Source organism: Nicotiana tomentosiformis, chromosome 5 (genome assembly GCF_000390325.3).
Source record: "Nicotiana tomentosiformis chromosome 5, ASM39032v3, whole genome shotgun sequence".
In the NCBI taxonomy this organism is placed as follows: domain Eukaryota; kingdom Viridiplantae; phylum Streptophyta; class Magnoliopsida; order Solanales; family Solanaceae; genus Nicotiana; species Nicotiana tomentosiformis.
This window is the reverse complement of record NC_090816.1, coordinates 38,923,103-38,995,191: the sequence shown is the minus strand read 5'-3', so window position 1 is coordinate 38,995,191 and position 72,089 is coordinate 38,923,103. Positions and strand designations below refer to the sequence as shown.

The following is a 72,089-nucleotide window of genomic DNA, read 5'->3' as shown; positions in this document are numbered from 1 at the left end:
CGTATCCGGGAGCGTCAGTATGATGACCCCCATCTACTTGTCCTTAAGGACACGGTCCTGCATGGTGATGTTAGGGAGGTCACTATTGGGGGTGATAGTGCATTAAGGATGTAGGGCAGGCTATGTGTGCCCAATATAGATGGTTTGCGTCAGTTGATTCTCCAGCAGGCTCACAGTTCGTGGTATTTTATTCATCTGGGTGCCGCAAAGATGTATCAGGACTTGATACAACATTAATGGTGGAGGAGAATGAAGAAGGACATAGTGGAGTATGTATCTCGGTGCCTAAATTGCCAGCAGGTGAAGTATGAGCATCAGCGACCAGGTGGGTTGCTTTAGAAGTTAGAGATTCTATAGTGGAAATGGGAGCGGATCACTATGGATTTCATTGTTGGGCTTCCACGAACTCAGCGGGTGTTTGATACAGTTTGGGTGATTGTGGACCGGCTGACCAAGTTAGCTCATTTCATTCCTGTGATGACTACCTATTCTTTCGAGCAGTTGGCTCGAGTGTATATCCGCGAGATCGTCAGGCTTCATGGCGTACCTGTATCTATCATTTCTGACCGGGGTACGCAGTTTACATCACGGTTCTGGAGGGTCGTATAGCATGAGTTAGGTACTCGAGTGGAGTTAAGCACAACATTTCACCCTCAGACGGAGGGACAGTCCGAGCGCACTATTCAGATATTAGAGAATATGCTCCGTGCGTGTGTGATGGAGTTTGGGGGTTTGTGGGATTAGTTCTTGCCTCTAGCAGAATTTGCTTACAACAACAGTTACAAGTCGAACATCCAGATGGCACCGTATGAGGCTCTATATGGTAGGCACTGTATGTCTCTAGTGGGTTGGTTCGAGCCGGACGAGGCTAGATTATTGGGTACAGACTTGGTTCAGGATGCTCTGGAGAAGGTTAGGGTGATTCAGGATAGACTATGCACAGCCCAGTCCAGACAAAAGGGTTATGCGGATCAGAAGGTTCGCGATGTTGCATTCATGGTTAGGGAGCGGTCTTGCTCCGGGTGTCACCTATGAAGGGTGTTATGAGGTTCGGGAAGAAAGGCAAGCTAAGCCCGAGGTTTATCGGCCCATTTGAGGTATTGCGACGTGTTGGGGAGGTTTCTTATGAGCTTGCCTTACCTCCCAGTCTAGTAGGAGTTCATCCAGTATTCCATGTTTCTATGCTCCGAAAGTATCACGGCGATCCGTCTCACGTAATGGATTTCAGCCTAGTCCAGTTGGACAAGGATTTATCTTATGTTGAGGAGTCAGTGGAGTTCTTAGATAGGTAGGTTCGAAAGCTGAGGTCGAAGAATATTGCTTCTGTGAAGGTTCAGTGGAGGGGTCAGCCAGTCGAGAAGGTGACTTGGGAGACCAAGCATGATATGCGCAGCCATTATTCTCATCGTTTCACCACTTCAGATGTGTCTCTATGCTCATTCGAGGACGAACGATTGTTTTAAGAGGGGGAGGATGTAACAACCCGACCGATCGTTTTGAGTATATTAGCTCTGATCCCCTATTTTTTGTTTTCCCCGTATCTGTTTCTGCTTATGTGACTTGCCGCGAGGTCTTATTTTTGGTTTCGCAGTTTTGGGACACAGTCCCTAAAACGGAAGCTTAAGTCTCAAGATTTTGACCGTAGTCGGAAGTGTGTGAAGACGACTCCGGAATAGAATTCCGTCGGTTCCGTTAGCTCTGTTGGGTGATTTAGAACTTAGAAGCGTTTGCGTACTATGAATTTGAGGTCTGTAGCTAATTTAGGCTTGAAATGGCGAAAGTCGAATTTTTGGAAAGTTTGACCGGAGGGTTGACTTTTTGATATGGTGGTCGGATTCTGATTCTGGAAGTTGGAGTTGGTCCGTAATGCTGAATACGACTTGTGTGCAAACTTTAAGGTCAATCAGACCTGGTTTGGTATGTTTTGACGTCCTTTGTGGAATTTGAAAGTTTAGAAATTATTTAGGCTTGAATACGGGTGTAATTGGTGTTTTGATGTTGTTTTGAGTGATTTAAAGGTTCGACTAAGTTCTCATGGGGTTATATGACTTGTTGGTATGTTTGGTTGAGGTCCCAGGGGCCTCGGAGGTGTTTCGGATGCCCATCGGAAGGAAATTTGGACTTAGGCATTGCTGGTTTCTTCTGGCGTTCTGGTGTTTTTCACCTGCGGCTCCGCAGAAGCGAAGAGGAGGACACAGATGCGGGCAAGGCTGGGTTGGACTGGAAGCGTAGGTGCGACGTTAGGAGTGCATCTACGAAACTGCAGATGCGGAAGGGGAGGCGCAGATGCGAAAAAAGGTCTGAGTGGGAAGGATCGCAGAAGCGGGCAGGGCCCGCAGGTGCGAATATATGACCGCAGATGTGGAATATGGGAGATTAAGTGGGATCCACACCAGCAATAGAATTTCCACAGGTGCAGCGTCGCAGATGCGACAGAAGGATCGCAGGTGCGGTTTTGCTGAGCAGAACCTATAAATAGAATACTTCGAGATTTTTTAACATTTTCACATTTTGGAAGTCGGAATTTGGAGAATTTTGAAGTGTTTTCTTAGGTAAGTTCCTTGTGCCTATTAATCTTCAATAATGGTGTTTACCCATTGATTTTACACCTAGTTGGTGAGTTTTTGAGGTGAGATTTGGGAGATTAGGGCTTGGAAAATTGATAGTGAATTTTTGAGTTTTGGAGGGGCAAATGATGTCGTATTTTGATAAATTTGGTACGGTTGGACTCGTGAGTGAATAGGATTTTTGGTTTTGTGACTTTTGTTGGGTTTCGATATGTGGGCCTGGGGGCTGGGTTGAGCCTATTTCGCATTTTGACTTATAATTTTGTGTTTTGCTTGTGGAATTGATTCCTTTAGCCTACATTAATTATATCCTACTTCTTGTGGCTAGATTCGGGGCATTTGGAGATTGATTCGAAGGGCAAAGGCATTGCGGAGTAGGATTTTGCGCAGTTTGAGGTAAGTAACAGTTTTAAATCTAGTTCTGAGGGTATGAAACCCCGAATTTTGGTATGATGTGACTATTTTTGAGGTGACGCACATGCTAGGTGACGGGCGTGCACCGTGGGGGATTGTGACTTGGTCCGTCCCGTGAGACTTTAAAGTCGAATAGACTTTTGCTAATTATCTGTTCTCTCTGTGTTATAGAGATTTGACTGCAAATCATGTTAGAAATCATGCTTAGGCTATGTCATAGTATGGTTGGGACCCGTAGAGGTCGCGTACCTGTGAATTATTTGCTAATTGCTGTCTTGTACTCTGTCATAGTTTTACTTGTACATCATATCTCAGTCTCTTCTTGATTCCTGTTGATACACTATGTTATTTTGTTTGGGCTGGTCTTTATGATTTCTGAGGGCCGTGAGATTAGAGAGGTACATGACTGAGCGAGGCTGAGGGCCTGGTTGTGAGGTATAGATACCGTAGCACATGAGTTGTCCGTGCGAATCATGATGTTTATACTTAGCACGTGAGTTGTCCATGCGGATTCTGATATGATACGGTAGCACGTGAGCTGTCTGTGCCTATTTTGATATGATACGATAGCACGTGAGTTGTCCGTGCGGATTATAGTGCTTGGGCTGTAGGAGCCCCTCCGGAGTGTGCATACCCCCAGTGAGCGCAGGTACCTATAGAGTGTGAGTATTGAGGGCTAAGAGCCGAGTGATTGAGCTGTTGTGACGAGTTGAGTGTGTGTTGCCGTGAGAGGCTGTACTTTGTTTTTCATTTGTTGATATGCTTAGTTGCTATCTATCATTATTGTAGAATTTCTGAAAGATTCTATATCCGGATTACCTGCACTGTAACTGTATAAACTGATTTGACTTGAACTGCCAGATTGGAAAGCATGTCTACTCTTTGCTGGAATTACTGAAAATGAACTGTATTTTTATAGCTCATCACTACCTTCTCAGTTTATTATTTATTTCTGTCACTTGCTGAGGTGGTTGTACTCATGCTATACCCTGCACTTCGTGTGCAGATCCAGGTGTGTTTGATCATGGAGGTCGTTGAGTTCGTGCGCGATCGAGTACCGGAGACTACGAGGTAGCTGCCGGTGTCCACAGACCTTGTCTCTCCTTCTATGTTTTTCATTCTTTCGGTATTGATACTTAGACATTGTTTGTATTAGACTAGATATCTAGATGCTCATGACTCAGTGATACCCCGATGTCGGGATAATTTTCTTTCCGCACTTATGCTTTGGGTTTTACCCCATTTTTATGAAAGACTCTGGTTATTTTAAATATATTAGTTCATTTCTATTAAATGTTGAAATTATTTTGGAGATGTTGGCTTGCCTAGTATCACGATAGGCACCATCACGACGGGTTAGGTTCTAGGTCGTGACACTAATTCACTGCACTTTATTTGTTTTGAGCTTTAATTGGTAGTGTTGTACACTTATTGTGTGTTTTATGCCTTGTACGAGTGATTGCGAGCTATGTAGATGTGTGGAATGAATTCAAGCTATTTGGAGCTTTGAAATGTGAGTAAAATCCCAAGGGATTAAGCCGGGATCGCGTTCGGGGGTCGAAAACCACATCTGGATATCAAAAAGCAAGGAAAATTCCGTACTCTGAGAAAACATCACTAGTGCGGCGCGTGGGGCGGTGCGTGGTGCATTGCGGCTGCCCATTTTCCTGCTCCTCGACAGATTTCAACTCTTTGGATTTCCCCAATAATGCCCCGCATGGCGCGTCGCCCCATGCGACGTGCCTGTGAAAACTTTTACAGAGTAGTTGTCTTATTTTGCGTATGAAAAGGTGATTTCGTTTGGGCCGGAACCTACTTGGTATAAATACATGGGAAAACATTATTTTTTGGACTTTGGAAACATATTTGACCTAAGGAGGAGTTGGAGAAGCAAACGATCAAGGAGTTCATCATTCAATCATCACTCAAGACACGAGTTTGAATCGTTTTATGTTTTCCTTTACTTTAAACATATTTGTTATGAATTGGTCCATATCTATGGAGTAGTTCTCTTTAGGGTTTGATGAATTTGGTGTATTGATATTTGTTTGTGGATTATAACTCTAGTTTTATGTATTGAAGCATTGTTAGATGATTTAACTATTGCATCTATATTCACTTGTTCATTTAATCGATAGAGGCATAACTTGTGATATCCTTGCATTATATTGTTGGTTGAGTTCATTGATTCTTATTAGTAATCAAAAAGAGGCTAGTTGAATCATTTATTAAACCTAGTTAGGAGGATAATCGAGAGAGGTTCTCCTAAAGACCAATCTACTACACATTCTTGCATATCTTCATGTGCTTAAATTGGTTCATCTCGTGAGGTTGAGACTTAATCAAGAGAGGAATTTTTACTAAACCTTTGAACTAATAATTCAGTGAATTCGATAGAGTCACTTAAACATTAGAAGTGAATTATCTAGAGTTAGATCCCAATAATTATCTTGCACCTATCCAATCAACCCCTATTTCTTCCCACTGATAACTTCCTTGCTTATCTTGTTGCGATAGTCATTAGTCAATAGCTTTAGATTCTTAGTTAATTTTAGTTATTAATCATATAAATCTCGATTGTTGATCTCTTGGATGGAAATCTAGCCACAAACTACGATAATACTGTTTAACTCCAATCAATGTGGATACGATATTATATTATACTTTATTCGACTAGCGAGCATATTTAAGTGTGTGTTTCGAGCTCGTCTGTGTTTAGTAATTCTGTAGAAGCTCATGTAGTCAGTGACACCAGTTCTGAGTGGTTTTAGATGGATGTTTGATTTTAGTCTTGTTATGTATATTTATGAGTTTTACCCCTTTATTATGATATCATGTTGCTTTATGCTTCGTTTTGTTCCTTTATTTTCGTTAATTGTTGGCTTGCCTAGCAAATAGTATTAGGTTGGGATTTTAGATTGTAACAAGTTGGTGTCAAAGCACTAGGTTTTATAGGTCTGAGTCATGAGAAAGCTTGATAGAGTCTTGAGGATTGGTACGGAGACTTTTGTACTTCTCTTCCAGAGGCTATAAGGATTTTAGGAAACTTCACTTTCTTTCTTTCTCTATGGTGCGACTTTTTTTTGTCCTAAAGTTTGAATCCTTCTTCTCTTATTTTCTCATAGATGGTGAGGACACGTGCTTCAGCTGCAACTGATCAGGAGGTAGAGCCCCAGGTCGTAGCTGCTACGAGGGGTAGAGGTAGGGGCAGAGCTAGAGCCCAGCCCAGGGTACGTGCAGCAACACCTGCAGCCACTTAGGCTAGTGCTAGAGAAGCGTCGAAATTCGTGTTTAGGTTGAGCCAGTAGGACCAATACATATATAAAGGGGTTTATTGCTACTCCAGTTCTTTAGGATGCCTTAGTCCATATGGTGTGCCTTATGGAGATCATGGATTAGGAAGGTGTGCTTTCTATACCACCCAACGCTTCTCAAGCCGGGGGAAGAGTTCAGACTCCAACCACTCGTACTTCAGAGCAGATGGCTCAAGGATATAGACCACAGGGTTTTACCAGTTCGGGTGGTTCAGTCTATTATTGCCATGCAGCCTAAGGATGGGCCTGCGATGTCAGATGATGGGCTGAGGTGGATGGATAAGTTACAGAAGTTGTTTCCTCCTCACTTCAGTGGTGCATCTTTAAAGGATGCACATGACTTCTTAGACTGTTATCATGAGATTTTGCATAATTTGAGACCGTTATCAAGATATATGGTTCAGCCTAGGTAGGCCAGCTGGATCATCACCTCTTACATGGGCTTAGTTTTCACAGTTGTTCTTGGGGAAGTTCATCTCACTTACTAGATAGATGAACTACCCAACTAGTTTGAGCGTGTTCATCATGGTGGTATGACAGTCTCCCAATATGAGATGAGGTTTGTTGATTTGTCTCGCCATGCAGCTATCCCGACCCCTACTGAGAGGGAGAAGGTGCGGAGGTTTATTGAGGAGCTTGCTTCTGGTATCAGACTTCTGATGGTTAGAGAGGCCGATATTGAGACTTTTTTCATTTAAGTAGTGGATATTGCTCGAAGGATTTAGTGCATTCATGGAGAGGTGAGAGAGGCAACTTTTAATAAGAGGCCTCATTGTATTGGTAGTTTAGTGGTGCCTCGTTTCGAGGCAAGGGTCATTTAGGTCATGCTGTTCGACCAGTACAGTCAGCACTCTAGGTTTCACATGGTGCAATAAATGGCCATAGTGCTTATGGACCTCATTCCGAGCAGCTAGCAATTAGTGTTCCTCAACCTCCCATTAGTGCACCCCGGATACAAAGTTACCATGGTGGTTATTCAGGTCGTTAGGGAAAACTTCAGGTTCAGCAGCCACATCAGCCGAAGAGTTACTACATGTGTGGTGATATGAGGCACGTCGTATGGTTTTGTCGAGGTCGTAGAGTAGTATGTCACAGTAGGGTAATCGTGCTATTATTTTGGCACCGATTGCTATACTACTCGCTCAGCTAGCTAAAGGCAGGGGTCATCCAGCTACATGTGTAGGACAACCAGATAAAGGTGGAGGTCATACAGGTAAAGGCCATCCTAGAGATGGAGGACAGACTGGTGGGGTTCAGCCCTATTGTTATGCATTCCCAGGTAGGCCTAAGGTTGAGTCGTCTAATATAGTGATTATTAGTTTTATTTTAGTCTGTCATAGAGATACTTCGGTGTTGTTTGATCTGGATTCCACATATTCTTATGTGTCTTCATATTTTTCATATATGCATCGTGATTCTCTTGATATTTCTATTTTTATGTCTACATACCAGTTAGGGATTCTATTGTAGTATATCGAGTGTATCGGTCTTGTATGGTCACTATTAATAGTTTTGATACCGTATTCGATCTCTTATTGTTGCATATGGTGGATTTCGAGATTATTCTTTGTATGGATTAGAGTGGAGAGGGAACCTTGACCATTCTATGAGTAGGGTAGTATGGTATCATTCTTAAAGGCTCAATGACCTGCCATCCTAGAAGCCTGTCAGTCTACCTTGACCCGCCCTCATCGGTCCTCCCTCCGTCATGGGCATCACACCTTTTGGCGGGTAGACTTCTAAAGAAGTGGTGCGCATGTCACCTTAGGCATATCTCACATCAGAATGGGAGAGGAAAGTGAAGAGCTTTATAAAGCATGACACAAGTTCACATCGTATGCGTACTTTTGGGGCTCGAGGTGGAGTAGCCCAAAAAGGACAATACGTGCCATAGACTTGGTTCGTGACAAGACGTCTTCCAGTGAGCACCACATTCACCACCCTTGTGACTCAGCGCCTCCGTGAGGATTTCTCAAAGATGTGATATTTGCCTAAACTCAGTTGACTACCGAGGTTTACCCCACCATCATACTGAGGATTTTTCAGAGAGGGTTAGAGCCCCGTTGTTCCCGGACACTATCGCACCACGAAGCATAGTAGGGGGCTATGGTGATTGATTGTTGTTGATTATATGGAACCAGGCATTGTAGCTATTTCTTGGCGGGAAACAAGTATTATAGTGTTTGCACCATGGGCTTGCGTCGTGACATTGAGTTTCCAAGAAAATTCTCCTAAGTTGCCTCCCTTGTCCCAGTGGTGCCAGGATTAGAATCTGCAAAAATATATAGAAATGTAATATAAGTACAACAACATAATACTCGATAAGTGTCATTGACAATTTCCACAATAACATAGTGGTAAGGTTTTTTCTATCAAAAAGATACTCAATTTACATTACCTGCACAATTAGTAAATATGCACAACAGCAAAACAAGGCATAGAAGCAATATATAGCTTATGCATAGTTCAAGCAAAAGGTAAATGCATGCTTTCATCAGCTATCAAGACAAATGCATCTAAACACCATATATAAGGATATGTACAATGGTGCATTGATATGAAATGCATCAACAAGAGCATAATATCACTAATGCATGGTACAGACTCGAACTTTAACTCAAACCAAAACTCTCCAAATATACAATAATATGTATGTATGCCACCAAGAGAGAAATAAGGGAAGGCAACTCAAGAAGGATGAACCCATTTCCACACACAATAGCAAGTATGGACAACTCACATGCACAATATAATCCTGTACCAACAACTCAAAGTGACATAATCACAATTGTGTATCATATGCAAATGTAAATGCATATATACAATACATGACTATATGTAATCCAACATCAAATGAACAGAATTCTAACATTTGAGGATGTCTATAAAATTATACTACAATGGAGAAGATGCTCATGTAGTTATGCAACAAGAAGAAATCATATAAAGCATACAAAGTATGTGAAACCTAACTACCCCAGTAAAGAAAACATATGATATCTGCATATATGTTTTTCACCTAGCATATATAATACCCCAAACACGTATTGTTTAGCAAGCAAGTTCGTTTAGATAATATGCCCATAAATTGAGGTTAAAATCTCAACTTACCTTAATCTGGAGCTAGCTCTAATCTTCACATATCACCTTTTCTCTCTCCAAATGCTCCAAATGAGCTTTGATCTAGCCAAAAGTATGCACAGTGAGATTACACAAAGTTAAAAGAATCAATTCTATACCTTAAATCTAGCCCTATGTCAAAAGTCAACAAAAGTCAACCCGGGCCCATATGGTCAACCCCAAAATAATAGTCAGATCTTTGCGACCCATATCCTAAATAATCCATTATTTAAACCAATTAACAAAAGTAATGCAATATTTTAATAAATTTAGAAATAGAATAAATGTATTTATGAGTAACGTTTTAGATAATATTTTATTCCAAAATTGTAACGACAAAAGTTGACTAACAACATAGTAAACAAAATTATAAAACATTATTGTGAGTAACGTTTTACAATTTCATTACTGGGAGTAACGGCTTCCTAAACTATTTTTTTGGGTTCCACTTGTTGTCACGACCTAAAATCCCAGCCCGTCGTGATGGCACCTAACACGTTACTAGGCAAGCCAACAATCACATAACAAACTACACATTTGCATTAAAACAGGATTCAATAAGCTCTACAGTGGAAAATCTCATGGATAACTGATAAAACAACTATAACTCAACTACAACAATCCCAAAATCCTGGTGTCACCGAGTACATGAGCTACTAATATCAACATAGTCTAAAACTCTAGTACAACTGTCTGATAAAATAGAATAGTACTGAATAAAAATGAAAGGAAGGAGAGTCAAGGTCTGCGGGCGTCATGGCAACTACCTCGAAGTCTCCGAGCAGGTACTAGCAGCAGATCTAACAATCACCGCGTCCAGATGTACCTAGATCTACACACGAAGTACAGAGTGTATTATGAGTACAACCGATCTAATGTACTCAATAAGTAACAGGACTAACTTTGGGCTAAAAGCAGTGATGAGCTCATAAAGATACAGTCCCAATCAAACTAATTACAATGCGTATATAAAAAGATAATGACAGGTAATGACTCAGAGAAACATCCATATTCAACTCATACACAGTACATAGGGCGTTCTTTCAAGTTCAACAATTTAAGCTCAATACTGATAAAATATGACAAGTATAGCTAGCATAAGGAATGTTACATATCTATGCCTACATGTCAAATGCAATGTATCACAATGATAATCCTAGGTACTCATACTCTCAGAGCACTCAATCTGTCTATCTCTAACTCCCACTTATCACACATAATAACTCAGCACTGTACATGTGCCTAGAATCTATGCCCCTCACCAAAGCACGAGTATATAAATCACTGTGCCTGCTCTCACTGCTGGTATGTCAGACTCCGGAGGAGCGGATCCTGCCCAAGTACTAATATAAAGCCTATAAGGCCTGCTGCAACATGCAGTCCGATCCACATTAGCAAATAATCGAATAAGGCTTGTTGCGTTGTGCAGCTCGTCCATAATAATAATAATAATAATAGATATAAAGCTAATATGGCCTGCTGCAGCATGAAGCTCGATCCACAATATCACTCACAATTCGGCTCTCAGGCCCCAACTCAGTCATCAATCTTTCTAGTCTCACGGTCTCACAAATCTCATACCACTCAGCCCATACAATGATAACATGATGTAACAGTAATGATAACAGAGACTGAGATATGATATGCAAGTGAATAAATATGACTGAGTACATAATTGCAGTTTAAGCAAATAACTCAACAGTATAAATAACCTCAGTGGGTCCCAACATAATAAGCACATAGTCTAAGTATGATTTATAACATTAATCACATCTCAATTACTCTAAGATGTAGGAATTACACGGATAAAACAAGACTAGATAACTACACAATACCACATAATCAATTGAGTCATAATTACTGCTATGCACACCCACACGCCCGTCACCTAGCATGTGTGTCACCTCAACACCAACCATATAACACGTATTCTCTAGATTCATACCCTCAGTACCAAGTTTAGAAGTGTTTCTTACCTCAAAGTGCGCAACTCAATGCTCCAACAAACCCTTGCCTCGTGAATCGGTAATCGAACGATGCGAATCTAGTCATATAAAACATAATATAACCAATACAAGCTATAGGAATCGATTCCATATGATAAAGCTAAGTGTTTCAACCAAATTCAAAAAGTCAACCCAAAAAGCCAACCTGGGACCCACATCTCGGAACCCAATAAAATTTATAAAATCCGAACACCCTTTCAATAACGAGTCCAACCATATCAAAATCTTCCAATTCCGGCCACAAATTGACCCTCAAATCCCCAAATCTTATTCTCGAATCTCTAGTCTAAAATCCCCCAAACTCAATCTGAAATCAATCTGAATCTCATCCGAGGCCCCCGGGACCTCATCCAAACATACCAACACATCCTAAAACATCATAAGAATTTTCAAAGCCTAGAATCACACCAAACAACATCAAAAACACGAATCTTACCCCAATTCAAGCCTATTAAAACTAATGGATTTTCAACATCCAAAACCAATGCGGAAACCTATTAAACCAATTCCGATCGACCTCAAATTTTACATACAAGTCATAAATAACACAACGGACAAACTAAAACTTATAGAACCAAAATTCAAGTCCGGAATCAACAAAGTTAACTCTTGGTCAAACTTCTCAAGTTTCCAAACCTTCAACTTTTTAAGTTTCGCCATTTGAAGCCAAAATGACCTACAGCCCTCCAAATTAATATCAAGACATACTCCTAAGTCCAAAATAACCATACGAAGCAATCAGAACCATCAAAACTCTATTCCAGAGTCATTTACTCATAATTCAACATCCAGTCAACTCTTTCAGCTTAAGATTCCAACCTTGGTACTGAATGTCCCAATTCATTCTGAAACATCCCCGGAACCAAATCAATCACCTCGACAAGTCACACAACTACAAATGAACATAGATTAAGCAATAAATGGGGGAACGGGGCTACAATACTCAAAACGACTGGTCGAGTCGTTACGCTTGCGGAAAAAGCAAAAGGCTAGTCTAACCTCTCTCTCTCTCTCTCTCTCTCTCTCTCTCTCTCTCTCTCTCTCTCTCTTCTTTGTAGTTCTAGGGCTCAACTCCCTTTGCTTCTTTCCTTCGTTTCTTTCACCATTTCCATTAGTTGGTGTTCTCTAACCTATTATCACTAACTCTATTCTTCATTTACTAACATTTTTTTTAATGTTTAGTGCTGCAAATGATCATTTTCAAGTAACAAACTTGTGAAATTTCCATGGTACCCATACAACGGCGCCTTCTATTCTTTTTCTTAGAAATTAGACAAGTTGTTTTATACGATGGGATCGAAAAAAACAAGGTATCATGCAGAAGCTAGCAAAGTAAACCTTGGCGACGATAAATCAAACAACAAAAACAATAAACTAAAAGAAACATAATACATAAATATGGTTAGGTCAATTGGCCTACATATGATAAAACTAATATAAAAGAATAATTTCCCCTAAATAAAATTCTCTTAATAACTACATTGTGGATGTTATTGTGTTATCTTTTCGGTGAAGGAGGAATCCTCAATTTTTAGAGGTCCACAATCTTTTCCTACAAGAAAGGGATCAGTTAAATATGAAAGAGATCTATATTTTTCTTTAAGGAAACATAAAACTCAATTATGGGAAACTCTCTCTTTACTTCAAGAAAAGGTAAAAATATAATATGGTAAAACAATCAGGGAAAACCCTAACAATTCTCCCCTTTGGCCTTAATTTTCCTAATAAAGCTTGACTCGTCTTCTTCACAAAATCTTCACCACTACTGCTTGTCATGATTAAAAGTAGGCATTAGTTGAAAATTAGAGCTATGTGTGTTAAAAGTGAGCATTGGTTAAAATATTGGAGCCTTGCATTAAAAGTGAGCAGGGTTAAAAGTGGAGCTCATTCGCTAAAAGTTAGCAATGGTCAAAAGTGGAGCCCATGTGTTAAAAGTAAGCATGAGTTAAAAATTAGATCACATATACATGAGTTAAAAATAGGTTTTTTTTGTATATGCAAGAAGTAGGATTTTTTAAAATATGGTTGAGAGATTATCTCCATATGTAGTACTCCGAATATTATTTTTGGGATAGGAAGGCTTCAGTATCGTGAAATTGGTTGATACTTGATCAGAATCCACCTTGAACCTGTCTTCAACCTTGATTCAACCATTGGCTCTGATACCACTTGATGGGATAAAAAATGACAAGGCGTCGGAAGCTAGCAAAGAAATCCTTGTGTACGATAAATCAGATAACAAAGAAAAATAAACTAAAAGAAGTATAATACTTTAATATGATTTGGTCAATTGACCTACATATGATAAAACTAATATAAAAGAATAATTTTTTCCCTAAATAAAATTCTCTTAAGGATTACATTGTAGATGCTATTGTGTTATCTTTTCAGTGAAGGAAGAACCCTCAATTTATAAAGGTACATTGTAATGGCCCGGCCGGTCATTTTGTGTATTATAGCCCCGTTTCCCTATTATCGCTTCTTCCATGTTCATTTGTGGTTATGTGACTTACCGGGTGGCTGGATTGGTTTCGGGAAAGTTTTGGAGTGAATTGGGACACTTAGTCCCAATGTTGAAAGTTTAAGTTGAGGGAGTTAACCGGAGTTTGACTTTTATATAGACAACTCCGGAATGGAGTTTTGGTTGTTCCAATAGCTTCAAATAGTGATTTTGAAATCAAGCACATGTCCGGATGTTGATTCGGAGATTCGTAGGTTGGTTTGATGCTTTTGGCGAAAGTTGGAAAGTTGAAGGTTTAGAAGGTTAAGAGGTTTGACCGAGAGTTGACTTTATTGATATCGGGTTTGGATTTTGGTCCCGGGAGTTGGAATAGGTCCATTTCTTTATTTGGGACTAGTTTGCAAAATTTGGGATCATTCGGAGTTGATTTGATATGGTTCGACATTGGTTTATAAGTTGGAAGTTCATTAGTTTTATTAGGCTTGAATTGGGATGTAATTCGTGATTCTGGTGTTGTTTGATTTGATTTGAAGGTTCGAGTAAGTCTGTATCATGTTTTAGAACCTGTTAGTATGTTTAGATGGGTCCCGGGGGCCTCAAGTGTAATTCGAATAGTTGGCAGAACATGTTTGCACTTAGAGTGATGACTGATTGCTTCAGTTCTAGTGCAATCGCACCTACGAAGGAGTTTCCGCAGGTGAGACACTGCAGAAGCGGCCTTAGGAGCACGTGTTCGGAAAAGGCTAGGCTTGGCTTGGGGTGGAGAAGGTCGCAGGTGCAAAAGATATACCGCATCTGCGAGTCCGCAGATGCAGACAGTTGGTCGCAAAAGTGGGCTAGGTTGGACTTGTGGAAGTGCGCAGATGCGAGGAATTTCCGCATCTGCGAGCCAGTAGAAGAAGTGGATCTTGGTCGAAGGTTGGATTTCTGCAGATGCAAAGGGTGGACCACAAAAGTGGTCCCGTAGATGCGGAAGGGGGACCACAGGTGCGCTTGGTCGGGAGTTTAAGTTAATTTCGCAGAAGCGCAGTTTTGACCGCAGAAGCGGTGTCGCAGGTGCGACCATATTGACCGCTGGTGCGGTTTTGCTGGACAGATTTTATATTCGGAGGGTTTCGTTATTTTCTCATTTGGAGAGTTTTGGGACTCGACTAAGGGCGATTTTTGAGAGGATTTTTGCTACATTTGAAGAGGAAAGTGAAGTTTAATCACTTTTGATGCTAGATATTGATTATCCATTAATTTTTACACCTAGTTTATGTGTATTTGAAGTGAAATTTTGGGATTTTAGATTACGTTATTAGAGAGTGAGATTTTGTGATTTGGGGGTCGATTTGTGGAAGAATTGGATGAAAATAGTATGGTTGGACTTGTAATTGAATGGGTGTTCGGAATTTGTAAATTTTGTTAGGTTTGGGGGTGCGGCCCTAAGGTTAACAATTTGGGTTGACTTTTCGATTTTAATTAAAGATTTTGCTTTATCATTTGAGATTATTTCCTATGACTATTATTGATAGTATTAAGTTGTTTGTGACTAGGTTCGAGTCGTTCAGAGGCCAATTCGCGAGGCAAGGCCTTTTTGGAGTATTGAGTTGCGTGTTTTAAGGTAAGTAACATTTCTAAACTTGGAATTGACGGTAATTATCCTAGAAAACATATTATTTGTGATGTGTTGGGGAGACGCACATGCTAGGTGACCGACGTGTGGGCGTGCATCGGGTTAATCATGATCCGGGTTGACTCTTGGACTTTGTTGCTAATATACCTTGTTTTACCCGTGTTTTCCCTACTTATTCGATTTACGGAGCTATGATTCATGATAGAATTCATATTTAGGCTATGTGGTTACTTGATTGAAACTTGATGAGGCTATTTTTGTTGTTATGGGTTATCTGACTTAACTGTTGTCATACACTCAGTCCTGATTATTCATTTGCATATCATATCTCAGTCTTTATTCATCATTCATTGTTACATCACATGTTATCATTATTTTTCCGTATGTGGAGTTGTTGGGCTAAACGAAATGAGTTTGTGAGTCTTGAGACGTGAGAGGTTGATGACTGAGCTGGGCCTTAGAGCCGTGTTGTGTGTTATGGTGCATCGGGCTGCATGCCGCAGCAGGCCATATTGACGTTATTATTATTATTATTATTATTATTATTATTATTATTATTATTATTATTATTATTATTATTATTATTATTATTATTATTATTATTATTATTATTATTATTATTATTATTATTATTGTTGTTGTTGTTGTAGTTGTTGTTGTTTTTGTTGTTATTATTATTAATATTGTTGTTATTATTATTATTGTTATTATTGTGATTATTATTATTATTATTGTTATTATTATTATTATTATTATTATTATTATTATTATTATTATTATTATTATTATTATTATTGTTGTTGTTATTATTATTATTATTATTATTATTATTATTATTATTATTATTATTATTATTATTATTGTTATTATTGTTATTATTATTGTTATTGTTATTGTTATTGTTATTGTAATTGTTATTATTATTATTGTTATTCTTATTAATATTGTTATTATTATTTTTATTGTTTATAGGCTTTGATTAGAGCTTGGGCAGGATCTGCCCCTCCGGAGTCTGACATACCAGCAGTGAGCACAGACATTGTGCTTTGCTGAGGAGCATTGATGTCAGGAACCCGTACAGTGCTGAGTGATTGTCTATGTGTGATGAGGTGGCATTTGAGAGAGACAACTTAAGTATGTTGAGAGTGACAACATCTTGGATGATCACAGTGAAATCATTCTTTTGACATACATACTCGAAATGTTGGCATAGAGATGTATCATTTCTCATGCTAGATGTAATTAACATGTTCTAATCAGTGTTGGACTTAAATTGTTGTACTTGAAAGCATGTCTAAATTCCTGTAACATAAATGAGCAGATTTTAATAGTTACTTTTAGTTACTTAATGCTATTGTCATTATTTTATCTATGTTGTCGTTTATATTGGCCTTTGATGTCTTCTTCTGAGCTCGTCACTGCTTTCAGCCCAAGATTAGTTCTGTTACTTATTGAGTACATGGGGTCGGTTATACTCATATTACACTCTGCATTTCATGTGCAGATCCAGGTACATTTGGGCATGGTGATTGCTAGAGCCGTGCTAGTAATCGTACTTGGATACTTTGAGGTATCTGCCATAATGTCCGCACACTTTGACTTTCTTTCCTTTATTTTCCCCTATTGTTGTTCTATTGTCCAGACAGTCATACTAAGGATTGTGTTTGTATTTTGATACTCAGTAGTGCTCAAGTACTCGATGACACAAAATTTTGGGATGGTTGTAGCGGTATTGTTATTGTTTCTTTATATAATTATGATATTTTTTCTATTTAGTTTATTAAACCATGTTGTTTTAAATGCATAGTTGTTATATGATTATTGGCTTGCCTGGTAAGTAGTGTTAGGCGTCGTCGCGGCTCCGGTGGAAGTTGGGTCGTGACAAGTTGATAGCACAACTCTAGGTTTCCTAAGTCTCACGAGTCATGAGAAAGTTTAGTAGAGTCTTGCGGAGTGGTACAGAGACATTTGTACTTATCTTCGAGAGGCTACCGAACTATTGAGAAACTTCATTTTCTTGCATACTTGTCGTGCGGGCTGGTTAATTCTAGAATTTAACTTCTATTCTTCTATTCTCTCACAAATGGTGAGGACACACACAACTGCTCAGGCACCAGTACAGCTAGCTAGGGCCGCGAGAGGTCGGAGCTGTTGTAAAGGCCGAGGTGTGGCTCGTACTAATGCCGTGGAAGCACCGGTGGAGCCATCGGTTGCTCCAGCTGAGGAGTATGTACCAAATGTTTTTGAGCCAGTGGGACCAGCTCAGGCACCAGCAGTGCCCATTGTTATCCTAGACCTTTAGAAGGCCTTGGCCAAGATTTTAACTATGTGCACAAGCCTGGCTTCGGTTTCGGTTCTAGCTGCACCAGCCACTTCACAAGCTGGGGGAGGTGCTCAGACTCCTGTCGCCCGTACTCTAGAGCAGCTAGCTCTAATCCATCAGACATCGGCGGTGTTACCAGTTCAACTTGTTGCGGCTACTCGGGCTGAGGGTGGGCCACCTATTAGTGATGAGGAGTAGAAAAGATTGGAGTAGTTTGGAAGGCTCAAGGGTCCAGAGTTCAGTGGAGCCGAGTAAGAGGATGCTGAGGATTTTCTAGATAGGTGTTAGCAGATTCTTCGCAGAACAAGTCTTTTGGACACTAGTAGGGTTGCATTTACTACATTTATGCTGACATGGGCAAGCCTATCGATGGTGGTAGGCTTATGAGTTGAGCAGGCCAGCCGGCGCAGCACCACTTACGTGGCATGAGTTCTCAGTTATCTAATTAGAGAAGTTTGTCCCCTAGACTCGCATAGAGAAGTTGTGTAGGCAGTTTGAGCAGCTATGCCAGGAGAGTATTAGAGTGACTCAGTACGAGATGATATTTGTAGATTTGGCTCGTCATGCAGCATGGTTGGTTCCTAATGAGAGAGAGAGGATTAGGAGGATCATTGATGGCCTTAACTATGTCATGCGCTTCAGTTTGGCCCGAGAGGTCGAGACAGATGTTATGTTTGATCAGTTGGTCGAGATTGGCGCTTGGAGCAGGTTAGCAGGCTTGACCGCGAGGAGAGGAAGGGCAAGAGGCCCCGTGGTTCAGGTGGTTTCAATGGTACATCATCTGGAGGTCAGGCACATCACAATATAGGTCATCCTTTTAGGTCCGCTCAGATGTCTTATCTGGTTCATCATGGTGCATCAGCTAGCCTTGGTCTATACAGTGCTCGTCTGGTTTAGTCATCTTTCAGTGCACTCCTAGCTTAGCTCTATCGGTTCAGGGTTTGTAGGTACCGAGTTCATCCAGTGGCTATCCTAGTTCTTGGGGTCTAGTTCAGGCACCGCAGCCATCCCTAGATCGAGGTTGCTTCGAGTGTGGGTTGTTGGAGCATATGAGGAGGTATTTCCCCCACCTTATCAGAGGTCTTATTCAGCAGAGGGGTCAAGCTATTACTCTCGCACCAGTTACTACACCACCCACTTAGCAATCTCGGGGTGTTACTCAGGTAGCCCGAGTTTGCAGGGGGGGGGGCGATCAGGTGGTGGTCATGCTCAATGCTATGCTTTTCCCGCTAGGGCAGAGGAAAATACTTCTGATGCTATGATCACAGGTGTTGTTTCAGTATGCCATATGGATGCATCAGTATTATTTAATCTTGGTTCCACTTATTCATATGTGTCATCATTCTTTGCTCGTTATTTGAATATACCCTGTGATTCTTCAGTTATGCTTGTTCATGTATCTACGCCGGTGAGTGATTCTATTATTGTGGACCTTGTGTATCAGTCATGTGTGTTGACTATTGGGAGTTATTAGATGAAATTTGATCTTTTGTTGTTTAGCATGGTCGATTTTGACTTGATTTTGGGCATGGATTGGTTGTCTCCATATCACACCATCCTTGATTGTCACCCTAAGATCATGACATTAGCAATGTCGAGGGGTGCCGAGGTCAGAGCAGAGAGGTTCTCTGGATTATGTTCCTAGTAGAGTGATTTCACATTTGAAGGCTCAACTGATGGTTGAGAAGGGATATTTGGCATATTTGGCCTTCTTGAGGGATGTTAGTGCCGATATTCCTATCGTGGAGTCAGTTTAGGTAGTGAGGGACATCCCAGATATATTTCCAGTAGATCTTCCGAGCATGCCGCCGAATCGAGACATTGATTTTGGTATTGACTTTGTGCGGGGCACTAAAACCATCTATATTGCACCGTACCATATGGCACCAGTAGAGTTAAAGGAATTAAAGGAACAATTGCAGGAATTACTTAATAAGGGCTTCATCATGCCTAGTGTGTCTCCTTGGGGTGCTCCAGTTCTATTTGTGAAGAAAAAGGATGGTACTATCAGGATGTGTATTGACTACAGGCAGCAGAGTACCATCAAGAATAGGTACTCACTACTGTGCATTGATGACTTATTTAACCAGCTTTAGGGTGCTAGAGTGTTCTTGAAGATTGATTTGAGGTATGGGTATCATCAGTTGAAGATTCGAGATTCATATATTTCAAAGACGGCTTTCAGGACCCTCTATGGTCACTACGAGTTTCTGGTGATGCCTTTTAGGCTGACCAATACCCCAGCAGCCTTTATGCAAATTGATGAACAATGTGTTCCAACCATATCTTTATTCTTTCGTCATGGTATTCATTGATTATATATTGGTGTACTCACGCAGCCAGCGGGATCATGAGCAGCATCGGAGGATCGTACTCCATACATTGAGGGAGAATAAGCTATATGCTAAATTATCCAAGTGTTAGCTTGATTCGGTGGCATTCTTGGGCAACATGGTGTCTAGTTAGGGGATCAAGGTGGATCTAAAGATGATTGAGGCAATTTAGAGTTGGACTAGACCGTCTTCAGTTACAGATATTTGGAACTTCTTGGGTTTGGCAGTTATTATCGTTGTTTTGTGGAGGGTTTCTCGTCCATTGCTGCACCTTTGCCTAGATTGACCTAGAAGGGTGCTCCTTTCAGATGGTCTGAGAGTGTGAGGAGTGTGAGGCGAGCTTTCAAAAGTTCAAGACTGCATTGACTACAACACCAGTGTTGGTGTTACCTATGGGTTCAGGATCTTTTCGAGACCCGTTTTCTTGCTAGAGCGGGTTTCGACGTGTAAAAACTCTTTTAAATGGGATAGTTAAAAGAGAAAAGTCGCCACCTAACTCTTATTAAGGTGCCTTAGGGAACCTATTTGCAAATAACATTGTTTGACTAGTCAACGCCACCAAAGACCGAGTAAGGGCTCAAATTACCTCAAAGAGAAGGTGTTAGGCACTCTTCGAGGCCCACAACTGTGGTTCCCGGCCGAATTTTCCACTATGAGGATTATATGATTAAACTAGGTGAGCATATAAGTAAAGAAAAATATGAAAGTTGAAAGTCCTATTATAAAGTAAACCAGTGTAAAACTTATTAAACTATATGAATAACTCACACAAGTTTTAAAGATCACAAGGATTGCAACTACGCCGGTCTATATTTCATGACTAAATCCTCTTAGCAAGCATATAAGGGGAAGGGGGGTCCTAAGTTTTTTAGACTAAAGGATCACCCCGTGCAACATAAATAATACTTCGTAACTCCCTATAGGTATGAGTTGCTCATATTATTCAGCGTGCATAGACTATCATATCCTGCTACCCGATTACTATGTTGAAGTGGTTTACTTAAAATCATTCTAATTCAATTCTAAGTCGTGCCCTATGCATGCACTACCCGTCCCATGCCTATGGTCCAAGAGGCTTTGGACCTACTACGTGGTAGTTCTAGACTGAACGCAGGTGCTCAATATGATAAAACTAGGCGAAAATCAAAGACAGATGGGACTACATATAATTGCAATAAAGTCTCAAGTAACCTCCACACATAAGCAAGAAAGCACGCAGACTGATTTTCTAGTTAGGTAGTAGACGGTATTAAGACGTGTTGGAATAGTTAAGTTCTATATGCATGATTTCTATGTGATCCTGAATTCCAGTATTATATAGGCAATGTTGTAATTTCTAGACTAACGTATAGACAAATTTGAGTGTTGCAAGCCCTATAGTCATGATATCTAATCGTTTTGCGTAATAAAGTAGTGAAAACAATCTCATAATTCTGAATTACTAATGCTGGTTTTTATACGCATGCGTCTTAGGTAGATGACAATCCCTATAGGCATGATCTCTAATAGTCGCATAATTAAGCAGCAAAGTCATTTGAAAACACAGGATTAGCAGCGTCAATCAACATCCTATGGACAGGATTTCTAACAATTGACAAATAGACTCGATTTTGTAACACTTTATCCCTATAGGCATGCTATCCAAGTGAAGCAGTATAAAAATAACACAAAGTAGTTGATCAATTATATAAGATACTGTAGTCATGGTATCCAGGTAAGTAAAAGTATTGCATTGCTGCATGCTATAAACATGTTAGCTAAGAGTGTTGAATAGTAGACATGGAAACAAGTGTGGCATATTTGACAAATGAAGTGAAGTGTGTGCGTGATTCCTATAGGCATGTTTCTATTAGTGTACAACACATGATATTAGATAGCATATATGGCAAGTTGAACAAATTAGCAAATAGACCACGTAGACCTTATAGGCATTTTTTCTACCCTTTTTTGCAAGCATTAGAATATACCCGTTTTCCCCAATTTCACTAGTTTCCACCAATATTCAGTTTTACAAGTTACTACATACCATATTGAACAAAGCTCTAGACCAATTACAAATATAGAATAAACCAGTAACATATCTGGGCCTTCCAATATGCTCAGAACTTCACAGGGATAGCAGGCCCAAACTTCAAATGCGAACACTGCATTTCAGACATCCAGTACCATAGCAAGCCCAACATACTAGGCCCAAATGAATAACTTACTTAACCAAAGGGATGCCCAATTCCGCCTTACCGGTGACAAAATACTCATGATATTGATTAACAAATTTCATACTTAACTCCTAAGGCTAACAACAATTCTAGCCCAAACACATAGATAAGAATACAAACAAGTTCACAAGGCAGATTCATGCTTGTATTTTCAGTAACAAAGTTAAGTAACAGAATTGATCATCATAGGATAGTGAGCTATTCCAAAAAAAAAGTTACAAAAGTAAACTGATTCAGAATTAGACTAAAAAGAAACCTTAGAGTCATAGACAAGAACAAATAGAGCATAGCCTTCTCATGAAAAGTTTCAACATGAAGTCTTAATGAAGACAACATAACAGAAAGGTTCGAATAATCACTTAGTCGAGAATGAGAAAATTTTAACATGCTGAGTATCAATTACAATACTAGAAGACTTATAGAGAACAAAACATGTCACTTTCATACCAGACAAGCGTCAAACCTTATGCTAGTTGGTCACATATATGGAAAAGTGTTGGTTATGGTATCTACTCTAAAGGTCTCAATTGATACTGAGGAACACAAGATTGAACAAGTTAGGAACTCAGTGGAGTTACAAATAGCATAGGAAAGGATCATAGCTAACAGGAGAATTCCAAAAAGATAAACGTTTGGGCATGAATGTCTCAACAGGAATTAGAACACATTCTTGGCATAAGTTAGTTATCATGATAGTACAGAACAAGGCAAAAAGACAACTCATAATAAGCAACAGGTATAAGTAACATAATGATAATTCAGGTTGGACGCAATTAAGGTTAGCATATTAGGCTAAGCATTTAGGCATGACCTACAGAAAAATAGCAAATTAGGCATAAAGGATTCAACATAAAGAGAGAAATTTCTAGAAAGAACATAGTCTCACAAAGGGATTTCAGTGCACGAAATCAAACGAAGTTCAACAATAATCAATTAGGTTTCAATTACGAATCAGGCAGGCGTCATAAATCAACGTAGCTTTACACATATGAGTTAACATCAGGACTTGCATAAAATTGAAGCTAATGGAACTATAGAGTAATGCTGAAATAAGCAGAATTGTATATAATATCGAAATTAACTCAGAGAAATCTAGATAACACTAATGCACATAACATAATCATAAACAAAAAGAAGTAGAATTACGAGGGTACATGGCACTAACCAGTTGCAAACAAATGAATAAAGAACGAGAAACTCAAAATCTCAGGAATGGCAGCAATTGCAGGAGAGTGATGAAAAACCCCAAACCTCCAGCGCTTTAGATTTCACAAGAGTCTCAAAACGGACCCAGAGCAGTGCTTGCACTGGAGGAAGGTTAACAGAATACGGTGGCCGTGGATTTCAGCCGGCCAAAAGATTAGGCCTCAGAATAGTATAAGACAAGAAAGAATAAGAAACACAATAGTAATTTTAGCGATTAGAGTCCTTCCCAAGAGGAAATTGGGGAGGGGTTTATATAGCATCAAAATTAAGTACCCCAAACAAGAAAAGATAGTCGATTAAATACAAAATAAGGAAAACATAGCATGCAAAATCAATTAGAATCAATTTAGTGGAAATCTAGCAAACCCTAGTTTAAAATGAAGAACAAAAAATAGTATAATCTCACTGAATCAGACCCGTAAGGCATGATAGTGGGTGTATATAGACGAAATATCGTCTAAATCTCGAAGGTCTGGAGATGGTTACTTGATTTAGGGCCGTATACTTGCCAAAGATAGGCAAGTATCGTGTGATACCAAAACCATGTAAATAACGGAGGAAACGAGCATATATGGAAGGAAAATCACGGAGAGATTCCATATCTGAGCCGGAATTGAAGAGGATTTAGGAGGCGGCTATTAGGGGTTGAGAAGAGGATGAGAGGAATTGAGAGAGTAAAGGCGACTGAAGTGAAGAATGAGTCTTTAGGGTTGGGGGGGAGGGATCGGGTCGTTTAGACGAGTCACGACTGGGTTGGTCACAATGGTCGTTTGGATTGGGCTGGAGTGTTGGGCTAATGATTTGGGCCAAATTTGGTCCAAAATTAGCCCTATGTTGGGGCTATAAATTAAATATGCGAAATTGTTTTAAAATTAACTTATAAAAGAAATTAATAAATAATAAAAACATCACTCATGCAGTAAAATGATTTAGAATACTAGCTTGAAATTATAAAATATAAAATTGCTATTTTAGTATATATAATATAATAAATACAATTATGTATAAAATATAGGCTATTATTGCAAAATTATGTAAAATATCTTTAAAAATACAAATATAATTATATAAGATAAAGTAAAATATTATGAAGCATATATATGAATATAAATAATAAATTTGGATGATTAAGTCATCATAAAATAATTTAAAAAGATAATTAATAAATAATAAAGTAATTAAAAATGCAAAGAAATTAATTTAAAGCTCTAAATATTATGAACAATTATAGAGAATACTTGTATTACTCTTGTAAATTATGTAATGATGCAAAATGATATTTTGAAGGTATCTATACTATTTGAAAAATTATGAGGGCAAAATTAGGTATCAACAGTTGCCCCTCTTTACACGGGAAAGATGAAAGAGTTGTCGGGTAAATGAAATGATGACCAATTTTGTAAGAAGTGAGTGAGGAATGAAGTACTTTTAAAAAATGGGGGCCGAACCCTAGTTCTTGAGTTGCCTACATATCCCTGGTGTTACGTGAATCAAGCCGTGTGTAGTTCTGGATCCAATGGCGAACGAAATCGATGGAGTTGTTATAAGAGTGGCTGTATTTTTCGAAAATGATCTTTTCGATGCGATGTTGAGTAACGGATGATTTCAGGTGGAGCTATGGATGCGATTTTGAATGTTACGTATATATAAGGCAAGTGTTTGAGCGGTTATGGGGAAAAAGGTAATCAATTACTGGTTGTCGGTTACGTTTGAGATAACTAAGGATGTGAATGTTGTGAACGGAAACTGGAGCAAAAATTGCTCCTGTTTGTAGAACGGTCATATCCCGAGTTACATGCAAAACTTAAAACACGATGCACGTGAACATATATAGGTTATTGCAAAAATTTAAACATGATGCAAATTTCCTTCGGACCATGAAGGTTGTCTTCGGACGATGAGGATGATATCCTTAGACCATGACGACTTGGGCCATGAAGCGTATGGTAAGGGATTCGCAGGCCATGGAATGGTGTCCTCGGGCAATGAAGATGGTGCCTTTGGACTATGACGCCTTTGAATAATGATATGCAGTTTCGAGAGATCCTCCGGCCATGGAATGGTGTTTTAGGCCATGAGGATGGTGCCTTCGGACGATGTGGCGATGTTTCAGCCCATGAAATGAAAGTATGTGTTAATATCAATCGTTTGATAGAGGAAACAGGTGATGCTTAGTCATGTGCGAATATAAGACAACACAAGGCTTAATCTTGTATGAGATGAAGGCAATGCTTAGCCCCATGCGAAGAAAGGAGATGGTGCATAGTCTTATGCAGTGCCGCCGACACAGTGTTTAGTCTCATGCAAGGGAGGCAATTCTTAGCCGTATGCAACAATGGAGGCAATGCTTAGCCTCAGGCAAGGAATGGAGACAATGCTTAGTCTCATGCAAAGAAAGGTAGCGCTTAGTCTTATGCAATAATGGAGGCAGTGCTTAGCCTCATGCAAGGTGAGGGCAATCTTTAGCCCTATGCAAGGAGTATAGACAATTTTTAGTCTCATGCAAAGAAAGGCAGTGCTTAGCCTTATGCAACAATGGAGGTAATGCTTATCCTCATGCAAGGAATGGAGACAATGCTTAGTCTCATGCAAGAAAGGCAATGCTTAGCCTTATGCAATAATAGAGGCAGTGCTTAGCCTCATGCAAGGTAAGGGCAATGTTTAGCCCTATGCAAGGAGTAAAGACAATGTTTAGTCTCATGTAAAGAAAGGCAGTGCTTAGCCTTATGCAATAATGGAGGTAGTGCTTAGCCTCATGCAAGGTGAGGGTAATGTTTAGACCTATGCAAAGAATGGAGAAAATGCTTAGTCTCATGCAAGGAAGGCAGTGCGTAGACTTATGCAATAATGAGGGCAGTGTTTAGCCCTATTCAACAAAAATCAATGACTAAACGCTAGAGGATAAATCACTTCTTAGCTTGATGTGTTTGCGTTTGGCGACTTTTGTCATTATGAAGATAGTGATCTTGTTGTGTGTATGTATTTGCGGATATTCCTGTTATGTTCATTACGCCTGCATCTAAAGAAAAATCGTGAGTTTTGCGGGGGAAAGGTTGGTTCGTGCTCTCGATTTCTTGTTTCGCCTTTACTCTTGTCTTGAGGTCCTGCTTGAGTCACCCTAGATAACGTCTGGCTGCCATAGAAACAAAATTTTTGAAAAACCGTGCATGCATTTGTCAAATTATTTGTAGAAATGTAGCCGTTTGAAAGAAGTGATAATGCACGAGATCAAACAATTTTGATGAACTGATGACTGTGACGCATTTTGAGACGTTGTAACCTCCTTGATTCGGATTTTTGAGGATCCTCCTCAAAATTATGCCCGAGTTTAAATGCATACTTCTGGAAATACATTCTTTGGCGATTCCGAACATGACAAGATTGGGCAAACTTGCAACCTTGCCCCATTTTCCGACCATAGGGGAAATGAATATTTTATTATGATGTGACCAAACCCACAGGGCTGCCTACGTATCCCGTCTTAAACAGGAATCAGGTCAAGCGTACTTCAGTTATATCAAATAGAAAGTGCAAACATAATCTCAAACATAGTATCTCTTGATTGTGTCCGAATTGATGGGTTTTGGCCAGATCTCTCCATCCATCTCTGCGAGTATAAATGCTCCTCCTGTTAATACCCGATGAACCATGTAAGGGCCTTTCCAGTTGGGCGAGAATTTCCCCTTTGCTTCATTTTGATGTGGGAAGATTCTCTTTAGTACCAACTGCCCCGACGTGAATTTCCTCGACCTGACCTTTTTGTTGAACGCTCTTGCCATTCTATTCAGGTAGAGTTGACCATGACTTACCATGTTCATTATTTTTCCATCAATTAGAGCTAGTTGTTCATACCGGCTTCGTACCCATTTTGCATTGCTGAGCTCAGCTTCTTGTATGATTCTTAAAGAAGGGATTTCCACTTCGGCGAGAATAACATCTTCAGTACCATAAACCAGTAGATAGAGAGTTGCCCCAGTTGATGTATGTACTGTAGTGCGATACCCTAGAAAAGCAAACGGTAGCTTCTCGTGCTATTGTTTGTAATTGTCTACCATTTTCCTCAATATCTTCTTGATGTTCTTGTTGGCGGCTTTTACGTCTCCGTTCATTTGCGGCCTGTATGTTGTAGAGTTCTGATGCTTGATCTTGAATGTTACACACATAGCTTTCATCAAGTCGTTGTTGAGATTGGCGGCATTGTCAGTAATGATCGACTATGGTACTCCAAATAGACAAACGATGCGGTCCCAAACAAAATCTGCTACAACCTTCTTAGTTACAGCTTTATAAGATGCTGCTTCAACCCATTTTGTGAAGTAGTCTATAGCCACCAGAATGAACTTGTGTACGTTTGAAGCAGCGGGTTCGTTTGGTCCGATGACGTCCATACCCCAAGCGGAGAAGGGCCAGGGCGAACTTGTTGCATTAAGTTTGTTGGGTGGTACTCGTATCATGCCAGCATGTATCTGGCATTGGTGACACTTTTGAATATATTTGATGCAGTCTGTTTCCATAGTCATCCAGAAATACCCTGCTCTTAGTATCTTCTTGGCAAAAATGAAACCATTCATGTGGGGTCCGCAAGTTCCAGCATGTATTTCCTTGAGCAATCTGGATGCCTCCTTGGCATTGACACATTACAATAATCCCAAGTCAGGAGTCCTTCTATACAAAATTCCTCCATTTTGAAAGAAGTGTTTGGCTAATCTGCGAAGCGTGCGCTTCTGAGTATGGGTAGCACTCTCTGGGTATTCTCCCTTTTCCCTTGTTTTTCCTTTTCGAGTCGCTAGGTGGAGGAGGAGGGGGAGGACCTCTGGATCTGGTGTGATATGCTGATAATGCCAATGCAGGAACCAACCTTTGGAAATGGGAATAATAAAAAAGAAAATAAAAGGCAAAAGGTAACCAAGTTAGTAAGGTGAAATAAAAGAGTGTTTGCGATATTTAAACATGTTTCAAAAGGTCATGCAATAATTTGCGTCCTAATTTGGGGACCTCATTGTGCCTGAGGTAGGCCTAAGCGACACACAGACTTAGAGAAAATTGATGCCAACATTTGCGTCATTTCATTAATGCGAAAAATGAGTCAAACCTTTACTAAATCGACAATAATAATAAAGTTACTAATGGTATTTAGCCTTATTATAATCGAAATCTAAAGCTAAGATAGAAAGTAGTAAATAACATCATTTACTAGTCTACTTGGTCCCTGAAAGACCTTCTCCATGCTTGGCTCTTTTGACCCCATCAATCAGGTTCCCCAAATCGCGCATATCCAACAATAAGTAAGATTTTTCTAGATGTTCTCCTTCACTGTAGTCCATGCCTTGGCAATCTGAGAGTCTTTTTCTCATCTTCCCCTCGAGCTCCATCAATCCTTATTCCAAGTATTCCAATCTTTTTGTTGACTTAGTGGCAATCTCCATCCATTCCCTTATTGCCTCCATGTTCACTTTGTGATGTTCCAGATGTTTAGCTTCAGACTTGAACACCCGTTTGCGTAGCCTCTTATACTTAACATGTGCCTCAGCTACCTCATCTATGATCCTATAATTTAGATTGATTCCTGGCTTGACGTTCCCTGCTACGTCGTCTTCCAACCATGATAGATAGTAGTACATATGACAGACGTGATACCTGTCAGGCTCAATGGTTTATCTTTCCACAATGATCTTTTGGTTCCACATATGTTGTGCCTTGAACTTAAACGGAATGACATCTCCTTTGAAATCTACCTTGTACTAGACCATGTTGGAACACCAAGGTATGACCTATTTTCTCTCTACTTGCCTCATTACCTTTATGGGAGCATAAGGATAGATGCCTCGCAACCCGATCAGTGCCAAATGAGTATTCCCCCTTGACCTGATAATGAACTCACTACTAGGAAACCATTCAAACATCCAATGCACTTGCTCATCTGTCAGATTGTTGAAGAAACACACCCAACTTACAACATTTCCAGGTTGTGAAAACCTGTCCGGAATAAACGTTATTTTCTTTGGGTGATGGTTGGCTATATAGTCATTCAATGGCCTTCGCAGAAGCTCTTAACGATACTCTCCCCTCTGAAAGTGTTCCAGCAACCCGACTTGTAGCAATAGATTACAATCCTCAAAGTGTCCAAATCCCTGCTTGCACCGATCTAGAGCACGATAAATCTCAACTAAGATCATAGGGATGATGGTATAAGCTTGTCCCTAGATGCCATCCATCAAGGTCCTGGCGACCATGGCTAAGCGAGTATGAATCCTTCCCCCTTTCATTGGAAAAATCAACAACCCCAAGAAGCAGATGACGAACACATAAACCCGGCGGTGCACTCATCCCAATGAAGTAATGCCCAGTTCGTCATGGTGAAGACGATATGACTTGCCATGCCCATAATACTCGTAAATAAATTCAAAAGGGATGTATGATTTCTTTAGACATAGCAGCTCATCATTCTTATTAAAACCCAACATTTTCAGAAAACCGCGGGGAGTGTGATTCTCTGGTACAAGTAATCCCAAACTATCCCATGGCAACTTGGCGAAGCCTCCTATTTCTTCTAGGAGAGGAGTCATTTCTATATTGCCAAATCGAAAAACCACCCTTTTCTGGTCCCAGAACATAGTGTCGGTTGCGATCAACTCCCTATTTGGTCGAACGTTCATCAAGGATGGCAGGTCACCAAGTACTCTCCTTACATGATTTTTGTCGCAAGGTGCAAGGTATTTCCACCAGTCAAGTGGTAGAGGTAGGATGTTTTGGACCATACCTAACCTGGGGATTTCATGCTTCATTTTCTGCAAGCAAACAAAGGCTAGCCCTTTCCCTCTCCAGATTTGATTACTTACGCAATAATGATCAACATATTGGCACATTTCTCCAAGTAATGCACATAACATGATAGTGTCCATTGGGATTATGGAAATCCCATTGGACTTTGGACAAGGTTCATCTTAGCGGGTTGTTACATTAATAACGCTCCAACCTGTACTAGGTTTAGCATGATGCATGTACATTTCAAGTTGGAGCAGGGTTTCTAGAATGGTCTAGACTGGTACTCCCAAGTGAACAACTTGAGAGGGAAAGGCGCGGGACCGTCAGTTTCACCGCTGATCGACTAGTCTACCGTAAATAAGCCTTTCCTATTTAAAAAGGGTGATTTTTAAGAAAGCACGGACACTCATCAAGCGCTGCTACGTTGATAATTGGCACGAGTAGAGTATGATGTGGAGCATGATTCATGCAGAAATAATAACATATTGCCAAGCATTTGCCTGTAAAAAAAAAAGCAGTAAATAAAATAGCAAAAGTGAACATGAAAAGAAGAGAAAAGAAAAGAAGGATAAAATAAAGAAGTCAGTTTGGCTCATGAAAAATGTGCGAGAACATAATGAAGCAAGTAAGGAAATAGGGATAATTTATCAGTCAAGATGAAAGGAAATGGAGAGCGGTCATACATGCTATAGCAAACAAAGGAGAATAAGGAAAGGGATGTACATGTCATAGCAAATTTAAACAAAGGAGAATAAGGAAAGGGATGTGCATGTAACAAAGGAAGTAATCCACATAAGTCAAGTTCGTTATGGTAAGAGCCTAAGTGTAAATCTCCAGCAGAGTCGCCATGCTGTCGCGCCCCATTTTCTCGTGAGAGCGGGTTTCGACGTGTGACAACTCTTTTCAATGGGAGGGTTAAAAGATAAGATTTGCCACCTAATGAATTTTAAGGTGTGTTAGGGCACCTATTTGCAAATAACTTTGTTTGACTAGTCAACGCCACCAAAGATTGGGTAAGGGCTCAAATTACCTCAAAGAGAAGGTGTTAGGCACTCTTTGAGGTCCACAACTATGGTTCCCGGCCGAATTTTACACTACGTGGATTATATGATTAAACTAGGCGAGCATATAAGTAAAGAAAAATATATAAGTTGAAACTCCAATTATAACGTAAACTAGTGTAAACATTATTAAACTATATGAATAATTGACACAAGTTTTAAAGATCACATGGATTGCAACTGCATCGGTCAATATATTTAATGACTAAATCCTCTTAGCAAGCATATAAGGGGAAGGGGGTCCTAAGTTTTTTAGCCTAAAGGATCACCCCGTGCAACATAAATTATACTTCACAACTCCCTTTAGGTAGGAGTTGCTCATATTATTCAGCGGGTACAGACTATCATCTCCTACTAACCGATTACTATGTTTAAGTGGTTTACCTAAAATCATTCTAATTCAATTCTAAGTCGTGCCCTATGCGTGCACTACCCATCCCATGCATATGGTCCAGGAGGCTGTGGACCTACTACTTGGTAGTTCTAGACTCAACTCAGGTGCTCAAAATGATAAAACTAGGCGACAATCAAAGACAGATAGGACTGCTTATAATTGCAATAAAGGCTCAAGTAACCTCCACACATAACCAGGAAAGCACGCAGACAAATTTTCTAGTTAGGCAGTAGAAGGTATTAAGACGTGTTGGAACTGTTAAGTCCTATAGGCATGATTTCTATGTGATCCAGGATTCCAGCATTATATAGGCAGTGCTATAATTTCTGGACTAATATATAGACAAATTTGAGTGTTGCAAGCCCTATAGATATGATATCAAATCGTTTTGCGTAATAAGGTAGTGAAAATAATCTCATAATTCTGAATTACTAATGTTTATTTTTATAGGCATGCGTCTTAGGCAGATGACAGTCCCTATAGGCATGATCTCTAATAGTCGCATAATTAGGCAGTGAAGTCATTTGAAAACACAGGACTAGCAGCGTCAATCAACATCCTATGGACATGATTTCTATCAATTGAAAAATCGACTCAATTTTGTAACACTTTATCTCTATAGGCATGCTATCCAAGTGAAGCAGTATGAAAACAGCACGAAGTAGTTGATCAATTAGTTAAGATCCTATAGTCATGGTATCCAGATAAGTAAAAGTATTGCATTGTTGCATCCTATAAACATGTTACCTAAGAGTGTTGAATAGTAGACATGGAAACAAGTGTGGCATATTTGACAAATTAAGTGAAGTGTCTGCGTGATTCCTATAGGCATGCTTTGTTTTAGTGTACAACACATGAGATTAAATAGCATATATGGCATGTTAAACAAAATAGCAAATAGACCACGTAGACCCTATATGCATTTTTTCTACCCTTTTTTGCAAGCATTAGAATGTACCCGTTTTCCTCAATTTCACTACTTTCCCCCATTATTCAGTTTTAGAAGTTATTACAGACCATGTTGAACAAAGCTCTAGACCAATTACAAATATAGAATAAACCAGTAACACATCTAGGCCTTCCAGTATGCTCAGAACTTCACACGGACAGCAGGCCCAAACTTCAAATGCGAACATTGCATTTTAGATGTCCAAATACCATAGCAGGCCCAGCATACTAGGTCCAAATAAATAACTTACTTAACCAAAAGGATGCCCAATTCAGCCTTACCGGTGATAAAATACTCATGGAATTGATTAACAATCTTCATACTTAACTCCTAAGGCTAATAACAATTCTAGCCCAAACACATAGACAAGAATACAGACAAGTTCACAAGGTAGATTCATGCTTGTATTTTCAGAAACAAAGTTAAGTAAGAATTGTTCATCATAGGATAGTGAGTTATTCCAAAAAAAGATTTTCAAGAGTAAACTGATTCAGAATTAGCCTAAAAAGAAATCTTAGACACAAGATTTAAGCGTAAGAGTCTAATAAAGTTATAGACAAGAACAAATAGAGCATAGCCTTCTCATGAAAAGTTTCAACATGGAGGCTTAATGAAGACAACATAACAGTATAGGTTCGAACAATCATTTAGTCGAGAGTGAAAAAATTTTAACATGCTGAGTATCAATTACAATACCAGAAGACTTATAGTGAACAAAATATATCACTTTCACACCAAACAAGCATCAAACCTTATGCTAGTTGGTCACATATATGGGAAAAGTGCTGGTTATGGTATCAACTCTAAAGGTCTCAATTGACACTAAGGAACACAAGATTGAACAAGTCAGGAACTCAGTGGAGTTACAAATAGCATGGTAAAGGATCATAGCTAACACGAGAATTCCATAAAGATAACTGGTTAGGCATGAATGTCTCAACAGGAATTAAAACACTTTCTGGGCATAAGTTAGTTATCATGATAGTACATATCAAGGCAAAAACCCAACTTAGAATAAACAACATGTATAAGTAATATAATGATCATTTAGGTTGGACACAATTAAGGCTAGCATATTAGGCTAAGCATTTAGGCATGACTTGCACAAAAATAGCAAATTAGGCATAAAGGATTCAACATGAAGAGAGCAATTTCGAGCAAGAACATAGTCTCACAAAGGGGTTTCAGTGCAAGAAATCAAACGAAGTTCAACAATAATCAATTAGGTTTCAATTACGAATCAGGTAGGCGACATGAATCAACTTAGCTTTACACATATGAGTTAATATCAAGACTTGCAAAAAATTGAAGCTAATGGAACTATAGAGTAATGCTGAAATAAGCAGAATTGTATATAATATCAAAATTAACTCTGAGAAATCCAGATAACACTAATGCACATAACATAATCACAAACAGAAAGAAGTAGAATTACGAGGGTGCAGGGCACTAACCAGTTGGAAACAAACGAATAAAGAATGAGAAACTCAAAATGTTAGGAATAGCAGCAATTGCAGGAGAGTGATGAAAAACCCCAAACCTCCAGCGCTTCATATTTCACAAGAGTCTCGAAACACCGAGCCCAAGCTGTGGAATGAACCTGGCCTTAAGTCCCTCATACTAGTCGTTCCCTACAACATAGAAACACACATCTCGCACCTCATCCACAACATCACAGGCCGACAGTGCAAAGCTGATACCGAGTCCTCAATATCACGTACGAGTGAGTGGAAGGAATTCAAAGATATACCCTTTAAGCTGAATCAATATTGCACGGTATGGAAGGAAAGATGAGAAATTTTCTTACATGCCCTGTAGCCTATCGAAGATAGGTATGGACTTCATCATACCAATCCGCAAGACTCTACTAGACACTTTCTTATGACTCGTAGAACCCGTGAACCTAGAGCTCTGATACCAACTTGTCACGACCCTAAAATCCACCTAGTCACGAAGGCACCTAACCCAACCCACTAGGTAAGAAAAATAACAGTCAACATAATTCTAATGGATTAAAAGTGGTCAACAAATGAAAATAAACGAATCTCTATACAATAGCCCAATGACAGGTAGTATAAGTCATGAGCCACTAAGACTTAAATTTACAAGTTGGTATGAAATAAATACAACATCTGTTTGGAATGTAGATAACACATAACAAATCTAAAACTACCAAGGACAAGTGGTAGCTATTTTCGGAAAGAAAGTACATCTTTAATGCCATCTCCCATCATCCACAACATCTTAGCTCCAAGATCTGCACACAAGGTGCAAAAGTGTAGTATGAGTACAACTGACCCCATGTACTCAGAAAGTATCATAACTAACCTCAGCGAGGTAATAGAAGCAAGATATGCAGATAAATCAGGAAAACAACCAAGGAAATTGCAAGTAAAGATAAAATACAATAACCAAATATCAATCTGTTGTGGCACGTAACCCGATTCAAATAGAAATCACATCATGGCTCTAAGGCCCACATCAAAGTCTCAGTAACAGAACTAAACCAATGATCAGCTCTCCTAGAGCCCACATTAACCAGAAACTCGTTGATTTCTCATAATCCATGTGTTTCTGGTTATAAGAGGGTGACCCTAGGGAGATGGATCCATATCCACATGCTACACGGACAACTCACGTGCTAATAATATCAATAGCATAGACAACTCACGTGTTGCACCGATAACGCACATGCCAATAATATCAATATTTGGATCCGCACGAATAACTCACGTGCCAATAACATCAACCACACGGACAACTCACATGCCAATAATCAATATCCGTCCGGCGTGGTCACATGCATAACAACACAATCTGCCTGGCGTAGTCACAAGCTATATATCACAATCCGCCTGATATGGTCACATGCATAACAACTTAATCCGCCCGGGATGGTCACAAGCATCCAGCCCAAATCAAATCACATAGAAGAAAATATACAAGAACACATGTATATGATCAATAAATATTAGATTTCATGCTCTTGGACTGGTATAAGTGACATGCTAAAGTGTATGCATGTGCAAAGTGTGCTATTATAGCTCAAATCGGTAATTTCATTACGAAAATAACAAATATCAAGTTCAATCAGGAGATTAGCCTCTATGTAACCTCAAAACATGGATCAAATAGCTCACAATAGGGTTACAACTATAAGAACATCACATCTTAAAGCTTAAAATTTAATTCAAGGCATGTCATAGCCTAAGTACTATCCCGAGCATGAATAAATACCCCGGTGCTTGCACATGGGCTCAAACCCCACACATATGCACACCCATAGAACGTAGCTATCACAAATAACATAGCCAACTAGCACCTCAACCAAGTTTAGTTAAGATACTTACCTCAAGCAAGCCAAATCAATACTCTAAGAAGCCTTTCCCGCATGAAACAATCTTCAGACGGCTCGAATCCCAATCCAAATAGTGAAAATTCCCTCCAAAATTGCTCAAATCCGAGCTCCAAAAATTGAAAGTTTTAAAGGATGTCTAAAAATTTCAGGGATACAAATGGTATTTTCGTAATTAATTTGCACCGAAAAAAAACTAGCAATAAGAAAATCTTTGTTTTAGCACCCAAAACTCATTTGGAACCTCCCGGATATAAACCATATGTGTATTTCAGACATAAAACATGTTACGAAGCTGCTCAAGCACTCAAAACACCAAAAATAGGTCATCTTGACATGATATTGACCAAAGTCAAACTCCAAATCCTTAACTTAACTAGTTTCTCAACCAATGATCCAAAATACACCCGAGCCCCTCGAGACCCTATCCAATCATACCAACAAGTAAAAATATACTATCCAAAGCCTCAAAACACATATGGGAACATTACTATAAAGAATCGAGGCTCAAACCGAATAGAATTTCTCTTAACTTGTTAAATGTTCATTCATTCAAAAGAGTGTTTGAATCACACTTAAACACTTCGGATTGCTTCCAAAGTCAACTATATAGACATATCCAAAGTCTTGGAACACCAATTGGAGTCCAATAACATCAAAGTCAACTCTTGGTCAAACTTATGAACTCTTAAGTTCTTCAAATTGCCAACTTTCGACAAGTAGTGTCGAATTGTTCTAGGAACCGTCGAAACCAAATCCGAATATACGTACAAGTCCAAAATCATCATATGAACCTATCGGAATAATAAAAACCCGATTCCGAGTCCTTTACCCAAAAGCCAAACATTGGTCAACTCTTCCAACTTAAAGCTTCCAAATCAATAGTCATTCTTCCAAATCAATCCCGAACGACGTGAAAACCAAAACCAACCATACACTCAAGTCATAATACATCATATGAAGATGCTAAAAGTCTCAAACTACCGAATGGAACGCTAAAGCTCAAAATGACCGGTGGAATCATTACATGTACAATATCCTTAAAACCGCATATAAATTCAATTTTATATCGATATTCATTTATATATTTTCTCAATTTTGTACCAAGTTATACTACGTATCCTTAGAACCGCATATAAATTCAATTGTTATCCTTTTTTCAGGTAAACAGTTTGGCGCCCACCATCGGGCTAAGGATAATAGTGGTTATTTGATACAAATCTCTGTAAAACACACTATTTTACACTTGCTCTTGGAAGTGTCTTTGATTTCAGGATAAAAATGGCAAACTCTCAATTAATGCCCCTACATATCGACAATGAATCTAGCCATCAAGGTGAGAATAACAATGTGACGCCCGTGGATGAAAGGCCACCCGCTGACCCCGTTGGAACTCGGGCCGTGGATTCGATAGACGTTAATTTGCATGTGGCCATCGAAGCAAACCAACATTCTGGTCCTGAAAACAGCATCCATGGTAGAACTCTATCTGCAGTTCAAAAAACCCAAAATATTGGAGAAGACGGGATCAGCCTGTGCATGATCTTCGAAATGCTACAAGCTCAACACGTGGCGATAGCTCAATTGCAGAGCCAAACCCAGGCACAGAGCAGGGTTGAACCCGGTCCACCCCAAGAAGTCACCCACAGAATGGGGCCAGGTGTGGTAAGGTCAAATGAACAAGAATCGAGGACTAACCCCGAAATTATAAATATGCTCGAGGAACTGACAAAGTGGATAGAGTCAAGGGAAAAGAAGATCGAAGCAAACGACAAGAAAGTGGAAACTTATAACTCTAGGGTTGATCAGATCCCGGGGGCACCACCAATATTGAAGGGTTTGGATTCCAAAAAGCTCGTTCCCCCGAGCGCAGCTCCCAAATTAATCCCCAAGAAGTTCCGCATGCCCGATATTCCTAAGTATAATGGAACAACTGACCCCAACAAGCATGTCACCTCTTACACGTGTTCCATTAAAGGGAATGATCTAGAGGATGATGAGATCGAATCCGTATTACTAAAGAAATTTGGGGAAACTCTGTCAAAGGGAATAATGATATGGTATCATAATTTACCACCCAACTCTATCGATTCTTTTGTCGTGCTTGCAGATTCTTTTGTAAAAGCACACGCTAGAGCTATAAAGGTTGAGACTAGGAAGTCGGACCTTTTCAAGGTAAAGCAGAAAGATAACGAGATGCTCAGAGATTTTGTATCTCGTTTCCAAATAGAACGAATGGATCTACCACCAGTCACAGACAATTGAGCCATTCAAGCCTTCACCCAAGGACTAAATAAACGAAGCTCGGTGGCTTCATAACAGTTGAAGCAGAACTTGATTGAGTACCCGGTTGTTACCTGGGCCTACATAATCGATATCAATCGAAGATTAGAGTCGAAGACGACCAGCTGGGGGCTCCTTCTGGATACGTTACCAAAAGGGACATCGATCGAGAACTGAGGTTGAACAGGGATCGATAACAGCCGTATAATAGAGATCGTAGGGGCATCGAACCTGGGCACAACTCCGTACAAGGTGAAAGGAAAAGTGATCGAGGCCAAGGCTCTCGACGGCTGATGGGCAAGAATGGTTTCGACAGGCATACCGCGATTGTCAGAGTATAACTTCAATGTTGATGCATCCTCCATCATATCGGCTATCGGACACATCAAAGATACTAAATGGCCTCGACCTCTGCAGACCGATCCAGCCAAGAGAAATCCCAATCAAGTATGCAAGTATCATGGCACCCATGGACACAAAACGGAAGATTGCAGGCACTTAAGAGAAAAATTAGCTCGGTTATTCAATAAAGGACACCTTCGGGAATTTTTAAGTGATCGGGTCAAGAATCACTTCAAAAATGGAGAGTTCAATAGACAAAACTAGCAAGAAGAAATACAACACATTATTCACATGATTATTGGAGGGATGAATGTTCCCCACAGGCCAGTGTTAAAACGCACTAAGGTGTTAATCATAAGTGAGAAGCGGTCTCGGGCTTAGGATTACATACCAAAAGGAACCTTGTCCTTCAATGACAAAAGACGCAAAAGGAATCATGCAGCCCCATAACGATGCACTGGTAATATCTGTACTCATGAATAAGACTCAAGTTAAGCATGTGTTAATTGATCCAGGTAGTTCGGCTAACATCATGCGATCGAGGGTCGTAGAGCAACTCGGTCTATAGGACCAGGTTGTGCCTACGACCCTAGTGTTGAACGGATTCAACATGGCATGTGAAACTACTAAGGATGAGATAACTTTGCCAGTAAATGTGGTCGGGACCATCCAAGATATGAATTTCCATCTGATCAGGGGCAACATGAGGTATAACGCCTTGTTCGGGAGACCATGGAACCACAACATGAGAGCAGTACCCTCGACCCTTTACCAGGTTCTAGAGTTCTCAACACCAGAGAGATTCAAAACAGTCTACGGGGAGAAACCCGCTGCAAAGGAAATGTTTGTCGTTCACGAAGTGATTCCGATGTCATCACTCTAGTCGACAAAGGGGTCAAATTCGAAGGGAAAATAGGAGACCAAATAGCAATCACAAATGCCGGCCTCGACCCAACTGGAGAAGCAGGAGACTAACGAAGATGATGATTATGGGGTCCCTCGATCCTTCATAGTCCCCGATGATTCCGATGCTACCAAATTAATGGTCGAAGAACTGGAGTAAATCATACTAATCGAACATCTGCCTGATCGAAAGGTATACCTGGGCACAGGGTTAAATCCCGAGCTTAGGAAAAAGCTTATTCAATTTCTTATAGCTAACATGGATTGTTTCGCTTGGTCCCATCTTGACATGACAGGGATACCACCGGGAATCACCACCCATAAACTAAGCTTGGATCCAAAGTTACATCCGGTGAAGCAAAAAGGAAGACCCAGTCCGAGGTCAAACATGCTTTCGTCAAAGACGAGGTAACCAAGCTTCTTAAAATAGGGTCCATCCGTGGAGTAAAATATCCCGAATGGTTAGCAAACGTAGCAGTGGTCCCTAAAAAGGAAACAAACTTAGAATGTGTGTAGATTACAAGGATCTAAATAAAGCATGCCCCAAGGATTCTTTTCCTTTGCCTAATATCGATCTCATGATCGATGCCATGGCCGGCCACGAGATCCTCAATTTTCTCGATGCCTATTCCGGGTACAATCAAATACAAATGAACTTGGATGATCAAGAAAAGACCTCGTTCATCACTAAGTATGGTACCTACTGCTACAATGTAATGCCATTTGGATTAAAAAATGCTGGTGCCACTTATCAGCGCCTAGTAAATCAGATGTTTGAAGAACAAATAGGGAAATCTATGGAATTCTACATTGATGACATAATAGTTAAGTCCATACGAGCAGAGGACCATTTAATGCACTTACAGGAAACTCTCAGTATATTGAAGAAATACAACATGAAGCTAAAGCCGGAAAACTGTGCATTCAGGGTCGGGTCAGGCAAATTTCTCGGGTTCATGGTATCTAACCGAGGAATCGAGATTAATCCCGACAAGATTAAAGTTATTAATGTCATCACGGTGGTAGACAGCATAAAAGTTGTGCAGAGGTTAACCAGGCGCATGGCCGCCTTGGGGCGATTCATTTCGTGGTCCTCCGATAAAGGCCACCGATATTTCTTGTTGCTAAAGAAGAAAAATAATTTTACATGGACCTCGGAATGCCAGCAGACCTTGGAAGAGCTTAAACGGTACTTGTCGAGCACGCCGATTCACACACCAAGGGCAGATGAACAACTTTACTTATGTTTAGTAGTATCGGAAGTAGCAGTAAGTGGAGTCCTAGTCCGGGAAGAACGAGGTACGCAATTTCCCATTTATTATGTGAGTCGGACCTTAGGAAGGGCCGACATAGATATCCCCACCTAGAAATATTGGCGCTCACTTTGATAAGCGCCTCTAGGAAACTAAAACCATACTTTCAATGTTACCCCATATGTGTTGTAACAGCTCATCCACTTCGAAATATTTTTCATAAACCCGAGCTTTTTAGAGGTTGGCCAAATGAGCCATAGAAATTAGCGGGTATGATATCAAATATCGACTCCGAACAACAATTATGTCTCAAATTTTGGCAGCTTCGTAGCTGACTTCATACTGGTCCTAGTACCCGAGGTCGAAAGAGAAGTATTGATAAATTCGGGTACGTCCTCAGGAATCTGGACCCTCTTCACGGACGGTGCTTCGAACGCGAAAGGGTCTGGTCTTGGCATCGTACTAAAACCACCCACAGGCAACGTGGTTAGACAATCTATTAGAACTGTGAAATTGACAAACAATGAGGCCGAATATGAGGCCATGATTGCAGGTCTCGAACTAGCCAAAGGCTTGGGAGTGGAAGTGATCGAAGCCAAATGCGACTCCCTCCTCGTAGTGAATCAGATTGACGGAACTTTCGAAGTTAGGGAAGATCAAATGCAAAGATACCTAGATAAGTTACAAGTATCTTTGCGCCGATTTAAGGAGTGGACTTTGCAACATGTGCCTCGAGATCTGAATAGTGAGGTCGATGCCCTCGCAAACTTAGGGTAATCAATCGAGGACAATGATCTCGATTCAAGGGCCGTCGTGCAACTCATGAGGTCAGTAGTCGAAGAAGGTCATGCTGAGATAAATTCCATGAGCTTGACCTGGGATTAGAGAAATAAGTACATAGAGTATTTGAAAACCGAAAAGCTTCCCTCAGATCCGAGAGAATCGAGGGCCCTGCGCACGAAGCCAGTATGATTCACTTTGACCGAAAATGGAACCTTGTTTAGAAGAATGTTCGATGGTCCATTAGCGATATGTCTAGGACCGGGAGACACCAAGTACGTTCTAAGGGAAGTTCACGAAGGCACTTGCGGGAATCACTCCGGTGCTGAATCATTGGTTCAAAAGGTAATCAGAGCCGACTATTACTGGATCGATATGGAGAAAGATGCGAAAGAGTTTGTTCGAAAATGTGACAAATGCCAAAGACATTCACCAATGATTCACCAACCCGGGGAGTTACTCCATTTGGTCTCTTCACCTTGGTTGTTCATGAAGTGGGGAATGGACATCGTTGGCCCTCTTCCATGGGCACCGGGTAAAGCTCGATTTATTTTATTTATGACTGACTATTTTTCTAAGTGGGTTAAAGCGCAGGCTTTCGCGAAAGTTAGGGAAAAAGAAGCCATGGAATTCATTTAGGATCACATCATATGTCGATTGGGGATGCCATTCGAAATTGTGTGTGATTACGTGAAACAATTCACAGCAAAGTGACCAAATTCCTCGAAGATCATAAGATCAAAAGGCTCCTATCAACACCTTATCATCCTAGCGGGAACGGACAAGTCAAATCAACTAACAAAACCATCATTCAAAACCTTAAGAAGAGGCTAACTTACGCCAAAGGAAAGTGGAAGGAAAATCTACCCGAAGTTCTTTGGGCATACCGCACAACCTCGAAGTCAAGCACCGGGGCTACCCCATTCTCGCTAGTTTATGGCATCGAAGCTCTAATACCGGTCGGAGAGCCAAGCATCCGATTCCGATATACAATAAAGAAATCAAATGACGAGGCCATGAATACGAGCCTAGAACTATTGGATGAAAGGCATGAAACCGCCCTCATCCGATTAGCCACCCAAAAGCAATGGATCGAGAGATACTACAATCGAAGAACCAATCTTCGACATTTTAATATCGGGGACTTAGTGCTAAGAAAAGTCACCCCCAACACCAGAAATCCCAACGAAGGGAAATTGAGTCCGAATTGGGAAGGACCGTACCAAATTCTCGAGGTCACCGAAAAAGGATCCTGCAAGCTCAGAACGATGAGTGGGGAAAACTACGAAACATTTGGAATATATCTCACCTAAAACGATACTACTGCTAAGGTACGCCTTCATTCCTTTTCATATTAACGCTCGCAGGTGGCCTACAAGGGACAATGATGGATTTTTCAGCAAACAACATGAAGTCTTTTAGTCTGAAAGCATGTGTCACACTCTTTTTCCCTCAAACTAATTTTTGTCCCAAATGGATTTTTTCGGCAAGGTTTTTAACGAGGCAACGATGAATCATGCTAACTTAGAATCAAGCCCAATTGCGAATCGGCATCGAAGATCAATCTAACAATATCCGAGATTCCTTTGCAATCAACCTCGAATACTGGGGGGCTACCCTCGGATATGCATTTATGTTCGAATATAAACTCTAGCAAGGAAATTACTTCACAAAGAGAGGGATTCGATAGACATAATTTATTGTAAGGGCCAAACGGTCAAAATGAGTCGTGCCCACATAGATCGTCCGAACCTTGACATAAAACATGTATGCATGTATGATTTTTCTCGATCGAGAATAAAGAGAAGTACTTTTCTTGCAATCATCTTATGTTTTAAGGGATTTTTCGTCTTTACACATCAAAGAGCTTCATACTTCCAAAAATAACAAGCCTAAGGGCAATACATAACCGGAATACGAATGATCGCTCCCTCACTCGGGGACTGCCGTCCGACTCAAATAGCCCAAGTCATCGAGCCTCAGGTGCAGAAGACCTAATAGGCAACGCCCTGATTTCTGAAGGTCACGGCCACTCAACTTGGGGACTATTATCTCGGGCAAGCCTAGATAAAATAGGAAAAAAAGCCCTTAGGGTAGCTCCTGAAATAAAAGGCTACGACCAACTTATCACTGTTCAGAGACGTCCGAAACTCGTAACAAAACTAGGCCTTCAAAAAAGAGAAAATTCTTTCACAACTGGTTCTAAAGGCTAACCTAGGCAAAAAATTTCAAAACGTAAGATGTATTTGGGAAAAAAATTTAGTAACATCGCCCATTAACGTTTTAACCCAGAAAACTTTAGTAACATCGCCCATTAACGCCTTAACACAACCTTATTTTATGCCAAGGCATTTTTTAGCCTTTGTAAATACAAAGGAAAAATATGAAAGCTGAAAGGGAAAAAAAAAGTCTTATATATAATAGTTTTTTTTACAAAGGCCAAACCGACCTAAATACAAAAATTTACAACAGCCAAAAACGGCCTCAGAAAAAATGCAAAAGAACAATAAAAAAACCTAATGTCCTAAGTGGCTTGGTCTTCATCGGAGGTTGTATCTCCATCCTCAGGATTCTCTCCATCTTCGGATTCACTTGAGCTCTCGGAGTCTTCCTCATGGAAGGCCAGCCTTCGGGCCATGGCTTCCTCCGCTTTAGCATTTTTGATCTCAGCCGCAATATCGAAACCCTGGGCATGAACTCCCTCGAGGGCTTCCCTTCAAGCTTTCCACTTTGCATGATCTACCATGCCTCTGGCCTTGGACTGGATGGCCTCGATATCGACCCTAAACTGGGCCACTTTAGCATCAGCAATTATGTTGGCCACAACCACCTCGGATCTAGCCACAGTCACCTCGGATCTGGCCACTTCGAGTTCGTTGGCCAAACATGCCTTATCAGAAACGACCACATCCAACCGAGACTGAAGCTCCTTGATCTTCTCTACTTACACCGAGGCCTTCTCTTTTGCAACTCGAAGCTGGGTCTCGATCAGCTTCAATTGCGCTTGGACGGTCTCCTTTTTCGAGGCGAGGACGTCTATATTCTTTTTGAATTCTTCTACCTCGGCATGTATCACATCTACTTGCATCTGGAGCCATCTGATTTGTTCGAGCCTCTGCCGAACCTGCAAAATCGGATCGTTAGTGGTTGTCTCCAACTCATCTTCACTATCATGAAGAACTCTGAATACCTGCTTGGCCATCTCGGCATGTTCATCCGGAGAAGTCACTAAATCGGCCTGAAGCTTCTCGCTAAGAACATTGTAAGTATCATTCTTCTCAGTAAGATCCCGAACCTCAGCCTTGTGCTCCTCCCGGATTCGGAGGAAAGCCTCATGATGCAACACCGAAGCCTGCAAACAAGGAAGAAAATGTTAGAATTATCTATAACTCTGAGTTTAAAAGAAATAGTGGAGAGACACTCAAAGTTACCCGATTCAGAGCATGTTGGGCCTCGTTAAAAAGACAAGCGGCCCCCATCGTGTTCATCACGGCTTGGTCTTCCTCGGTGACCAAGGATCTAAGGTAGCTAGCAATCCCCATTAGTGGAGATAAAATCCGGGCATCCGCCGGGATAGAAAGAACTATATTCCGCTTACCATCGGGATTAACACTTGGGGTCGGGAATCGGTCCACCAGTTTTGGGCTCGATGAAGAACCGGTAGCGCCCAATGACGGTACTTTTTTCGTTACCGATAAACCACCAAACCTTGTGGCATCCTCCCAAGCAGCTGACTCAATCCAATCCAAAATGCCATGGATTTCGGTTGCCCCGTAAATGCCTTCATAAGAGCGACCTTGCAATATATTGTTCTCGTGGATCATAGCATCCGAAATCTGAAAGGATCCAAAAATGTCGATCACTCTGGGCTCATCCCTTGAGACATCCTCCACTGCCTGGGAAGCCTCAACCCTGGTCTCTCTCATGACAATCTCAGTTTGGGACGGAGTGGCCTCTTCCCCTTCTGGTTCGGGAACTATGGCAAAAGCTCTCTCTTCGACCTCTGCCAAATCGGTGGACTGTGGTATCGAAGTGCCAGCCCGCACACGGGCCACTAACTGGGAATTATATTCCTCTTCTCCTTCTTTGGGCTTGCCTCTTAATCGACTAATTAAATTTGAAGACATAACACTGGTGTTCCCCTTGGGCTTGCCAGACTTCCTCATCGGTTTTTTCTTTTCCGAGCCCGGGGAACTTGGAGCCCATTTTCTCTTCTTCTCTTTGGCCTACTTCGGAGCAGGTGGAATGACTTCTTCGTCACAGACGGGGGCCTCATTGCAATATCCTTTCTGAGGCCTGCAAAATAAAAAGATGAGTAAGTTTGAAGAAAAGCCTGAATGATCACTGTTCTAAGAAGGAAACTCACCATGCTTACGGGCCTCCCATCGACCCTTTGACAACTCCATCCAAGCACACTCTGAGTACGGCCTCTATAATACGAGGCCTTCAACCTATTTTCTGAGGTCCAAAATTGGGTCCGGCATCTGGGCCACGACTTCAACACCGAAAAATATCAATAAAAAATAAATAAGAAGAAAATCAACGAGATTAAACCTTCTGAGCGAAGTGCTACTTACGTTTCATAATCCATTTCTCGGGGAATGGCATGTATTCAGCGTGGATCAGGTCCGAAGTCCTTATTCGAACAAACCGGCCCATCCAACCTCGGTCCCGACCTTCATCTATGCTCGAGAATGGAGCCTTATTGGCTCGGCGAGCAAGCTTGATCAACGCTCCTCGATAAAGTCGGGGACTGTATAGGCGCATGAGGTGGTCGAGAGTAATGGGACATTCCTCGATTTTGCTCACAAAAAATGAAAGAAAATCACTATTCTCCAGAAAGAGGGGTGGATTTGGCCGAGGGTCACATCATACCTTTTACAAACGGTAATCATGATGGGGTCTAAGGGACCCAACGTAAAGGGGTAAGCGTAAATACTTAAAAACCCCTCCATATTGGTAGTGATCGAGTCTTCGGGCGAAGGATCCACCACATGCTTATCGACCCAGTTGCAGTCTTGTTTAACCCTAGGGAGGAGTTTTTCAGTGATCGTGGATATGTATCTCGAGACCGATTCACATTGGCCCGCTACCAAGGAGGCCTTTTTGACCCTAAAATCCATAACGGTCGGGCACCCTGCCGGAACAAATTCCTCAGGGCGGGGTTCCACCGCAGCTTCACCACCGGTGGGCCATGATGAAAAAGAAGTCTCCTTTTGCGGTACTGTCTTAGAAGTTTTCACCATTGATGAACAAGGGAAAAGAGAATTATGATGGTATGCGGTTTGATTAGAGTTCTAGAAGTCTGGGTGTGGAAATTGTGAAGTAAATGGATTTTCTGAAGAACAAGCAAGAGTAGAAAGAACTTTGAGTACAAAGTTTGAATGAGAAAAGATAAGGTTCTTAAAGGTTGTTGGCGACGGTTCGGAAGCAATAATGGCCGATCAACAACTGACAGGCATTTAATGCCTTGGTAACTGGACCGACGGGACGTTTCGTTGTATACGTCATAATCGGACTCGTCGCTGACGTTGTCACCCATCAAGTCAGAGTTCGGAAATTCATATCGTTTCTCGTCATCTTCTTTCCGAGTAACGAGGGGACTATCTGTATACAGTCAAAACCGAGTTTGCCCTTCGTATGACTAATCGAGATTGGAACATGATAGACTAAGGTTCAGACTTGTGTAGAATTGAGCCATGATGCGATATTGGGTCGCCGAGCTCATGATCCAGAGACCAATCAAATCAAGATCGGCCAAGATCGAAATCAAGCAAGATCAAGACTGATCAAGATCTAGATCGGCCAAGATCGAGACTGATCAAGATCTAGATCGGCCAAGATCGAGATCGAGCAAGATCGAGACCGATCAAGATCGAGATCGAGTAAGTTTGAGACTGATCAAGATCGAGATCGGCCAAAATTGAGGAGAGCTTATCGAGCCAAAAAACAAAAAACCAGAATATCCGCAATTGGCCGAGAATCTCGGCAGAAATCCTGGCGCATATTAAGGAGAGGCCAATTGATTAATCTATCATGCGATTCCTTGCTGTATTTACAAAATATATTAGGAATAGGACTTCCCTACTATATAAAGGGAGTCTGATTATTTGTAAGGGGATTCATTATTCATAGAATATAAAGCAATATACCGTCTTTCTTCTAGTTTTCAATATTTAGTCATTTTATTTCTAGTATCAGCTTACCCCTATTCAGTTTGAGGGTGATCAAACTTGAGGGCCTAGGCTAATTAATTCATTTGGTTTTCATTCATTTCTTTTATAGTTAATTTTGATATTCATTTATATATTTTATCAATTTGTACCAAGTTATCCTGCGTATCCGTAGAACCGCGTACAGATTCAATTGTTATCCATTTTTCGGGTAAACAGTAAAGAAATTGGATGGAAATATGGGATAAGGGAAAAAATCAAATGAAATGGATATTAGTGTTTTCTCATAGCTTGGCAAAGGGGATCCAGTAGAGTCAACGATGTGGAAGAGGGGAGAGAAAAAAAAAGTTTGGGTGGGAAGTTTACTTTCTTTTAAGGTTGGACACCAATAGAACCTAGCCTCAGACATGTCAAATCCTTCGTATCAGAAAGAGATTCTCTAGTGGTGAGCATCCTCCACTTCCAACCAAGAGGTTGTGAGTTGGAGTCACCCCACGAGCGAGGTGGGGAGTTCTTGGATGGAGGGAGCCGAGGGTCTATCGAAAACAGCCTCTCTACCCCAGGGTAGGAGTAAGGCCTGCGTACACACTACCCTCCCCAGACTCCACTAGTGGGATTATACTGGGTTGTTGTTGTTGTTGCATTATTTTTGTTAATTGGTAAAATTAATAGATTATTTAGGTTAAAATGGTCGTGCATAATAAAACAAACTTGCAATTTTGATTTCTATTGAAGGTTATATATGATAAAAAGAAGTGGATTAATTTTAGTGGATGAGAAGAAGACAGTATCCTTATATATTTTTATGCCTACTATTTTTTAAAAGATATTTCTAGCCGAAGATAGAGCTAGGGGTATCAATTTGTACCGTATTAATTTTTCGGTTATTCTATTATGTAAAACTAAAATTAGACTTTCGAAATCGTCCTAATTATGTCAGTTTCTCTTCTGTATTGATACGGTTCGGTTAATTTTTAGTATTTTTTTAAATGTCATGTAAAAGTCATTAGCAAAATTAGAATGCAATAACATAAGTATTTTTATAGGACTTACCAAAACCCTCTAGACAGTTTTACTGTTTAAATGGTGATGAATTAAGAAAACATAAAAGATTGCTAGAATATAAATCCATCAACTACTCTACACCAGCGTAAAAGAAACTAAGCAAAGACAAAGAAAAGATAAATCACATGAGTAGAAAAATATTAACCAACCTGGAACTCAAGAATAAAGTCTAGAGAAGATTAAATATTCATAAAGATAAATCTAAATAATGCGAAAGTGTCGCGATCCCAATTTACCCTCCTTAGGATGTCGTAATGGCACCTAGTCTCTAAGATTAGGTAAGACTATCAATGAGAGATTATGACAGAAATAAAAGCTAAGACATGATATAAACTAAAAATCCTCATAAATATCTCGATAACTGAAACACAACTACAAACCTCCCAAAACCCAGTGAGACTGAGTCATAAGGTTCTAAATAATGTTCAAAAACACCTACTACAACACTGTCTAACGAAGGAAACAACAATACTATAAGGATAACAAAAGGTGACTTCGAGGCCTGCAGACGCCGAGAAGGTATACCTTGAAGTCTCCGACAAACATCTACAATAAACACTAATGTCCAGCACGAGCAGACGTACATATAACCCCACGAGTTTATATATGTGATTAGTTTCAAAATCCGAGTCCAAATCGACTCTCAAAACACAAATCTTATTTTTTAAAAACTTGACAAAGTTTCACAAATTTTCACTTTGATTCACATGATTTTGATGTTAAATCTAAAATATAATCATAAAATATAGTTGGAAATTGATTACAATCACTTACCCAATGTTTGTAGATGAAAATCCCCTCTCCAAATTGCCTCCTACCGAGTCTAGGGTTCTAAAATGAGAGAATATGTTAAAAAATCCCGACTCCGAACCCTTTTGTCCAGCTACAGATGTCGCATTTGCAACACAGGGTTTGCATTTGCAAACCCTTGTAATTGCGGACCAGGGATTGCATTTGCGAACCCTGACAGCTTCAACAACTGTCCCAATTGTGACCAAGGCTTCGCAATTGCGAAGATGGACTTCTTCACAAAAGCGAACATTTGTTCGTAAAAATGACCCATGCCTGATGCATGCTGACTTCGCAATTATGAAGGGGCCAGTCGCAATTGCGAAATCAGAGACCTCCCTGTCACCTTCGTAATTGCGAGGCGGGTGCTCGCAATTGCGATAACAGATCACTAGCAACACCAACAATTCCATTTTCATACGAACTCGCTCGCGCGATCAAAACCCAAAATAGCATCTAGAACTACGAATCAAACACTAAAACATATGAATTTCAAAGTAAAGTTCAAGAACTACTAGAATTGCAACTAAGCGTTCGAATCCTATCAATTTAACTCCAAATGATACCAAATTTTACAGACAAGTTTTGAATAGCATGACGGACCTATTCCAAGTCCCAAAATCAAATTTGAGCCCGATAGCTAAAAGTTAACCTACGGTCAAGCTTTTAAACTTCAAATTGCCAAATTTCAGTAAAATAACACAAATCAACCGACGGACTTTCGAATTCAATTCTAGGCATATGCCCAAGTCCAAAATCACGATAAGAAGTTATCGGAGCCATCAAAATATGGTCCCGGGGTCGTTTTCACAAAAGTCAAAGTTTTGCCAATATTTCTAGCTTAAGCTTCTAAGTCAATAATCAAAGTGTCCAAATTATCCCGAAATCTTCCCGAAATAAAACTAATCAATCCTGTAAGTCATAAAACCATAAACACACATGTGTAAAGTATTAAAAGGGGTAACAAGGTGCAATTACACAAAATGACGGTCGGGTCGTCACATTCTCCCCCTCTTATAACAAACGTTCGTCCTTGTATGTGCATAAGGATATACCTGAAGTGATGAATAGATGAGGATAACGACTCCGCATGTCATGCTCGGTCTCCAAGGTCGCCTCCTAGACTGGATGAACCCTCCATTGAACCTTCACTGAAGCAATGTTCTTTGATCTCAACTTCCGGACCTGTTTGTCCAAGATAGCCACCGGCTCCTCAATATAAGTCAAATACTTATCCAAATGGACTAAGCTGAAGTCTAAAAGATGATACGGATCACCATAATACATACGGAGCATAGAAACATGGAACACCGGATGAACTGCAGATAAGCTAGGTGGCAATGCAAGCCCCCATCACTCTCACAAGGATCTCGACAGGATCGATATACCTAGGGCTCAACTTTTCCTTCTTCCCCAACCTCATCACACCATTCATGGGTGAGATACGGAGCAAAACCCGCTCCCTAACCATAAATGCTACATCATGAACCTTCCGATAAGCATAACTCTTCTGCCTATATTGTGCTGTATGAAGCTGATCCTAGATCAACTTGACCTTCTCCAAGGCATCTCAAACCAAATCTGTGCCCAACAATCTAGCCTCTCCTGGATCAAACCAACCAACTAGAGAATGATATTGTCTCCCATATAGGGCCTCAAAAGAAGCCATCTGAATACTCGATTGGTAGCTGTTGTTGTATGCAAACTCCGCAAGTGGAAAGAACTGATCCCAAGAACCCCCAAAATCCATAACATAGGCACGAGGCATATCCTCTAAAATCTGAATGGTACACTCGGACTGTCCGTCCGTCTGGGGTGAAATGCTATATTCAACTCAACCCGTGTGCCTAACTCATGTTGCATAGCTCTCCAAAAACGAGATGTGAACTACGTACCTCGATCAGAGATAATGGATACCGGCAAACCGTGGAGACGAACAATCTCGGGGATATGAATCTGAGCTAGCTAATCTGAAGAATAGGTAATCACCACCAGAATGAAATAAGCCAACTTGGTCAACCTATCCATAATCACCCATACAACATCAAATTTCTTCTAAGTCTGTGGGTGCCCATCGACGAATTCCATGGTAACACGCTCCCATTTCCACTAGGGAATTTCAAGTCTCTGAAGCAAACCGTCTAGCCTCTGATGCTCATACTTTACTTGCCGACAATTTAGGCACCAAGCTAAATACTCCAATATGTCTTTCTTCATTCTCCTCCACCAATAGTGCTGGCTCAAATCCTGATACATCTTAGCGACAGCCGGATGAATGGATTACCGTGAACTATGGGCCTCCTCGAGGATCATCTCACACAACGCATCCACATAGGGCACACATAATTGGACCTGCATCTGCAATACACTGTCATCTCCAATAGAAACCTCTTTAGCATCGCTGTGCTTTGTCCTTAAGGACAAGTAAATGGGGGTCATTGACGCTCTCTGATGCGATCATATAAAGAAAACCGAGAAACCACACAAGTAAGAACTCGATTGGGCTCCGAAACATCCAATCTAACAAACTGGTTGGCCAAGGCCTGAACATCTAGGGCTAGTGGCCTCTCTGATGCCGGTAGATGTGCCAAACTACCCATACTCTCCGCCTTTCAACTCAAGTCATCGACCACTATATTGGCCTTTCCGGGAGGATATAGAATATTGATATCATAGTCTTTAGGCAACTATAACCATCTACACTGCCGCAAGTTAAGATCTTTCTATTTGAACAGATGCTGGAGACTCTGGTGGTCGGTATAGACCTCACATGGGACATCGTACAAATAGTGCCGCCAAATATTCAATGCATGAACAATAGCTACCAATTCTAAGTCGTGGACTGGATAATTCTTCTCATGGATCTTTAGCTGCCAAGACGCATAGGCAATCACCCTACCATCTTGCATCAACACCGCACGAAGTCCAACACGTGACGCATCACAATACACAGTATAAGACCCCAAACCCGTAGGCAACACCAACATTGGAGTTGTAGTCAAAGCAGTCTTGAGCTTTTGAAAGCTCACCTCACACTCCTCGGACCATTGGAAAGGAGCACCATTCTGGGTCAATTTGGTCATAGGTGTAGCATGGATGAGAAAACCTGTATAAAATGGCGATAATACCCGGCCAAACTAAGGAAACTCCGAATCTTAGTAGCTGAAAACGGTCTGGGCCAATTTTGAAATGCTTCAATCTTCTTCGGATCTACCTTGATCCCCTCACTTGACACCACATGACCCAAAAAACGCCACCGAATGAAGCCAGAATTCACACTTTGAGAATTTTGCATACAACTTCTTCTCTCTCAATGTCTGGAGAACGATCCTTAAGTGCTGCTTATGATCTTCCCGGCTGCGGGAGTACACCAAGATGTCGTCAATAAACACAATGACGAACGAATCAAGATATGGTTGGAATACACTGTTCATCAGGTGCATAAATGTTGCTGGGGCATTGGTCAACCCAAATGACATCACAAGGAACTTTAGTGACAATACCGAGTCCTAAAGGTAGTTTTTGGAATATCCGGATCCTGAATCTTCAGCTGATGATACCCTAACCACAAATCAATCTTTGAGAAAACTCTAGCACTCTGTAGCTGATTAAAGAAGTCATAAATGCACGAAAATGGGTACTTATTCTTCACTGTAACCTTGTTCAACTGCCAATAATTAATACACATGCACATAGAACCATCCTTCTTCTTCACGAACAAAACTGGTGCACCCCAAGGTAACACACTAGGCCGAATGAAACCCTTATCAAGCAACTCTTGCAATTGCTCCTTCAACTATGTTGGGGCCATACGATAAGGTGGGATAGAGAATGGGCAAGTCAATACCAAAATTGATATCCCTATCAGGCGGCATGCCCGGAAGATCTGCTGAAAATACATCTGGGAAGTCTCTCACTACCGGAACTGACTCAACGGTTGGAGTATCAGCACTGACATCTCTCACAAAGGCTAGATATGCATCAGACCCCTTCTCAACCATCTGCTGAGCCTTTAGAAATGACACAACCCTGCTAGGAACATAATCCAATGTACCCCTCCACTCTAACCGTGGCAAACCTGGCATAGACAATGCCACAGTCTTGGTGTGACAATCTAGAATTGCATAATAGGGCGACAACTAGTCCATGCCCAATACCACATCAAAGTCTACTATACTGAGCAACAAAAGATCAACTCTAGTCTCAAAACCACCAATAACAACTAAACACGACCGATACACACGGTCAACAATAATATAATCTCCCACATGCGTGGACACATAAACAGGAGAACTCAATGAATCACGAGATATATCCAAATATGGAGCAAAGTAAGATTACACTTATAAATAAGTGGATCCCGGATCAAATAAGACTGATGCAGCCTTATGATAAATCGGAACCATACCTGTGATGACTGCGTCTGAAGCGACCGCCTCCGTCCTACTCGGAAAAGCATAGAATCTAGCTTGGTTTCCCCTTCTAGGGCGACCTCTACCCGCCCGTCCCCCACAACTAGCTGGTTTTTCGAGTGGAGCGATAACTGGAGCGGCAACCATGGCTTGTGATGTCTATGGACATGACTGAATCCGTGGAGCCTAAGTAGTCTGTGGAGGTGCACCCCTCCTGAGTCTGGGGTAGTCCCTCTCTATATGACGGGTATCACCACACTCAAAGAAAGCTCTCGGTGGGCATGGATTCTTGGACTGGCTTGGGTCTGGTCGGCCGGACTGACAGCTGAAGGCACCCCATGCAGGAGGTGCACTAGAAAGTGGTTGAGCAAAGAGTGCAACCTGAGACCTCGGAATAACCGGAGTACCACTAGAAGCTGAAAGTGCTGAGTGAACTGGGTGGCTCATATAGCCTCTACCATGATGGGTTGTAGCTACAGCATTGCCGCCAATAAACCCTCCAGTACCTCGAGCCCTTTTGGCATCCCTGTCCTCTCTCCCACGGCCCCACATACCCTCTAACCTTCGTGCGATCTTTATCACCTACTGATATGGGGTATCTGTCTCTAACTATCGAGCCATGCTGAACCTAATACCATAGTTGAGCCCTTGATGAATCGACGGACTCGCTCCCTAATTGTAGAAACCAAAGTAGCTGCATGTCTGGAAAAATTACTAAATCTAACAGCATACTTTGACACTGACATAGTACTCTCGCACAGCTGCTCAAACTCTATGCGCCATGCATCCCGAAGTGTCTGGGGAAGAAACTCTCTCAAGAACATCTCTAAAAACTATGTCCATGTAAGTGAAGTTGCATCAGTTGGGCTACCATCCTCGTAAACCCGCCACTACTGATATGTTTCTCCTCACAGTTGGAATGTAGTAAAAGTAACTCCGCTCGTCTCCACAATACCCATGGTGCAGAGAATACGATGGCATTTCTCAAGAAAATCATGAGCATCATCTGAAGCTAAGCCACTGAAAGTAGGAGGATGATACTTCTTGAACCTCTCAAGTCTAAGCTACTCCTCCTTAGATGCCACTGCCCTAAACTCGGGTTGAACCGATACAACAGGTTACGTTGGCATAATCTCTGCAACCTGATCAACATGGACCAGCTGCTTTGGAGTACGGGCCGTGACAGTCTGAGCTCCTCCCCCAGCCTGAGATGTGGCTGGTGCAATTGGACTCAACCCTGCCTGAGGTAGAGTACCGTACATGATCAAGAACTGTGCGAGGGTTTCCTGAAGTGCAGGGGTGGCAACAAGCGCCTCTGGTGTCTGTCCCCCAACTGGAGCTACTGGTGGCTCCTCTGTCGTAGCTCGGTTAGGTGCTATAGATGCACCACGTGCCTCTCCTTGTCCTATGCCCCGGTCCCGACCTCTCCCGGCTCTAGTAGGGTGCACGGGTGTTAGATCGTGAGATCCAATAGTGCGTGTCCTCACCATCTGTGAGATAATACAAAGTCAAAGATTTAGATTTCGAAATCAACCTATTCGCATGATAAGGAATCAAAGAAGTAGAGTTTTCCTAACAGTTATGTAACCTCTCAAAGATAAGTACAGACGTCGGCTGTACCGATCCGCAAGACTCTACTAAACATGCTTATGACTCGTAACACCTATGAACCTAGAGCTCTGATACCCACTTGTCACGACCCTAATTTCCCCTCCTTAGGATGTCGTGATGGCACCTAGTCTCTAAGACTAGGTAATCCTATCAATGAGAGATTATGACATAAATAAAAGCTAAGGCATGATATAAACTAACAATCCTCATAAATATCTCGATAACTGAAACACAACTACAAAGCTCCCAAAACACGGTGAGACTGAGTCATAAGCTTCTATAGAATCTTCCAAAACATCTACTACAAACACTGTCTAATAAAGGAAACAACAATATTATAAGGATAGCGAAAGGTGACTCTGAGGCCTGCGGATGCCGAGCAGTTATACCTTGAAGTCTCCGGCAAATAGCAACAATCAAACACTAACATCCAGCATGAGCAGGCGTACCTGGATCTACACAAAAAGATATGCAGAAGCGTAGTATGAGTACACCAGGACGGTACCCAGTAAGTATCAAGCCTAACCTCGGTAGAGTAGTGACGAGGCCAGGTTAAGACACCTATTAGGACATAATAAACATAATGAAAACATAATAACGAAGGCGGAGAAATAACCGATACGAAACAAGTAAATAACATAGAATAATGCCGGAATTATAAGCATAAAGATAACATAAAGGAAGCAATTAAAGAGAACCACCATAGTCAAATACAGATCCAAACTAATAAGACAAGGAAGAATAAAAGCAATAAGAAGTGTTTCACCAATAACTCTTTATAACACGAGATAAACAACAAGAATCACAAATGAGGTACCACCTCGTATACTACAAGAATCACAACCGAGGTACCGCCTCATATACAACAAGAATCACAAATGAGGTAACGCCTCGTATTCACATTTCTCAATTTCAATCACAATCTTTCCTTATACTGCCGCATGAGTCTCACATTTTAATAGTTTTGAAAATATTTTTTCCGAAATAGCTACACGCACTTTAGCCCACCTTATGATGTCGTGTGACTTCAAGTAATTCCCTTACAAGCAACACGCACATAATTCCCACCTTATTCCGCTGCATACACATTTATACAGCCAAATGTGCATCGATATCACATCACAATAACAACTCGCACCACAAGTGCCCATATGCCACAACTTGCCAATAATCAACAATATCAATATTTCTACCACAATAGCCCATGGCTCAACCACAATGTGTACAAGAATATAAACAATAAAAATGAATGTAAATTTCTCAACAAGAAGGATATCTCAACAAGTAACAACTTCGCCTCAATGTGATAACGGCTTTCACGACTTCAACATCAATAACTCAACAATGAGAGAGATAATGTGTAACCACATTAAATAAGAATAACTCACAATGGAAGAGATAATATGTAACGATGACTTCAAATAAGGATAATCAACAATGGAATAGGTAACATGTAGCTATGAATCAAATAAGGATAAGCCAACAATGGAAGAGATAACATGTAACAATGACTTCAAATAATGATAAATCAATAATGGAAGAGATAACTTGTAACAATGAAAGAGACAATAATTTCAACTAAAGCATAAGAGCAAAATATCAAGTAAGATGTAGAACAAGTGTTAACAAAGTCATTTAAGGCATGTAAGGATAGACTAACACAAGTAAGAGTAGATTGACTATGAGAATTTAAGACATGATATGACTATTCAATTAAAGCATGGAAAGAGTCTAAGTAGCCTAAACCGGTCAAATACCACATATAACCCGTGTACCCACTCGTCACCTTGCGTACACGGCTCCCACATAGCACAAATGACACAATCAATCCCAAATCCTAAGGGATAGTTCCCCCACACAAAGTTCGGTAAGATACTTACCTCAACTAGGCCAACTCAACCCTTGAAAATTGCTTTTCCCCTAAAATTCACCTCTACAAGGCTCAAATCTAACCAAAATTGACTTAATATCATCAAACAATGCAAGAAACAATAATTATAATAGATAAAGCTATGATACTTACACTTTTTCCTAAAAAGTCAACAAATGTCAACCCGAGGCCCGCCCAGTCAAAAACCAGGTCCAAGGGTAGATTCAGACTATCCATAATCCCACGAGTTCATTTATGTGATTAGTTTAAAAATCCGAGTCCAAATCGACTCTCAAAACTCAAATTCTTTTTTTTCAAAAAATTTGACAAAGTTTCACAAATTTTCACTTTGATTCACATGATTTTGATGTTAAATCTAAGATATATTTATGAAATATAGTTGGATATTGATTAGAAAATCGCTTACTCAATATTTGTAGATAAAAATTCCCTCTCCAAATCGCCTCCTACCAACTAGAGGGTTCTAAAATGAGAGAATATGTTGAAACATCCCGACTCCTAATCCTTTTGTCCAGTTGCAGATGTCGCATTTGCGTCAGAAGGTTCGCATTTTCGAACCCTCACAATGGCGGACCAAGGATCACATTTGCGAACTCTTACAGCCTCAACAATTGTCGCAATTGCGACAGAGGCTTCGCAATTGCGAAGCTAGACTTCTTCGCAAAAGCGAACAATTATTCGCAAAAGCGACCCATGTCTCAAGCCTGCTGACTTCGCAATTGCGAAGGGGCCAGTAGCAATTGCGACATCAGAGACCCCCTGTCACCTTTGCAATTGCGAGGCTGGTGCTGGCAATTGCGATAACAGAGCACCAGCAGCACCAACAATTCCATTTTCAGTTCAATTCATTCTGAAATATGTCTGAAACTCATCCGAGCCCCCGGGACTCCAAACTAAACATCCATACAAGACTAAAAATATCATACGAACTCGCTCGCGCGATCAAAACATAAAATAACATCTGGAACTACGAATTGAACACTAAAACGCATGAATTTCAAAGTAAAGTTCAAGAACTACTAGAACTGCAACTAAGCGTCCGAATCCTATCAACTCAACTCCAAATGATACCAAATTTTGTACACATGTTCTAAATAGTATAACGGACCTATTCCAAGTCTCAAAATTAAATTCTGAACCCTATAGCTAAAAGTCAACCTACGGTCAAGCTTTTCATCTTAAAATTGTCAAATTTCGACAAAACAATACAAATCAACCTACGGACTTCCAAATTCAATTCCGGGAATACGTCCAAGTCCAAAATTACGATACGAAACTATCAGAGTCAACAAAACACCGTTCTAGGATCGTTTTCACAAAAGTCAAAGTTTGATCAACATTTCTAACTTAAGCTTCTAAGTCAAGAATCAAAGGGTCCAAATGAATCCGAAATATTTCCGGAACAAAACTAATTAATCCCGTAAGTCACAAAATCATAAACACACATGTGTGAAGTATCAAAAGAGGTAACGGGGCACAATTACACAAAACGACCGATCAGGTTATCACAGAAAGAAAAGATATTTAATACATTATTATTTGCTACTCATAATCACTAGAATATTTTGTGTCTTGCTGCGGAGTATGTTGAAAGTAATCTAGTTTCAGTAGGAGCAGCATAATATGTTTGGAAATTAGTATTTTGATTTTAATTATTTGTTGGCTTGTAACCATTTTCATAATTTCAAGGCCCAAGAAAATATTTAATCATTTATTATTTTTAAACATAATATAATATATTTTTCACATGTAAATTTATTCGGTATGGTTCTGTATTTTTTCGGTTTATTTTTATAAAATAAAAAACCTACTCTAATTATCGGAATGGTTGTAGATTTATAAGAACCTACAGTTTTATTAAAACAAACCTAAAAATCGGTTTGTTGCGGTACGGTTCGATTGATTTGGTCGGTTTTTAAATATTCATTGACACCCCTAGATAGAGCTCAGTATCACATCATTGAGTTTTTCTGGTGCAAAATACTTTTCTTTTTTTCGACCTATATGTTTTAATGGAAAAAATAATTATTGTCATGCTTCATTCGTCTTATAAATTCTACGAGTATGGATAAGTTCTTGTTTATATTCAAACTACAAGTTTCAATTAAAAAACAAATTAACTAAAGAAATCTTCCGAAATTGTGCAATTAGAATAATTCCTCTTTATTTACTAGTCAAACACGATGAAATAGAATAATGTTCATCTCATAATATTCTGATGGTAATTTGAGAATGCAATGAACCACTCTTAAGTATTTTTCCAATAATCATGCGTACCCATACACACAACACAGTACAGTTAGAAGGGCATGCAATAATCCCTAGCTCATTGCATGTTGAACATGAAAACCCATGCCAAAAATATTTGGAAAACCAAACCTCCTATTTTCCAATATCTCAATCTCATTCCATAAGGGCGAACTGCATTACAGGCGCCGAGACATTGCATAAAGGTTTTCCATAACATTTCTCATACATTGCCACAGATCTTATCAAAAGTTCCTTGCCCAAATCTAGACAAGAATGTACAAAAACACAGGTTCATTATGGATAAGTTTATTCATGTCCCTCATGTTCTTGTCGTTGGGTGGGATTCAAGTAGACGCGTTTGTGGGCATAAATTGGGGGAGGATGGCAAAACAAAGATTTGTTCCATCGATGGTGGTGGATTTACTCTTACAAAATGGGATCACAGAGTTGAGAATTTTTCAACCAAGCCTTAACGTTCTTGATGCTTTTGCCGACACCAATATCGGTATCACCATCACCTTGCAAGAGAACTATCTACGAAACGTTAAGGAGCAAAAAGAAATAGACGGAATGATTCATGAACGTGTGAAACATTTTGTTGACAAAGGAGTGAAATTTAGGTACATGTGTGACGCAATGAACTCATTTCTAGATTTTTATTATTTTTTGTTTTCAAATACTGGTGGTGTCTGGATCAAGTAATCGTCCACTTCGACAATTTCACCAGCTAATCTATCTTTTTGTTTTCCTCTCTATTTACTGACATTTGAACTCTGCTCTCCATTATTTTCACAAATTTCAATGTTATTATTTCATTTCAGGATTGCTACTCGATCTATAACTTATTAATTTGAGTGCAACGATTTAATATTTTTGTAGGTATGTGTACGTGGGAAACGAACCATTTACCAAATCAAAATATACCAAAACTCCATTTAGCCGTATTATTCATTTCCTGAATTTGACCAGAAATTCCCTTGATAAATACAACCTCCAAGATATCAAAGTAACAACTCCCATTTTCACCGACGTCTTAATAAATATGACGAAGCCATCAGAAGGTGATTTTCAAGAAGAAATAAAGGGCCAAATGATGGAATTCCTAGATTTCCTTAACAAAAAGGGTGCCCCTTTTGTTATCAATATTTTTCCAATCTATACGGTGTATAATTTGGGATTTGATGTGGAATTTGCTTTCTTTGATAATGTTAAATCCAAGTTCAAAGTTGTAGATGGGAATAACACTTATTACAATTTGTTCACCTTCCTTTATGATGCACTTGTTTGTGCTCTAACAAAGGCAGGTTATGGTGATATGGAGATTGTTATTGGACAAATTGGTTGGCCTACAGATGGATATGAGGGTGCAAGTGAAGAAAATGCTGAAAGATTTCATCGTGGCTTACTAAAATATCTTGGTAGGAAGGAAGGAACTCCACTACGCCCAAACAAGGATATAAATGTGTTTCTCCTTTCCTTAACAGATGAGAATATGGTAAATACAGATATAGGCAATTATCAGCGACACTGGGGTATATATAAACTCGATGGTGAACCCAAGTATAAAATTGATTTCACCATGCATGACCTAAATACGAAGCCAACCATCGCCAAAGGTATTATAATGTACATATTGTGACTATTTCATTTAAAAGTTTTAATTGTTAGCCAGAGCACTATTTAATATGACCCCGACTTATGATTTCTGATTCTTTTTTATGAATCAAACACGTAAAAGAATTCCTTTTGGGGGGTGTCTGGTAAAATTTGACCCATGACTTTTTTTTTTGTTCTTATAAAATATAATCATCTCATCTAAAAACTTGATAAGCTATATACATATTTATGTCTCAACAGGTACGGTGAAAATGCCGAACAGATGGTGTGTGTTTGATGGTAAAACCGACTACAACGAGACCTTGGTGATGCAAGATTTTGACTCTGCCTGTATGGATTCTGACTGCAGCACCTTTGGCTCTGGTGCAACTTGTGATCACCTCGTTTTCGCAGAGAAGGTGTCTTATGCATACAATATGCGTTACCAAATGAACAATCAAGATCAAGAGTATTGCGAATTGATAGGCGCCGAGCTCACCACAAATAATCCTTCAACTCCAGACTGCGAGTTCCCCGTTGAGATCTTAACTGCAGAGGTTGTGGATGGTGGCAGCCCAGAAACCAAGAAATATTAGATCAGAGCGAGCGCTTTTATATGTATGTGTATGACCTTAATAATAATTGTGTATTGTCGTTCATTTCCTTCTTAATTTGCTTTGATACATTAGTTAGCTATCACACATGGAAAACAGGTATAAACATCGGAATCAAATAGCCAGGATCACTTGCATGTAATATAAATGACACATAATCACAGATTTTAATCAAACATATAATCGATACTTATCTCTTAAAGCGTGACTACGATCGCGAAAAGAATCTCAGGGAAAGAGCAAAGCCCTCCACGAGATCATTCCCAGTTCCACAGTCTACTGTTGTGTGACCAGAATAATGCCCGAAAATAGCGAAACTCGTGTGGGCGAGTTTCTCCTAGGAAAACCGTGTGGTAAAAACCATTGATTCCTTATGGAATAAGACCCCTTTATATAGACACATGTTTTAGGGTTTAAAACCTTTTTACCATGTTAAGATTCAATTTCGAAATTTTTCCATTAAACCTTATTTAACTCCCCATGTTAAGATCTAGATACTAATCAAATAAATTAAATTACTGATAATTTAATTCATTGATTATTTCCTTTAGACTTTCGCTTAACTTATTTTATGTGACGAATACAAAATCCATCTGTAGGGTTTACACATGAAAACTTATAAGCTTTCATAAAGGTGTATCATCAATCTCTAGACCGAGACATGGATTCCATCAACTAACTATTACTTTGCCAATGTATATCATTATTGTCCAATGTACCAGGCATATTGATCCACGAAAGGATCTCGCCTTTTAATAAATCAAAACAATAATAATATACATAGCTAATAATAATTATATCAAGATTAAGAGTATAAGTACATTTAATGGCTAGAGAATTTATTTTATTAAGTGAGTATAAAATACTTATCTTTACTTGGTCCGTTCAATACATACAAAATGTACTAGCTCAAGAAGTTAGAATTAAACCATTCCCATAATTAAGATAAATTATATTTAATCTTGTGCTACAATCATTCCTGATGGTTTATCCAATTTCATCATTAGATTGTGAACAAGATCTTTATACTTATAAGAACCGATGATTTAATCTTCCGTGTATAAGCTAAACTCTATACACTAAATAATCTACTATATAAGTAAAGGACACAAACGAATATATGATCTACTTGAAATTTTATTAAAATTGAATAAGTAATTGTTCCATAATAAATACTATATCCAAACCAAAATCCATGGTTAATAGTATATATCCCAACAATCTCTCACTTAGACTTTTAACCATGAGAATTATTAGAATATACTATATCTAAATGCATGGTTAATAGTATATGCCCGAACAATCTCTCTTAGACTCATAACCATGCATCTATAACTTTCATAGCAAGTGGCGAAGCTAGAAATTTTTCCAAGGGTGTTCAAATTTGAAAGAAGTAAAAAAATAATTTTGACGAAGGGTGTTCAATATATGTTAAATACCTCTAAAACGTAATATTTTACCTATATACACAGTGTAATTTTTTGATGAAGGGTGGTCAATTGACCACCCTTATAATAATGTGTCTTCGCCACTGTTCACAGCTATCCTTTTGCACGACTATTAAAAGCCTCTGCCAATAAGCTTTTGCTAAAAGGAACTAGCCAAGTAGTGCTTTGTCGTAACTAACTAGTTTGGTATTAAACTCTTCAGGGGTCTTGTTAAGAAACTCTCCCAAGAGTACATACCAAACTATGATTTTCCTTACTATTCTCCCACTACGACGAAATACTAATAATATTATCTTCATTACCTTACAGTATTGAAATATTAATGACTTCTTCCTGTAGTGTTCTCTGCTCAACATCACTCCCACAACTTGGAGGTAGTAAATTTTTTTTTGTCTATTAACGTTTCTCCCACTACTTAAATGAAATAGAACGTCAATTCCGACATATAGAGTTGTATGTTATTGAGCGTTTGAATTTTCAAATGATTCATTTGTTATTTCTTTGCTTAGTTCTTATAAAACTAGTTTACTTCTAGGAACATAGATTATTGAATAATTCTATTATAGAGAACTGGTATTTGTGCTAAAAATTACCTTCTTTTCTTCGGGAAAATAAAATAAATCTCCTTTCGTTCCCTTGGATATCCAATAAACGCGCAAACATTCATCCTTGATTTAATCTTATCCATTTTCCCTTTCAGTATATATATATTGGACAATTTTATATCCGAACTTGTCGCAGACTGGACTTACGTTAAGTCCACAGTTCTATGAGGTCCAAGATATTGACTTAGAAAGAACTAAAATCAGAATATAATTGCAGTTTCTAAGGCATATCCATAACGAAAAAAGAAATAAATCAGAATAACTCGCCATTAATCTAAACATCTCCATAAGAGTCATATTTCTTCTCTCTACTACACCACTATATTATGGAGTATCCGATGTAGACAATTGAGATATATTCTTCTATTTTGATGAGTAACTAATGAACTTTGTAGAGAAGTGCTAGCCACCTACGATCAGATCGTAGTAATTTAATATATTTTCATGGTGCTTCTCCGTATCAAGCCTTAAAATCTTGAAATTATTCAAAGCATTCAGACATACTGTGCGTCAAATATATTTTCGTATTTTGAGTAATCATTTATGAACGTCATAAAATTACTCAAAATCACCTCTTGCCTATTTGTTCATTAGACAACATAATCAAAATGGATTAGTTCTAACTTATCACTGGCTTTCTTTCCTTTGGAGGAGAGATGTCTCTTAGTCATATTTCCTTCTAAATAGGATCCACAAGTTGGTAGTGCCTCTACTTTCAATGATCTTTTGGTTCATCCTTGACCAACTTGAAATCCTATCCAGATTAATATGACTTAGACAAAAGTGCACAAATAAGTTTTACTCAATTTTGAAGAACATTTTCTCTTATGAGGTAGACTAATATTATTCTGTTCAGGAGAGACATTAATTAAGAATAACAAGGTCATGCATCCATGTACCATAAGAGATAAAACATTTACCAAGCTCAACAACACAAGATTTATTCGAAAATAAACCAAATATCCATCTCTTATTTTGCCTACAAACCGGAATTAAATTCCTTCTAGCAAAAGGTACATATTTTACATCCTTTAAATTAATGTCTAATCGCTATCAAAGGAAATTTTAACAAATAATACGGCAAATTGCATGAATTTATTATTGAGTTGAGCTATAAAACATTAAAAAGATCATAATAAGTCAAAATACTGAATAATAAAATTAAGTCTGCATTCAATATATACACATACATGCATCTCGAATAGCAAATTTCTATGGAAAAAGAGTCATTCAAGCAAAGTATATTATATAATGCAAGAAATATACAATCCAAAAGGAAACAGAACCAACTCAGATGGAGAGTAAACTGTTATTTTCAGTCAGTTGTATATAATTTAATATAAAAATTTCAAACGTCCTACACACATATATTCATGCACCTTGAATAGGAATTTTCGATTGGAAAAGAACTACTTGTGCAACATCTATTGTCACGACCCAAAATTTTCACCGTCGGGAGCGTGATGGGGCCTAATACTTCACTTGCTAGGCAAGCCAACGTTAGAGAATCATTAAACTAATTCTTATCCCATTCAGTAAATAACAGCAAATTAGCTAAGGTGAAATATAATGAGTGCGGAATAATATAAAGACTGCATTAATTACTACTACCCGGATCTGGAGTCACAATTCACGAGCATTCTAGAATTCACTACAAGTAATAGTCTGAAAGAAATATAACTGTCTGAATGAGAAAAATAGTAGAACAGAAAAGATAGACGGAGACTTCAAGGTCTGTGAATGCCGACTAATCTACCTTGAGTCTCCGGATAGCGGTCCAATAGCAAAATCTCGATCAACCTGAGCCGGTACAAAAATCTGCACAGAAAGTGCAGAGTGCAGTATCAGTACAACCGACTTCATGTACTGGTAAGTGTCGAGCCTAACCTCGACGAAGCAGTGACGAGGCTAAGGCAAGGCACCTACAAATCAACATGTACAATATAACAGTGTATATACAAATAACAGTAATGAAGAGCTAGACAGGAACTACCGAGAGGGGAAAACATGGTAGAGGAAATACGAGATAAAGAACTACAACAAAATGATAACTGGAATAACCAATGTACTATGAATCAACAGAAACAACGAATACAGTAAAGGAAAAATGCACGGCATCACCCTTCGTGCTTTTACTCTCAATCTCACCATAAAATCAATAGAAATGGCACGACATCACCCTTCGTGCATTAACTCTCATATCATGGCACGACATCACCCTTCGTGCATTAATACTCACAATATGGCACGACATCACCCTTCGTGCTTTTACACTCATAGTATAGCACGACATCACCCTTCGTGCATAAACACTCACAATATAGCACGGCATCACCCTTCGTGTATTAACACTCACAATATGGCACGATATCACCCTTCATGCATTAACACTCACAATATGACACGACATCACCCTTCGTGCATTAACACTCACAATATAGCACGACATCACCCTTTGTGCATTAACACTCTCCTTTACTATAATGCAATGATCAATTAACAACAAGGAGATAAAATAACAACTACAAGACTTACCTCAACATTTAGTTCCACAATATAAATCTCAATCTTTGAAATAAATACTCAATTATCACCAGAAGGTACATGAACATAATAAGAACAACCAATTTAACAACACAAGTCTAAACACGTAGCAATTAGGCATAAGAAAGAGACAATATAAAAAAATGGAAGAAACATGGAAAACAAGTAAATTGGTGGCGCATAAGTACTCGTATCCTTACATATACGCCTCTCACATGAATTTCGCATAATAAGTAGTCCGAGGTTCCTAATTCCCTCAAGTCAAAGTTAGACACAACACTTACCTCGCTTCGAAGGCCACTTAATACTCAATCACAACTTTTCCTTTAGAATTCACCTCCAAACCACTCGTATCTATTCAAAAATGACTCAATAATATCAAATATCGTTAAAGGAATCAATTATATTGCATAAATTTAGATTTCCTAAATTTTCCTCCAAAAAGTCCAAAAAATAACCCCGGGCAAGCTTGGTCAAAACCCGAGGTTCGGACCAAAATCCATTTACCCATTCACCCCCGAGCCCGGATATATAATTGGTTTTGGAATCCGACCTCAAATTGAGGTCTAAATCCCCAAATTTTTGAAATCCCTAGTTTCTACCCAACACCCCTAATTCTACCATAGAAACTCTAGATTTTAGGTTGATAATTCATGAAATGAAATGGGTAATTGAAAGAAAATGATTTAGAATCACTTACCAACACTTTGGGGAAGAAAATATCTCTTGAAAATCGACTCTAGTCCATTTGGTTCTTGAAAATGTGGAAAAATGACTAAATCACATGTTTAAGTGCTGGGCGACAGTGTGCATCGCGTTCGCGAGGCTACTGTCGTGTTCGCAAAGAGTATCATCTGCCAATCCTTCGCGTTCGCGAGACCTTGCTCGCGTTCGCGATGGTGACCCCCCTGGCCTTCGCGTTCGCGATGAAGGATCACAGACTCTCCCCCAGGTGTGCCTAACACTACACGCTCGCGAGGAGCTTGTCGAGTTCGCGAAGGGTAACGCCCCCATCGCTTCGCGTTCGCGACCAAGATTTCGTGTTCGCGAAGAATAAAATTCCAACTGACCAGTTTACTCTTCGCGTTCGTGAGAGTACCTTCGCGAACACGAAGAAAGACATGCCAGAACACTTGCTGTAGCAAAATACCAGATTTTCTAAGTCCAAAACATCCCATGGCCTATCCGAAACTCACCCGAGCCCTCGAGGCTCCAAACCAAACATGCACACAAGTCTAAAAACATCATACAAACTTGCTCGCGCGATCAAATAGCCAAAATAACACCTAGAATTACGAATTTAGCACCAAATCAAATAAAATTCTCAAGAACACTTTAAAATTCCTATCTTCTACGTCTGAATCACGTCAAATCTACTCCGTTTCCCACCAAACTTCACATACAAGTCTTAAATATTTTAATGAACTTGTACCGTGCACCGGAACCAAAATACGGACCCGATACTAACAATGCCCAACATCAATCAATTCTTAAAAATAATTAATTTTTAGACTTTTAATTTTCATCAAAAATTCATAACTCGAGCTGGGGACCTCCGAATTCGATTCCGGGCATACGCCCAGGTCCCATAATTTGATACGGACCTACCGGGACCGTAAAAATATGGATTCGGGCCCGTTTATCAAAAATGTTGACCGAAGTCAACTAAATCAACTTTTAAATAAAAAATTCTTATTTTCATCAATTTTCTACATAAAAGTTTTCCGGAAACAAGCCCGGACTGCGCACGAAAATCGAGGAGGGTAAAAATGAGATTTTTAAGTCTTAAGAGCGCAGATTCGAGTTCTAAAATATAAGATGACCTTTTGGGTCATCACATTCTCCACCTCTAAAATAATCGTTTGTCCTCGAACGGACATAGAAAAGTACCTAGGCTGGTGAAAAGGTGGGGATATCTACTCCGCATATCGGACTCGGACTCCAAAGTAGCTGCCTCAATAAGCTGACCTCTCCACTTCATTCGAATTGAAAGGTAACTCTTTGATCTCAACTAGCGAACTTGCCGGGCTAGAATAGCCACCGACTCCTCCTCGTAAGTCAAATCCTTGTCCAACTGGACAAAGCTGAAATCTAACACATGGGACGGATTGCCGTAATACTTTCAAAGCATGGACACATGGAATACCGGATGAACAACTGCTAAACTAGGTGGCAACGCAAGCCTGTAAGCCACCTCTCCCACTCTCTCCAGAATCTCAAAAGGTCCGATATACCTAGGGCTCAACATGCCCTTCTTTCCGAACCTTATTACACCATTCATGGGTGATACCCAAAGCAACACTCTCTCCCCGACCATGAATGCAACATCAAGAACTCTACGGTCGGCATAACTCTTCTGCCTCGACTAAGCTATGTGAAGTCGATCCTGAATAATCTCGACCTTATCCAAGGCATCCTGTACTAAGTCTGTGCCCAACAACCGAGCCTCCCACGGCTCGAACCACCCAACTGGCAACCAGCACCGCCTACCATATAATACCTCATAGGGAGCCATTTGAATGCTCAACTGGTAGCTGTTGTTGTAGGTGAATTCTGCAAGGGGCAAGAACTGATCCCACGATCGCGGAGCATATCTTCCAAGATCTAAATAGTACGCTCGGATTGCCCGTCCGTCTGAAGATGGAATGTTGTGCTCAACTCAACCCGCGTACCCATCTCACGTTGTACTGCCCTCCAGAAGTGCGAGGTGAACTGCGTACCTCGATCAGAAATGATAGACACGGGCACACCGTGAAGACAAAAGATCTCGTGGATGTAAATCTCTGCCAACCGCTCCAAGGAATAAGTAACTGCCACAGGAATGAAATGCGCTGACTTGGTCATCCTGTCCATAATGACCCAAACTACATCGCACTTCCCCTGAGTCCGTGGGAGTCCGAAAACAAAATCGATAGTGATACGCTCCCACTTCCCCTCAGGAATCTCTAACCTCTAAAGTAAACCACCAAGTCTCTGATGCTCACACTTTACCTGTTGGCAATTTAGACACCGAGCTACATATGTAACTATGTCTTTCTTCATTCGCCTCCACTAATAATGTTGTCGCACGTTCTGATACATCTTGGCGGCGCCCGGATGAATAGAATATCGGGAACTGTGGGCCTCTTCAAGAATCAACTCACGAAGTTCATCCACATTAGGCACACAAATACGAACCTGCATCCTCAAAACTCCATCATCTCCAACAGTAACTTGCTTGGCACCACCATGCCGTATTGTGTCTCTAAGGACAAGCAAATGAGGGTCGTCATGTTGTCGATCTCCGATATGCTCAAACAAAGAAGACCGAGCAACTGTACAAGCTAGAACATGGCTGGGCTCAGAAATGTCCAACCTCACGAGCTAATTGGCCAAGGCCTGAACATCCAAGCAAGCGGTCTCTCACCAATTGGAATATATTCAAGGCTACCCATACTAGCTGACTTTCTATTCAAAGCGTCGGCCACCAAATTGGCCTTCTCGGGATGATACAAGATGGTGATATCATAGTATTTCAATAGCTATAACCACCTCCTCTTCCTCAAATTAAGCTCATTTTGCTTGAACAAATACTGCAAGCTCCGATGATCCGTGAATACCTCACATGGCACGCCGTAAAGATATTGCCTCCAAATCTTCAACGCGTCAACAATGGCTGCTAGCTCTAGATCAAGAACAGGGTAATTTTTCTCGTGAACCTTCAGCTGCCGCGAAGAATATGCATTAACCTTGCCACCCTGCATCAATACCGAACCCAGACCAATACAAGATACGTCACAATATACTGTATAATATCATGAACCTGTGGGTAACAACAATACCAGTGCCGTAGTCAAAACTGTCTTGAGCTTCTAGAAGCTCACCTCACACTCGTCTGACTACCTGAATGGGACACCCTTCTGGGTCAACTTGGTCAACGGGGGTGCTATGGATAAAAACCCTCCACAAATCGATGGTAATAACCCGCCAATCTCAAGAAACTACGGATCTCTGTAACTGATGTGGGTGTAGGCCAGTTCTAGACTGCCTCAATCTTCTTAGGATCCACTTAAGTACCCTCTGCTGATACAATGTGACCCAAGAAAGAAACTGAACTCAACCAAAACCCGCATTTTGAGAACTTAGCATATAACTGACTGTCTCTCAGAGTCTGAAGAACGATTGAAGGTGCTGCTCATGCTCCTCCCGGCTGCGGGAGTAGATCAAGATATCATCAATAAACACAATAACAAAGGAATCCAAGTAGGGCTTGAACACCCGGTTCATCAAATCCATGAATGTTGCTGGGTCATTTGTCAGCCCAAATGACATCACTAGAAACTCAAAATGCCCATATTGAGTCCGAAAAGCTATCTTAAGGACATCGGATGCCCTAATCCTCAACTGATGGTATCCAGATCTCAAATCAATCTTCGAAAACACCTTGGAACCCTAAAGCTGATTAAATAAATCATCAATCCTCGGCAATGGATACTTGTTCTTGATGATGACTTTGTTTAACTGCCCATAATCTATACATATCCTCATCAATCTATCTTTCTTCTTCAAAAACAACACAGGTGCACCCAGAGCGAGACACTAGGTCTAATGAAGCCCTTATGAAGCAAATCTTGTAATTTTTCTTTCAATTCTTTCAACTCTGGAAGGGCCAAGCGGTATGGCGGAATGGAAATGGGTTGAGTACCCAGAGCCAATTCAATGCAAAAATCAATATCCCTATCGGGCGGCATCCCCGGCAGGTCTGCAGGAAACACCTCTGGAAACTTACAAACAATAGGCACTGAATCCATGGAAGGAACCTCCGCACTAGAATCGAGGACATAAGTCAAATAAGCTAGACACCCCTTTCTCGACCATAAGCTGAGCCTTCACATAAGAGATAACCCTGCTGGTAAAATGGCCAAGAGTCCCTCTACGCTCTAGTCGAGGCAACCCCTGCAAGACTAAGGTCACCGTCTTGGCATGATAATCTAATATAGCATGATAAGGTGACAACCAATCCATACTAAGTATGACATCAAAATCAACCATATCGAGAAGTAGAAGATCTACACGAGTCTCAAGACTCCCAATGGTGACCACACACGAACGATAAACACAATCTACAACAATAGCATCCCCCACTGGCGTGGACACATACACAGGAGCACTCAAAGAATCACGGGGCACAACCAAATATGAAGCAAAATAGGATGACACAAAGGAGTAAGTAGACCCCGGATCCAATAGAACTGAAGCATCTCTACTGCAAACTAAAACAGTACATGTGATAACAACGTCTGATGACTCAGCCTCAGGCCTGGCTGGGAAAGCATAACACCGGGGCTGGGCCCCACCACTCTGAACTACGTCCCTAGGATGACCTCTAATTGGCTAGTCTCCACCTCTAACTGCCTGACCTCCACCTCTAACAGTCTGACCTCTACCT

General features: G+C 40.1%; 2 protein-coding genes across 3 annotated transcripts; one reads left to right on the top strand and one right to left on the bottom strand.

Annotated features, from left to right (window-relative positions):
• Positions 1-27,120: 27,120 nt before the first annotated feature.
• On the bottom strand, positions 27,121-28,950 carry LOC138892201 (uncharacterized). Its single transcript, XM_070175906.1, has 2 exons — positions 28,797-28,950; positions 27,121-27,581 (listed from the first exon to the last, which is right to left on the bottom strand). Exons 1-2 carry the CDS (start codon positions 28,948-28,950, stop codon positions 27,121-27,123), a joined length of 615 nt encoding a protein of 204 aa, XP_070032007.1.
• Positions 28,951-59,887: 30,937 nt separating this feature from the next.
• On the top strand, positions 59,888-62,109 carry LOC104102040 (glucan endo-1,3-beta-glucosidase 8-like). Of its 2 annotated transcripts, none has more exons than XM_070174828.1 (3): positions 59,888-60,359; positions 60,734-61,470; positions 61,712-62,109. In XM_070174828.1, the coding sequence occupies exons 2-3, from the start codon at positions 60,897-60,899 to the stop codon at positions 62,044-62,046; spliced, it is 909 nt and encodes a 302-aa protein (XP_070030929.1). In that variant the 5' UTR covers positions 59,888-60,359; positions 60,734-60,896; the 3' UTR covers positions 62,047-62,109. The 2 variants fall into 2 exon arrangements, with proteins under 2 accessions (XP_070030929.1, XP_009607929.1); XM_009609634.4 differs by having other exon boundaries at positions 59,890-60,474.
• The last annotated feature ends 9,980 nt before the right edge of the window (positions 62,110-72,089 follow it).

What these genes read in the sequence shown, in the direction of transcription:
- LOC138892201 (XM_070175906.1), bottom strand. Translation starts at nt 28,950, where the DNA reads ATGGAGCTCGAGGGGAAGATGAGAAAAAGACTCTCAGATTGCCAAGGC. An exon ending in AAGAGCCAAGCATGGAGAAG is followed by an intron (nt 27,582 to 28,796) that starts GTCTTTCAGGGA and finishes TTGCTTTTCTAG; the next exon opens with GGTATCGCACTACAGTACAT.
- LOC104102040 (XM_009609634.4), top strand. Translation starts at nt 60,128, where the DNA reads ATGTACAAAAACACAGGTTCATTATGGATAAGTTTATTCATGTCCCTC. An exon ending in GACAAAGGAGTGAAATTTAG is followed by an intron (nt 60,475 to 60,733) that starts GTACATGTGTGA and finishes ATATTTTTGTAG; the next exon opens with GTATGTGTACGTGGGAAACG. An exon ending in GAAGCCAACCATCGCCAAAG is followed by an intron (nt 61,471 to 61,711) that starts GTATTATAATGT and finishes ATGTCTCAACAG; the next exon opens with GTACGGTGAAAATGCCGAAC.